Below are 72,089 nucleotides of genomic sequence, written 5' to 3' on the forward strand. Positions count from 1 at the left end.
TTAGTCCCTCCCTCTCACGTTCCTAACAACCGGTCGGCTTCCTCCCGTCCTTCCTTTTCTCCTACAGCTCCCTGACGTGGGTCCCTGCCTCTTGTGCACAGCAGCTGCCGTGACAGTTCCTCCCTCACACGCTGCCTCCTTCAAAACCCAGCTCCTCCTTGTTTCCACGTCTCCCTCCCGTTTCTCACCCTCCCTCCTTCCTTTATATAAAACCCCCTGGCAATAGCTCCGGTCCCTGTACAACTTCAGTTCCCAGTCTCCTTTCCGCACCATGAAGCTTTTCGTAATCTGTTACGCAGCAGAAGTCGTGTGCGCAGCAAAAACGCAAAACGTCTTGCGCTTGGAGGGTAATTGTGGCGTGATATCAACTTCTCTGTTGATTCTGCAATCTTGGCTAGGTTATCGGCGTCCCTGTGGACACATTGGATGGTCCGGATCAGCAATCCGGCAGTGATAATGATCACAGAATGCTCCACAAGTCGCGGATCTCACGGACGCGCGTAAGCCTTACGCAGGTTGCGCTGACGTGTTCGGTGGGCCCCATAATGATGTATTCAGAGAAATCCACTTCGTTCATTAGATTCCTGACGAAAAACCGGTCAGGAAAGGTGGGTCTTCTTCAAATTCTGCACGGCCCATTGTACCAGATCCATTCACCGTCCATCTTGCTTTTGGACGATCAAAAATGGATCTCCTGGATGTTCTGAAACTTTGCCACCTAGGTGAGGGTATTACCCACCCCAGAGACACCATGGACGGCTCTGATCACTCAAAGGAGCAAGGGGTGGGCCCCACTGAGTGAAACCGGCGGACCTCGGTCGTCCGCTGCTGGAGAAGGAGAAGGAGACGGGTCTCCTAAGTTGACCCGGAGGTCCTGGTCCAGTGCACAGCGGGCGTACGCCTGCTGTGTACACCGGCCATGTAAAGTGGGCCCCACCTTGATGTTTTACAGAAATCCGCTCCGTCCATTTGACTTCTCATCTATTTTAAGGAGATGAGTCCGAAGTTGAAACGTATCCAGAGCTCAGGTGGGCCCCAAATCAAGGGTTTATGGGCTGATCTGTCCGTTGGGACACTTGCACAGGGATTGAACAGATGAAATTTGATGTGTACGGTTAATTTATGGTCCTCAGGCGATGTATGAATTTTCGAGCTGAACGGATGGTGGGAACCCTGTGTTCTCGCACTCTGGACACTTTTCAGGCCACTTGAGTCTTCAATTTCTCGATTTTCGCGGATCACTGGGGTGTAATTCCGTTGATCTTAGTCTTCTAGAGTCCGTTCCCTGCTTTAGTGTCATCAGATCGGTAAATCCATGCTTTTTAGTGTCCTTTCTCAGTCCAAGCTCATGAAGACGCCCTGCATCACAAATTCAATTAAATTAGGCTATTAAACGGTGTCATGCTTGTAAATCTATGCAATAAATGGGTCTGATATGCAATATTTGACCCTCAACACAACCCCCAACCAGCATTTTGCTAGTCCCGAGCAAAGTATGCGAAAAATAAGTTGAGAATTACAGGAGAATTTCTATGAACTCGAGTGATTTTGGAAAACAATCTAGATATTCAGAATTCAACAATTCATGAATGTTGGGCCTTACTCTCTCCTAGACTCAAACTCACGATAAACTTCATTCAAAGTATTAGTCCCTTAATTAGAAATAATCCTAAACATTGAGTTCCACAGATGTAAAGTGTAATCCCAACTTTCAACATTAATATTCATTTCTTTATTTTAGGATATCGTTAGTAATCAACAAGAGAAGTCATAATAACCAAAGCTTGCCTCAAAGATCATCTTTTCATTCCTTCAGTTTTTTTTTTTTTTTTTTTTTTCTGAAAACCAAGAAGGGGAATGAAGTCCACACTTATAGGGAGCAAACCTATAGTGAAGATTCTTTGCCTAACCTTTTTCAACGGTATCTCTTCCTTTTTATTGATCTTGACGGGCAAGTGTTCAAGTTGGTTCCTTCTATGCTTACTGATCACCAAATTAACCCATCAGTTTCAAACTGAAATCTTAATGTGTAAGCGAGATGTGACATGTGAAATCATGACTCAATCAATGTTTACAACTTCTAATCATGGATTAATAATTAAACTTAACTGTGAAATCTAACGAGCAACTGAATCCAAGAGCAGTAAATCACCAACATTCCATATCCTGTAATTCTAAATCAAAGATGGTCGTCCAATCACTTTGAATTCACCAGAAAGTCCAGAAAAAATTTGATTATGTAACCTAATCTCCCACCCCCAACTTAAAAGCTACATTGTCCTCAATGTAAAGGATATGAGTATGAAATGCGCATAGGACAACAAAAGTAAAGAAAGAGTGAAGGGAAGATAGTACCTGGATGATGAATCGTGAGAGACTTTCCAAGAGATTGCAGCATGGAATCCGGTCAGCAAGAGAGAAAGTGACACAAAACTATCAAAAATAATATCCTACCTATACCACTTTCGCAGGTGCTCTCGATTGCATTTAGCGCTCGCAACAAGCCTTTAAACCCCTAGGTTACCCCTTGTGGACGAGTTGTAGTCTCGTGAGGGTTTGCAGTAATGTTACCCACAACCATTGAACTAACTAATGATAAAAACGAAATGAATGAAGAGCTGGGTTGCCTCCCAGGAGCGCTAAGTTTACCGTCTTCAGCCAGACAAAAGCAACTACCATAATCCTATGAAAGCGATAAACCTACCTATACCTCCATCGGACTAGGAGATCAGTCCTGGTCAGTCAGAGGCATGGACATGTCCTCTGAATCAAATTTCTCGACAAATGGCTTTAAACGATGTCCATTTACTTTAAACTCCTTGCCATTGTCGGGATCTCTTATCTCGACGGCCCCATGAGGATAAGCAGAAAACAATGTAAGGGCCGGTCCAACGAGATCGAAGCTTACCCGGAAAGAGATGTAATCGAGAATTATACAAAAGGACCTTCTGACCAGGCGTGAATGACTTTCGTAGAATATGTTGATCATGAAACGCCTTCATCCTGTCCTTGTAAATTCTCGAATTATCATACGCATCATTCCGGATTTCTTCAAGTTCATTCAATTGAAGTTTGCGTAGCGAGCCAGCGTTGTTCAAATTGAAATTTAGATTTTTGATTGCCCAGTAGGCTCTATGTTCCAACTCTACAGGCAAGTGGCAAGCCTTCCCATAGACGAGTCTAAAGGGAGACATTCCAATAGGGGTTTTAAAAGCAGTACGGTAAGCCCATAAGGCATCGGTCAATCGAATTGACCAATCCTTACGGTCAGGGTTAACCGTTTTCTCCAAAATGTGTTTGATCTCCCTATTAGAAATCTCAGCTTGCCCACTTGTCTGTGGGTGGTATGGGGTGCTCACCTTGTGAGAGATACCGTATTTCTTCATTAAACTCTCGAATGGTCTATTACAAAAGTGTGAGCCCCCATCACTAATGATGGCTCGAGGCGTTCCGAATCGAGAAAGGATGTTCTCTTTTAGGAATTTAATGACCGTGCGATGGTCATTCTTTCGACATGGAATCGCTTCGACCCATTTAGTGACATAATCTACGGCAAGCAAAATATATAAATTTCCAAACGATTGGGGGAACGGTCCCATGAAATCGATGCCCCAGCAATCAAATGCTTCGATGATAAGGATGGGATTCAAAGGCATCATATTTCGACGGGACAATGCTCCCAATTTCTGACAACGCTCACAAGCTTTGCAAAACTCATGAGTATCCCTAAACATAGTGGGCCAGTAAAAGCCACACTGCAAGATCTTGGCCGTGGTCTTTTTAGCAGAAAAGTGACCACCACAGGCCTCTGAGTGACAGAAGGAGTGGGTAATATTTCGTCGTACACATCTCCTTAGAATTTGGTCCTGGGCAATATTTAAATAAATAAGGATCATCCCGAAAAAGTTGCGCACCTCGGTGAAAAATTTCTTCTTATCTTCGCAGTCCACTGTGGTATAGCACCCGTAGCAAGATAATTAGCAATATCAGAAACCAAGGTGAATGGGAGACTCAGAAATTGTTCATCGGGAACATGTCATTGATATGAGTCGTCTCAAGGGACTCAGAGGTATTTAGGCGAGAAAGGTGATCAGCCACTACGTTCTCTACTCCCTTTTTATCTTTAATTTCCAAATCAAATTCTTGGAGTAAAAGGATCCATCGTATCAAGCGGGGCCTAGAATCATTCTTAGAAAGAAGATACTTGAGCCGCATGATCTGTATAGATAATGATCTTGGATCCGATCGGATAGGACCTAAATTTGTCCAGGCGAACACTACGGCTAAGAGTTCCTTTTCCGTAGTCGAGTAGTTCACTTGGGCAGGATTTAGAGTCCTACTTGCGTAGTGAATGACGTAGGGCTTCTTGTCTTTTCTCTGGCCTAGGACCGCCCCAAGAGCATAATCAGAAGCGTCGCACATAAGTTCAAAAGGAAGGTTCCAGTCGGGTGGCTGCATGATAGGTGCAGTGGTTAACGTGCCCTTAAGCTTGGTGAAAGCTTCTTGGCAATGCTCAGTCCACTCGTACGGAGCATCCTTTTGAAGAAGATTACATAAAGGACGAGAGAGAAGACTAAAGTCCTTTATGAATCTCCTGTAAAATCCTGCGTGTCCTAAGAAGGATCGCACGTCTCTGATGTTCTTGGGTGGAGGTAGGTTAGAGATAAGATCGATTTTTGCCTTATCTACCTCGATTCCTTTGGACGAGATGATATGCCCAAGGACAATTCCCTTTTGAACCATGAAATGGCACTTCTCCCAATTAAGTACCAGGTTCTTTTCTTCACATCTTTTCAGCACACATTTAAGACTTTCCAAGCACTTGCTGAAAGATGGACCATAAACAGAGAAGTCGTCCATGAAGACCTCTAGATATTGCCCCACCATGTCAGAAAAAATACTAAGCATACATCGCTGAAAGGTGGCAGGGGCATTACATAGTCCGAATGGCATCCTTCGATAGGCAAAGGTGCCGTAGGGACATGTAAATGTGGTCTTTTCCTGGTCTTCGGGGGCTATCTCTATCTGGTTGTAGCCCGAATACCCGTCAAGGAAACTGTAATAGGAATGACCAGCTAACCTTTCAAGGATCTGATCAATGAATGGTAAAGGGAAGTAGTCTTTCCTCGTGACGGTATTCAACTTCCGTAGTCAATGCACATTCTCCAACCGAGTGACTCTAGTTGGCACGAGTTCATTATTAGCATTGGCTACGATGGTGATTAGGACTTCTTAGGGACCACTTGAGTTGGACTCACCCATTGACTATCGATATAGGGTATATAATACCCACATCCAATAGTTTAAGAACCTCGGCTTTAACCACTTCCTTCATATTTGGATTTAGTCTACGTTGTGGTTGCTGGGAGGTTTTTGCATTATCCTTTAAAATATATGCGGTGAGTACAAATCGAGGGGTCGATTCCCTTGAGGTCCGCTATCGTCCATCCTAGGGCTCCTTTATGCTCAATGAGAGTAGATATAAGCATACTCTCCTGTTCTTTCTCCAGGTGGGCAGAGATCACCACCGGGTATGTCTCATCCTGACCTAAATAGGCATATTTCAAATCAGAGGGCAAAGGTTTTAGGTCAAGCTTCGGCGGCTTGAGGTTAGACGGTAGAGGCACTACATCAGTTTGTGGTAATTCTTCAAATTGTGGCCTCCATCGGTTAACTTCAAGTACCGGTGCAGTATCAAGCAAGGCGCACGTCTCCCTAATCATGTCATCATCAAAATCATGGGAGTGGGCCAGGCACGTCTCTAGATGGTCGGAGGATAAGGTCAGAGGTGTCGTATCTTCCACGAAAGAGTCAATCATGTTAATGTCGTGGAAATCGTCATCATCCTCTGCTGCTGCCGTTATTGAAAAAAATGTTTGACTCCAATGTCAAATTTCCAAAAGACATAGTCATGATACCATTCCTGCAATTGATAATTGCATTTGACGTGGCAAGGAATGGGCGACCAAGAATGACAGGAATCTGAGTGCTCATGTTATTGATGGGTTCAGTGTCCAGGATGATAAAGTCTACAGGGTAGTAAAATCTATCAACTTGGACCAACACATCCTCAATTATCCCTCTTGGTACACGAACAGAGCGATCAGCAAGTTGTAGTGTAGTTAGGGTGGGTTTTAATTCACCCAAACCTAACTGTTTGTATACCGAGTAGGGAATCAGATTGACGCTCGCTCCTAAGTCAAGAAGTGCGTGATCAATTCGATGGTTCCCGATTACACATGATATGGTTGGGCTCCCGGGATCCTTGAATTTCTGCGGCACGTCTTGCTTCAGGATGGCACTCACTTTCTCAGTCAAGAAGATTTTCTTTTGAATAATTTTCCGTCGCTTGGTCGTGCATAAGTCGTTTAGAAATTTGGCATCGGACGGTATCTGTTGAACGACATCACGTAGAGGAATGTTGACTTTCACTTGTTTCAACACCTCTAGGATATCTGAGAGTTAGAGAGAGGTTTTGGTGAAACCAACCGTTGGGGAATGGAGCAACTGGCTTCTCTAGAAGTTCCGGTTCCACTTTTTGTGGGACATCACTGGATCCATCATTGTTGTCCTCTTTTGGTTCTTGAGGCTTTTCGGGCCTAACCGGAAGAGTTTTATCAATGATCTTCCCACTCCTAAGAGTGGTGATGGATTTAGCATGTCCCATCTGATTTGAAGAGCTGGGATCATTATTCTCGTATTGCGGTTTAGGATTGGGGAGAGGTTGTGCAGGAAGCATCCCCTTTTCTATAACCGTCATACGAGAATCTATCTTTTGCATAAAATCTGTAATTCCATGCATTGCCTGAGCCAGCTCTTGTATGGGATTTTGAACCGGTTCCTCTTGAGGTTTCACTTGATTTGGATTTTGATTGAAGAAACCTGGAGGAGTCGCCGTTTGTCCATTCCTCCAACTAAAGTTTGGATGATTTTTCCAGCCAGGATTGTATGTGTTGGAGTTAGGTCCAGTAAAAGGTCTTTGATAGTTGTTTACGGCATTGGCTTGTTCATTCAACACTCCTCGAAAGGCAGGTATTGTAGGACAGTTTTCAGTTGTGTGAATGTTGCAATCACAGATGCCGCAAACAATTTCATTGACCTTATCCTTCTTTCCTTCCATGGCCTCAACTTTCCTTATGAGCGTAGTCACTTTACACTTGAGATCATCCTCTTCTTTCAAGAGGTATAATCCACCTTTCTCCTTTAATTGAGTCGGCCTAGACGTGGTGTTCGACTTTGGGTAATAGTCCCAAGATTGTGTTTTTTCAGCCAAACTGTCGAGGTAGTCCCATACCTCGTCGATATCTTTATTAATGAACTCTCCATTACACATTGTCTCGACCATTTGGCGCATAAAAGATGTCAGTCCATCATAGAAAAAATTTGTAATGCGCCACGTTTCAAATCCGTGTTGTGGGCATGAACTGACCAAATCTTTGAATCTTTCCCAACATTGAAAGAATGTTTCATCTTCCTTTTGGGCAAAGTTCATGATCGCTTTTCTGAGGGTAATCGTTTTATGATGTGGGAAGAATTTTTTTATGAATTCCCTCTGCATGTCGTTCCACGTGCCAATGGATCTAGGACGTAGTGAATGTAACCACGTCTTAGCTTTCTCTTTTAAGGAAAAAGGAAAGAGTTTCAGCCTAATTGTATCCTCAGATACATTAGGAAAACATAATGTAGCTATTATCTCATCGAACTCTTTCAAATGTAAATATGGACTTTCAGATTCAAGTCCATGGAATTTGGGAAGGAGTTGGATAACTCCTGGCTTGATGTCCATCTGTCCTGTGTTTTCAGGAAAAATCATGCATGAGGGCGTACTCACTCCCGCCGGTTGTAGAAAATCTCGTAAAGTACGAGGCGGGGGTGCTTGTTGCACCTCATTCTCATCATGGTTATCCTCCACCCTGGGTGGAAGTAGAGGAGGTTGGTCTTCAGCCATAACCTCAGGGATTTCGAGCGGTGTCTAATCCTGCGATGGATAGTCAACCCCTCAACCACTCCTCCTTCAGTCAAGAGACGTCGAGTGTCGTCACGGGCCCACTTGGGCATGAAACACTCGCAGCCCTCAATTCACAGCCTAATCCTAAGGAAGGAAAAAAGAAAATCTAAAACGAAAGAGAGGGAAAATTGGAAAGGAATTACCAAATTGAAGCTCCTAAGTTAAGGACCTGCAAAATAAAACAAAAATAAGTTAGATTCTATAAAGGAGAGAAACGATACTTTAAAAGAAAAATAACAGTAAATTAATTTCTAAAAGAAATTATTCTTTAAAGAAAAACGGAAATTTCTAAAGTAAACTAAGAAAGCCTAAACTAAAAAGTAAATTACTACAAGAAAATTGAAAAATAGAGAGTATGAAAGGAGTGTACCAAAATAGAGATTTCTATCTTAAAGGCCTACAAAATAGGAAGGTTAGTTTCTAAACAAAAATCCTAAAAATAAATTAAGAAACAGAATTAGATTCAAAAAGTGTTAGAATTAGAAAGTTAATAGAACCAAAATAGAAAGTCAATTTCTAAATAACCTAAATTCTAAAAATAACCTATTTCCTACAGAACAGAGGATACTAGAATTAGAAAGTTTCTAAAATCTAAACCCTAATTCTATAAAAAGAAAAAGTAGAGAATTTAAGAAAGAATTACCAATTTAGAGATTTTATGTCAGGATCCTACAAAACAGGAAACAAGTTAGTTCTAAAAATCAAATAGAAATAAAAATCTAAAACTAAAGTTAATAAAATCCTAATCTTATCCTAATTCTAAAACTAATTAATTTAAAAGAAAGTCCCCGACAATGGCGCGCAAAACTTGTTCACTCCCAAGTATAGGGTTGTGATGTAGTAATAAACTCGGTAAGGACCGAGGTCGAATCCACAGGAGCTAAACCTTCGTTATCTGAAACCAAGTAGAACTAGAACTAGACTAAGATGTGATCTAAACCAAATAGAACTTAAGGAATAATTGTGGAAGAATTATCTAAGGCTTTAAGGAATTCAGAGAAAGGGAACTAGGGATTCAGAGGATCCACTTGTAGAGATCAGGGAGATTGTATGCCAGGATCACAAATTATGGAAATTTACTGTACTGCCATTGATATAGGTTTCAAGAGATGAAGAATGGATGAATTAGAATGGATTCCATCACCAAACCATGCCCATGAGACAAAGCAAACAACAGAATTAATCTAATTACCAATCAATCAACATGATTACGAAGGTTAGGAAGGGGTACTGTCATCCTACCATGCCCATGGGACAATGATGAACAACAGGGGTTCCTGACTTCATAAACATACAAAGGAAAGGAATATTCAAAGCCATTGCAAGCCCATTGTAATTTCAGTCACAACATGCCATTAAAGAAAACAAAACAATATTCCCATAAAATCAACCCAATACCAAATCTATTCAGTTTAAAATAGAATTAAAGGCGAAAAATCTTCCCATCACGCTACAAGCTTCTCCCCTTAGCCCCAGCTAAGAGGTTTAGCCCAACATTATTGCCCTGAACTCAAAGCAAATACAAAGGAAAAGAAAACGAAAAAGAAAAGAAAAGAGAAGAACTTAACTTAGTCCCTCCCTCTCACGTTCCTAACAACCGGTCGGCTTCCTCCCGTCCTTCCTTTTCTCCTACAGCTCCCTGACGTGGGTCCCTGCCTCTTGTGCACAGCAGCTGCCGTGACAGTTCCTCCCTCACACGCTGCCTCCTTCAAAACCCACCTCCTGCTTCCGTTTTTCCTCCCCTTTTTTCATCCAACCTCCGTTCCTTTATATAAAACCCCCTGGCAATGGCTCCGGTCCCTGTACAACTTCAGTCCCCAGTCTCCTTTCCGCACCATGAAGCTTTTCGTAATCTGTTACGCAGCAGAAGTCGTATGCGCAGCAAAAGCGCAAAACGTCTTGCGCTTGGAGGGTAATTGCGGCGTGATATCAACTTCTCTGTCGATTCTGCAATCTTGGCTAGGTTATTGGCGTCCCTGTGGACACATTGGACGGTCCGGATCAGCAATCCGGCAGTGATAAAGATCACGAAATGCCCCACAAGTCGCGGTTTCACGGACAGGCGTAAGCCTTACGCAGGTTGCACTGACGTGTTCGGTGGGCCCCATAATGATGTCTTCAGAGAAATCCACTTCGTTCATTAGATTCCTGACGAAAAACCGGTCAGGAAAGGTGGATTTTCTTCAAATTCTGCATGGCCCATTGTACCAGATCCATTCACCGTCCATCTTGCTTTTGGACGATCAAAAATGGATCTCCGGGACGTTCTAAAACTTTGCCACCTAGGTGAGGGTATTACCTACCCCAGAGACACCATGGACGGCTCTGATCACTCAAAGGAGCAAGGGGTGGGCCCCACTGAGTGAAACCGGCGGACCTCGGTCGTCCGCTGCTCGTCCGTGCTGGAGAAGGAGAAGGAGACGGGTCTCCTAAGTTGACCAGGAGGTCCTGGTCCAGTGCACGGCGGGCGTACGCCTGCTGTGTACACTGGCCATGTAAAGTGGGCCCCACCTTGATGTTTTACAAAAATCCGCTCCGTCCATCTGACTTCTCATCTAATTTAAGGAGATGAGTCCGAAATTGAAACGTATCCAGAGCTCAGGTGGGCCCCAAATCAAGGGTTTATGGGCTGATCTGTCCGTTGGGACACTTGCACAGGGATTGAACGGATGAAATTCGACATGTACGGTTAATTTATGGTCCTCAGGCGATGTATGAATTTTCGAGCTGAACGGATGGTGGGAACCCTGTGTTCTTGCACTCTGGACACTTTTCAGGCCCCTTGAGTCTTCAATTTCTCAATTTTCGCGGATCCCTGGCGTGTAATTCCGTTGATCTTAGTCTTCTAGAGTCCGTTCCCTGCTTTAGTGTCATCAGATCGGTAAATCCATGCTTTTTAGTGTCCTTTCTCAGTCCAAGCTCATGAAGACGCCCTGCATCACAAATTCAATTAAATTAGGCTATTAAACGGTGTCATGCTTGTAAATCTATGCAATAAATGGGTCTGATATGCAATATTTGACCCTCAACAGATGACTCTGCACAGCCTGAGATTGAGCCTGACCACTCACTTTTGTGAAAGACATGGGCTCTTCATTAGAAGGCCCCACCATGTATGATATAGGGAAAAATAAGCCCTTGAAACACAAATGAGCCAGGAAGGACTAGGCTCGAGCTGGCCCAACGAGCTCTTAGGCTCAACCTGATCCCAAATGAATTAATAAACTGGATTCGATTTAGGCGTCGACCATGCCCTCTGGCCTAGTATTCCATGGCAAGCCTGGCCCAGGGGGACCTGGATTGCCTGTGACAGGAAGTTAGGTAAGGCTCTCAACACCGTCCATCCGTTTTGCCAGATCATGATAGGGAGATGAGCCTAGAAATGAGGCAGATACAAAACTCAAGTGGAAACAGTGAGGATTCAATGTCCACCACTGAAACATTTAAAGGGCCACAGAAGTTTTGGATAAGTCAATATTTTTGTGTTTTCAGTTCATCCCAGTAGGAAAGACCTTATGAACGGTATAGATGGCATATAAACATCACTGTGGACCAGGGAAGTTTCAACGGTAGGCATTTCCCTGCCTATGTTTTCTTATCGTGCGGCCCACCTGAGTTTTGGATATGTCTTATTTTTAGGCCCATGATCTGGCAAAACGGATGGAAGGGGTGGATTTCTCATAAACATCACGGTGGACCCCAGTAAGCTTCTTGTCTCAGGAAGTTCCTGCGACAGCCGGTTGCAGGCAATCCGTGCCCGGCCCATGGACAGCCCTAAATTGAGGGTCCAAGCATGGATATGAGTGCAATAGTCAATGCCCTGACGCGTCCAGTGGAGGCAAATGGAGACCACTGTCCAGTGATCTAGACCGTTGGTCAGGTGGTCTCAATGACGGACAGGAGAGGTTCAAAAAAATCCCAGCTTGGAAGATCTTAGCACCGAATCTTTAGCATTTTTTAAAACATTTGCTGTCCTTTTTTTTTTACTTAACCACTATCTCTAGACCATTAATTAAGGTTTCAATATCCTCCAGTCCGGGAGAACCTGGGGACATCTGCCATCCACAGTGGGGTCCATCAGATCGATGCATCTGCATTACTGAACCATGGGCTACATCAGTGCACTAAAAATGTCCAATGCATTAAAACCTTTAATTCCAAACGACTTTCCAAAGAAAACAATATAAATTCAGTACACAAGCTATCCATCCGTCCCGTTGTGAACAATCAAGCGTAGATGGTGATAGGAATCACTCACCTGCTAGAGAGGAGTCAGGTCACCCAAGCATGTTTATAGATAGAGGGCCCTCTCATCACTACCTTTCAGTTGTGATCAGATGGTGAATATTATACACACCTGATGTTAAAGTTGGATGCATATGCTACAAGCTGGATCATTCCCTTAAATAAATAAACAGTAGGGCTGTCAACGGCCCGGGCTGGCCTGACGAGCTTCCCTCCTGGCTCACCTTCGGCAGGCTTGGGCTGGAGTAACAGGCTTGGGAGCTGGGCTCAAGCTTAAAACATGAGCCCGTCCCTTGAGTGGGCTGAGCTTGGATTTAGCAGTTCAAAAACCCATCAGCCCACCTAGCCATTAATTTAATTTTTTTTTAAAAAAATTTCAAATTTTAACCTAGCCTGTTAGGAAACGCCTGTTGACACGCCTAACAAGCACAAAGCTTGGCCTAACCTAGCCGGTTGACACGCCTAATAATGGGCTGCCACTTAAAAATGAGTTCATCTCGTCTCTACTTTATATAACACCAATAGTTTTGGACATTTTTACCCTCACAATTAGTTTTCACAATGTTGGTTAAGAGAATATAAATTCATTATAAGAATGTAGCTGTCAGGTAGGAAACGGCTGGGATTTAACCACACAAGGGAATACATAGATTGCACTCAACTCCTTTCACTTCGCACCAACCTTTGAGGGGCCCACTCTAATGACCATGTGACATCCACTTTGTAAATATGTTGTGTTTGTTGTTTTTCCGATGTTTCCTAACGTTTTCAATAAAACTTTCTCTACGAAGTCTTTTAACAATGCTTTCGGTCATATTAGTAGATAGTACATATGGTTCGATGAAGAACGAGCCAATAATGAGATTTTTTCGATAAACAAGAAACTTAAGATGCTCCGGCTCATGTTACAACGTTAGCCTAAATATTAAGTAGATTAGGACTCAAGTAGGTGACAACAAGTGAAATAGTGAAGATGGGTCCTCCACCATTCCCCCAAAACACACCTATGTGTAGCCCACCTTTTCATCCATTTCTCTCTCTCCCCTTTGAATCTCTCTCCTTTTCTCTCTATCTGTCCCCTCTTCACACCACATGCATAGCACGAGCCACACCCCTAGTTTTAGTTAATACAATCATATAATACAGATCATAGTTTTTGTAAATTGTTGGCTATATTTTTAATCCCTACCAAAAGAATTCTCTAATACATGATTACGATTAAATAGAATGAGATGAACAGGAAAATAAGTGTTTTGAAAAACCCATGTCCAAAAACCAAATGTAACAGCATACACTAAATTTTGTGGTGTTTGGATGTCCAATTGAATTGAATTGCAATTATGCAATCCAATAGAGTAAATGACCTACCCAACTCTATGCATAAATCACCATTTCAAGTCCAACTTGAAATGCAGGGATTTTTGGTTAGGGGTTTGGTGCCATGATGAATTAAAATGTCACCAACACTTTTCTTATTTCCTCTACAAGAGTTTAATGAATTACAATTCAGTTCAAATGAGCAACCAAACGTGCCCAAATATTTGCGAAGAAGAAAACAAAAGCTCTATACATGGACCAAACCACACACAATGTCTCAAAGTAGACACCACAAATCTACACTTTCACTTGATGTGCCACCCTGCCTCAAAGAGCTCTAGAATCGGATCATCCACATGCCCCGATATGTGCCTGGCCCCACGTGTATCCGGTTCATGGATGTGGGCCACTGGCTTCTCACGGCCCTTTGCATGTGATTCGTGAATGAAAAATGCGGACTTGTCCTGACCATTTTTACCACCTTCTTCCACCTTACCCATATTCTCTACCACACCCAAGATCGCTTTGCACTTGCTTTCAACTTCCTTCATGTCTTCGATGTCGCAAGCCCGGGGCTTCTTCTTTTTCTTCTTCCGAACCTTGGCTTCAACACATTGATTATCACCAGCAATCATCGACTTCTCAATGGTGTTTTGTTTTTGGATAACTTCAGCTCCTTTTGGATCATGTGGTTTCTCTGGTGCTGTTTCATGTACAGGTTCACCACAATTCACATCAACGAGAATCTCCTTCTCCTTCGTACCATTAAAAGACCAATCCCCAACCGTTAAGATTAAGAAGTTGAGTACCATACTCAGATAAGTTGCGACCCAGTTGAGAGTGGGTACATTGTGTCGCATTATAGGAAAATGGACCACGGCGTCATCAAATCTTCTCGGAAGGGCCTCAGAAATATCAACCAGGCTGTCAATCTTGTCAAACACATGCCTGGAGGGCGGGAAAATGGTCTCAGCTGTATTTTCGAGGTATATGATTTGGTTGTCGACGAAGGAGAGGATTAGTAGCCACTGATGTAGAATGAGGCAGGTAATGGGGCTGGCAAGTGAGGCCAGTCTCCTTGCAAGGGAGCCTATGGGACCATGAAACTGCTCTGCTTTTTGGTAGGCCTTGTGGGCTATGCTTAGAAGGGCGACTGCACAAGTGTGCAATGGGCGAGGCCTGCATTTTCTCCTAGCCGTTAATTGTGGTTCCTGAGGAATTTCCATGACCATGTTAGAGAAGCAATTTGGAATGCAAAAGAAGACTTCGGTTTTCCATCAATTCATGTGTTGTGAGGGTGTGTGATGTTTGTAACTTTTCTTTCATATTCTAAAGAGTAATTGGATCCCATGCCCTTGGAAAAATTGAGCTTTTTTTGGGAGCCAGATTCCATACAAGTGGACCCGGCATTAGGTGATCAGACCATTAATCTGATCGGGCTTACAGTGGACAGAACATGTCCTAAAATCTCCTAGATTGTGTCCAAGAATGGAAACAGAAGTGGCCCTTTACAGAGGAAATATGAGGAAATTTGCAAAAAGGAAATCGATTTCCTCAATACCCCTGCCTTTCATAAGCAAGGGAAACCATCACATTTCAGGAAATTGATTTCATTTCCTTAGTTATTTTTTATTTCCACCAATCCAAACCGCACCAAGAGGAGATAATACAACAATGGTCTAAATTCAATAGAAATATAGGCCAAAGAGATTTTCTTCCAAGCATTTGTTATTACTCATGAGTTGCATTTGGCTCATGGCTATTTCAGGAGCAGGTAAAAATATTTCATGATTTTAGAATTTCTACTTCTTAGTAGAATTTCCAAAATTAGAAAGATAGAGCTCTTGCATATCTCCATGAGTATCATTTCATGATTTTTGGAAAGTCAACTAGAAAAGGACTCCAATAATCATACATTATTTTTCTCATGACCCGAGCCAAACACGTCATAATGATTCTAATAATCTGAATAGAAAAAGCATGATGATGAGTTTCAATACATGCTGGTTATTTTACTGGAGTTGGTATTCAAACAAATGTGCTGATGGCGCAATTTGCCACACACAACAACCGATCTTGGCCGTGCAAACCCAACCCCAGCAGAGTGGGGTGATTATCAGCGGCAAAGAAGAAAACAAGGCACCATCTGACAAAGTTGAGCACCAGACCGGGTCATGGATAGCAGTGCATACCCCTGGCTTGCCACCACCACCCGGAGGGGGGGAAATGATTAAAGAATCCCCTTCCCAGGCTCAATCATTAAATGGTTCTCGAACCTACTGAGTTAACCTGCTATAAGGATTATCCAAACTCTCACAAGACAAACAAGTGGTTTTTCATAGAAGAATTTCCCAAAGACAACAAGCAGATGAGGTCTTGTTGTAATGGTCCTCATGTGAGTTCCTTGTTTTCGCTATGTTTGAACTCAAGAAAGTGGTACTGCAACTTAAGGTTTGATCATAAGATATTCAAAACATGGGGAGATAGTTTCATCCAACAGTATTGATATCATGCACCAGACCTAATGATAGGACGACAGTCCAAGGGGCAAGATTAAAATTCTAACATTTTGTTATGGAGATTGGATTGGCGTAGTAGCAGCTTGGTCATAGGAATTCAGTTTATACTTGAATTGCTTGATTATGTAGAAATGAGACTCACAAAAGCAAATTAAATTGGGTCAATCTTTGTAACAATGGAACTAATAGTACATGACCTATAATTCAAGATGATGGCTAGTTAATATGTATGGGTAGAACAATTGGCATTAATCATTTCCTATTCAAAAAATGAAGAGAGAGAGATTGTGACGAGTAAATGATATAAAATTGCAAAAATATACTCTGCTGAAATCATATTTATATATCATGGGCTTTATAAAGCGGTTTCACTTCCCATGCGTCAAGTTCTTTTTTTTTTTTTAATTGAAGATTGGTTCAAATGTTATGTTTTCATGTATTATAGAGTATGGATGAAGTGAAAATGTTGTGAAGGAGATGTGGAATAAAGTTGTGGAGTTTCTACACAGGAACCTAAATGCGTATTGCATCCGGGCCATTGGATGGATTGGTCCCAGATGGGTCTATGAACTCTAGGTCCACTCCCACAGGGCCTCTTTTCTGGATTTCTCTTGGGGGGCTTTGTGTGGGTTCTCCTCACTTGCGTTGGTGGGTCGGGTTCCTCTACCAACTCGCCTAGTCTAGTTTGACTTGCTTTGTGCGGGCTTGTTTGTCAGTGGGTTGACTCATCTATATGATGCACTGGATTTGGAGTTGTCACTAGCCAATTTCACTCGGAATTCCATAGTCAGCCAAACCCCGCGGGATTGTAAAGATTAGGGAATCCGAAGACTCCCTATTGTGCACTAACTCCTACTACTAATTTGTGACCTGCAGATTCCGAGTAAGGGACCACAATGTTGGAGAAGGAAGGGGTTAGGCACCTTTATCTGTCCACACGAAAGTGGGGTCTCTACTTTGTATGATACATAGGATTTTAGGGGATTCAAAAGCTCTAGAGCAGTTTTCTTATCTAGCCTACTTGGGATAGCAATGTGATGGGGACATCTGAACCCCCGCCCCCCCCCTTCCAATGCACGTATGTAAGGAGAAGGAGGGCCCACCATCGATCTTGATCGATGACGACGTCTAGAGAGGGCCTCCTAATTAGAAGACGGAGTTTTGGTTCATTAGAGTGGGTCCGATAGTCAAGTAAAGTCCATCATAAGATCTCATGATCGTGGCCCAATAGTCTGATTAATTTCATATTTTAGGTTTTGCTTATTAATATTATTTAGAATATCATGGACGATTTAGATTTCCTTTATTAGTTTTTATTTTCGTTTACTTCATCGCCAAGTAATAGGTTACGCACATGGCGTGAGTTTTAGGATATAGGATTTTCCTATAAATAGGCACCCCTTGTAGGGTTTTTTTTTTTATTTTTCCATTGAAGTTTAATAAAAATTCTGTATTTTTCTACTCCGCTGAGTTCTTGAGTTGTGGAAATCTAATTGGGTGCGAAGCCCTCCCTTCATCGAAGGACTAACTACCGTGGTGCAAAGCCACATCTATCCCAATTCGCCCCCATCATCTTTCATCCATATTTCTCTTCTCCTACAATCATTTACGCTTCAAATCCATCTTCTATTACAGCTGTTTTTCTCTCTACAACAGATTTCCAGAATCTGGCCCTGTAGAAGGGCTGAAACTTCGGCGGAGCACCACGCACAAATCATGCATCGGATCAAGCTGATATTTGGAGGTTTTGGAGTCCACCCCTAGCCGACTAGGCCAAGCTAGCCCTTTTTCTGAATAATGGACCCCACACGTGCGGCGAAGGTCACACACACGTGCGTCTGAGCCATTACTGTTGTCCATTCATGTGGTACTTCTCTGATTCATTTCTCTTCTCTCTTTCACTCCTCTTTCACCCAAAATCCTTAAATCTAACTCTAAATTATTCAAATCCTCAATTTTATGCCATTTCTTCAACATTAGGGTTCCCCGAATTGAAATTTCTAAATCCCTTAGATTGAGAGAATTATTTTTGTGCATGTGTGAATGAATTTACCCTCATTTGATTCTCGTTTGGTCTATAATTTTGATTGATCCGGCCCTAGCATGTTAGGCCTGAATCCACATAAGATTCCCCTTGATTGAGTGTTTGAACTTTTGTGTGAGATGTGAAATTTTGTGTAATTGTTTTTGAACTAGTGTGATCTAAAGCCCGAAAATCTTCCACATCATATTTGAATTTTATGTCCTACATCAAATTTGGTATCAAAGCCTAGGGTTCTTATAGGGGAATGCATTACATGTTTAGGGTTAGTTTGTTTATGTCCATCATGCATCCAGTCTTATCTTATATAGATGTTTAGAGGTCCGTAATTCCTGATATAAGCTGCTGAAATTTCTGTAATCAGAAAGTTAGCAATTCACATTATGGTAACTTTCTGTTATTCCCTTATTTAAATTATTTTAGAAATTAATTTAGCTTTCTATTCTAGGTTTAGAAACTTTCATTTTTTTGTTTTGTTTTTAGAAACTAATTTACTTTCTAATTATAGGATAGAAACTTTCCTAATTTGTTTTTAAAAACTTTCTTAATCTGTTTTTAGAAACTAATTTCCTTTCCTTTTTCTTTTTTAGAAACTAGTTTACTTTCCTTTTTCTTTTTTTTAGAAACTAACTTACTTTCTATTTTTAGAAACTTTCCTCTCTTTTTTTTTTTTTACTTTTTGAAACTAGGCTGCTTTCTTAGTTGTTTTTTTTTTAGAAACTTTCCTTTTTCTAGGTTAAGAAACTTTCATAATTTGTTTTTAGAAACCTTCCTTTTTCGTTTTTAGAAACTAAGTTACTTTTTTAGAAACTTTCCTAATTTATTTTTTAAAAACTTTCCTTTTTCGTTTTTAGAAACTAGGTTGCTTTTTTATAAACTTTCTTATATTTTGACAACTATATTACTGGATTTTGGTAGCATTGTTTAGTTTCTCTCATATAGAGTCTCATAGGATTATTTAATCTCATTTAGTTTCATATAGTCGTAGTAGAAGGTCCTTAGGTGGAGTTAGTAGTTGTATACTCATACGTACGGGTCGTGGTTTTGATTTGCACCCTACACTAAACATAGAGCAATTACAAGAGTCAATAAACAAGCCGACCCAGCAGTTTGGGTCTTTGGGTAAGCATTGGGAACAATATATAAATCAATGCTTTGAACAACTTGATGTGCGTATTACCCAACTAGAGACCTCCGCCAGGACAAACCCCACCATTGGGAAAGATGCTCAATCTCAAGCAAGTGGCCAGGAGGATAGACCAATGAATGAAGGTGGCCAAGGAATTAGTTATGGGCATGCACCCGTGCACCCACCCCATGAGGGACATCAAGACCACTATTTTGAGTGGTACAACATATACGGCCTTGTGGCTAGAGAGAGTACATTAGAGGCTAGTGTAGAATTACCCACTGAGGCCATTCCGGTAGTGGATGAGTTTCGTGATGTCTTTCCTGATGATCTACCAGATGAGTTTTCCTCTATAAGGGATATAGGGCACACCAGAACATGCGACACCATACTACCTATAGCTGAGTTTGCGTTTAATAGTTCCATCGATAGGTCTACAAGTCTAAGTGTAATACCCAATCCAGCTTATAAGTACGACCGATTGGTTAGTAGATGAGATTCACCTTCCGAAATAAAACCCAGTAATGTCTACATGTACAATTCAAATGCTCGAAAGAACCCTTTATAGTACACCCCTCATAATACGACCATAAATAACAAAAACCGATACCATGATGACCACCCCATCTATTCCGTACAATTTTCTATGCCTATGTGCATGATGATCGACGCCTTTGGCCAGACCTGGACTAGTCATGCATAGTGCACACCCAACTAACTGGAACCACAAGACTTCGAAACATACTTCATATCGACTGCCCCATCGCCGCGTTCACGGATGTACTACCCGTGCATCTGTACGACGCTCCGTTAGTAAGATACACCCCGAAGAATCGTTAGTGTATCATGTGCGTATGGCGCCATATATTACATTCCACACATGTGCACAATACATGCTCCCACACATACACCATACCACACATGGGTGAGAGAATCTCTACCCATGTGTGTGATGTCACACACGCATACCCATCCCTTTCTCATGTGCACCCCAAAGTCAACTCTTCTCCATAACATATCCTATGCATGACATCATCACACCATGCCCCTTTAATCCACTATTAATTCTTAATCATGCACAAATTTTCATAATCCTAGCCTAAGCTAACATTAATCACATTAACCTAACCTAACCACATATTTATCCATTTCTCTACAAATAGTCCTACATCCCTTAGCATTTTCACCATTTTCTACAATAAGGAGAGAGTGTGTGTTTGAGGGTCAAATATTGCATATTAGACCCCAGTTATTACCTGATTTTATGAGCATGATACCAGTTAACGCCTTATTTTAATCGTGTTTATGATGCAAGTTGAATTTAAGAGTCTGGACTGAAAAGGGGTACTAAAAGCATGGATTTGATGCTCTAAAGTCACCAAGGCAAGGGATGGACTCAAGGAGTCCAAGATCAAAGAAATTATAAGCCAGAGATTCGAGAAAATCAGGCCACTCATGTTAAACGGGCCCGAAAATCACCCAAAATGCAAGATCACAGGGTTCCCACCATCTGTTCAGTTCGAAACTTCATATATGAACTGAGGACCATAAATTAACCATACAAATAAAATTTAATCTATTGGATCCTTTTGGAAGTGGCCCAACAAACAAATCATACCATAAAATCCTAATTTGGGGCCCGCCTTGCATCTGGAAATGCTTCAATTTTGGCCTCAATACGTTAAATTTTGCGGAGAAATGAATGGATGGAGAGGATTTTTGATACACATCACAGTGGACCCCAACTTGTGTGGCATGTGCATAGTGCACATGTGCACTAGCGGTGCACTGTAAATGCTATGTCGGTCAAAACACCTTTGACCGACGGAATGCAAAAAATACAAGGAAACTTCCATTTCCAGCGTTCGCACAGAGATTTTAGGGTGAACATTGTGGGCCACCATTGTGGTCCAGATGATGAATCTAGACCATCCATTAGAATCCCACGACCCATCTTACGAAGGCGTAGGTGACGAAATTTGAGGAAACAAAAAAGGATGGGATCCCAGCCGCTCAAACGGAAGACGGACGGTGGCTTTACAAATTCTGTGGGCTGCATCAAAAGATGGCCAAAAATACCCTTTCCCAACCGAAATTTCAATTAGAATTCAGTGGACGGCGTGGATTTCTCAAAACGAAAGTGAAGAGGGCCCCACCAACGTCACAGCGCAAGAGGCTTTCGCAGGCCCTGTTTTTGCGCCGGACGCTGGCCATTTTTTTCTATCAATGCACGATCATAGTTGATCTTATGGAAGATCTGGACCGTCCATTGTGTAGTCCGCCCAAAAACGTCATAAGTGACGTTATCTGTTTGGAAAGGAAGCAAGGAAAGTGGGCTATTTTCTGCTCATCTTCTTAACTGCGTAACAGAACTTACGCAGGGGAGTTCCCTGTTACGTAACATGACTTCGCTACACATCGTTAATGCAAAAAATCCACCGATCGACGCTCAGCCATTCCACCGACTGTATCAGTCTATAAAAGGAAGAGAAAGGGAGAGGGAGAAGATATCCAATTGCTTGGGACGTTTGCAAGAGAGAGATTGAGAGTTGTCCTTTTCTTTTATTTTTCTTTTTTTTTTGTTTTGTTTTCCTTATGTTTTTGGAGAGTTCCAGCCGCATCATGGCGGGCTAAACCTCTTAGCTAAGGCTAAGAGGTGAAGCTTGTGGCATGATGGGAAGACTCTATGGCTTTGATTCACTACTAAATTAATGTTGATCTTGGTTTGATTTTAAGGAATACTTTTAGTTTTTAATGGTTTGTTGTGACTTAAATTACAATAGATCTATGATGGCTTTGAGTATTTCCTTTTCATTATTGTGATTATGCAATTAGGAAGCCCTATTGTTCACCATCGTCTCACGAGCATGGTTGGATGACGAAACCCTTCCTAACGTTCATAACTCTCTCAGATTGGATGTGGATTGGTTAAATTCTGTTGTTTGCTTTGTCTCATGGGCATGGTTTTGTGATGGAATCAATTCTAATTCTCATACCTATCATCTCTTGAAAACTAGATTAAAAGGAAGTTCATATTGATTTTTAATGTAATATCTTCCAAATGGATGAAGATGGGACTCTAAGTCCAGTTGTGTTCTTGAATCAAGCGTAGATCTCCCTGATTGCTACAAGTGGATCCTCGGCACCCTAGTTCCCTACCTCTTTTTACTAGTTTTTAGATTAATATTTTCACCATTATTCCCTCATATTCACGTGGTTTAGATTTCATCTCATTCTAGTTCTAGTTCTGGTTATTTTCAGAATACATACAGGTTTCAGTTCCTGTGGATTCGACCTCGGTCTTACCGAGTTTATTACTACATCACAACCCTATACTTGGGGTGTGAACAGAGAAAGAGAGAGAGAGAGAGAGAGAGAGAGAGAGAGAGAGAGAGAGGTGATCTCGGTGGGCCATCAATCCCATCCCTTCCATCCATCTCAACCATTCATCTAATCTATTAAGGCGAGTACACCCACCTCACTCATTCTTATTTTGTTTTCCTTGTATTTATGTATGGTGGAGATGGTGTTGATGATGAAGATAATATGATTGTTGAAGAAAATAATTATAATGATGATAATGACATGATTAATGGTGTGGATGTATAGGAGAAAATATACAAAACTAGATTATTATAGACTTCATGTGGGACCCATTGATAGTGGGCCCCACCAAAATATTTGTATGCCATCCAAATAGTCCAAGTGTGGCCCTTTGGGCTGGCTTCACACACACACCCATGCACACACGTGCACACACACCACATTCCAAAACATAAAAAATAAAATAAAAAATAGAGGGAGGAGTGGACGCTACTCTTAAATGGTCATGGAGTTCTTCCTGAAATGATACCAATATACCTCTTCAAGACATCCACACCCATTCATAGTAAACAACATTCTTCCATGAAAGGACATGACCCTTTTATCCTATGGTAGTTATTTTTGGATCCTTTAAACAGAAAAAGTCATCCAACAATTTAAAGTTGTCTCCACATGAGCGACATGTGGCATAGGTGCCACATATACAACCATGTTACAATTACTCTCAATCAACACAAAGGTAATAATACTTCAAGGTAGACCCTAGTTCAATTCAAGTTGCACCATAGCACAAAAAGTTTGAACAACGTGCCAAAAAGACTAAGGCTCATTTTGCTCCATGCGAACGAGCGAAGTGTTAACTACGCCTAATAAAGCGCCCAAGCAGCTCTGCAGCCCACGCCACGCGCACGAGCGCTTGAGGAGATTTGAACCCTAGTTGCAAAAGGAAAAACCCCTTCTCTTAACGACTGGCTACATACACTTTCTATGAAAAATTTAAATAATTAATATATTTATTTACTTATTAAAAATAACTTTTATTTTTGAAATTTATTTTTATTGTAAGAACACAACAATCCCCTATAATTTAAAAAATAAAACCAAATACTAGAACGAATGACATATCAGTATAAATAGGTGCACAAATAAAAGTATTTTATGGATTTGAACATTTACTTTAGTGTATACGTATTAATATATGGTTCATTTTAGATACTTCAAAACTCTCGATATTGCATTCCAGTGTACTTGTCCTAGATTACCGGTATACCTGCTTAGCATTCCTATAGTGAATGTTATATCAGGTCTAGTGCAATTCATTGCATACATTAAACTCCTAATAACACTAGCATATTCTTGTTGTGCTTTACACCTACCAGTATTTTTAAACTAATTTAATATTTGGATCAAATGGGGTTGAAACTGGTTTACCATCATAGTGATTAAACTTCTTTAACACTTTCTCTAGATAATGAGATTTTGTTAAGGATATTCTATCAATAAAATTATAAATCTTAATACCTAATATTATATCAGCTTACCCATATCTTTCATGTCGAAGTTAGTACTCGAAACTTTTTAATTTCTTTCATACAATCCACATTTGGTCCAAATATTAGCATATCATCTACATACAAGCAAATAATGATTTGACCTTCAATATATATGCATTTATCTGCTTAGTACTCTAAAACCATTAGATTAAACTACTTGGTCAAACTTCTTAACATTGCTTAGGAGCTTGCTTGAGCCCATAGAGAGATTTGATCAGTTTACACATTTTCTTCTCTTGCCCAAGTTGAATAAACCCTTCAGGTTGTTCCATATAGACTTCCTCATCTAGATCACCATTTAAGAATGTCGTTTTGACATCCATTTGATGGATTACTAAGTGGTGAATTGCTACAAAAGTAATTAAAGTCCTAATTGTAGATATACGAACAACAGGAGCATATGTATCAAAAAATCGATACTTTCCATTTTTCTAAAGCCTTTAGCTACCAACCGAGCATTAAACTTATTTATGGTTCCATCATGATTGAACTTTCTTTTGAAAATCCACTTACATCCTATAGGCTTTGAACCTGGTGGAAGATTGACCAAACACCAAGTATTATTAGAGAGTATGGAATTCATTTAATCATCGATGGCTTCCCTCTAAAACTGTACATCAGGAGATGAGAGAGCTTCACTAAGTGTTGAAGAATCACTTTCAATACTTAGTGGTAGAGTAATTTCCTTTATTATTTCATTTATATCCCCTTTTATAAGGAACATATAGAAATCTGGGCCAAAATATGTTCATTTTCTTGCACTTTTCGATCTCTTTGGTTCATTTCCTTCTGGATGAGTGTTAGATTTATCATTAATATAGCTAGGTTTTTCATTCATTGGTTCTATTATATTTTCATCAACATGCATTTTTGTATGATTATTCATATAGTCTTTATATATCATATTTTCAAAAAATATAGCATCCCTATACTTTATAATCATGTTTTTGTTAGCAAAAGTAGATTGTTCTAAAACCATAAATCTATGTACGAGACTATAGATCCCATAACCTACAAAGGCACACCTGATTCCTTTAGGACCTAATTTTGCTCTTTTAGAATCAATTATCCTAACTTCTTTTATACTTCCTCATACTTTGTAGTAATAAAGATTAAGTTTCTTCTTTTTCCACAATTCATATGGGGAGACATCCAATTTTTTGTGTAGAATAGCATTTAGTATACGGTTTGCTGTTAACAATGTTTCCCTCCCACAAATTTAATGGTAATCCAGAATTTAATATTATACAGTTAATCATCTCAACTAATGTCCTATTTTTGCGTTCCGCTAAACTATTTTGTTGAAGTGTGTAAGGAGCAGTAAATTCATGGATTATACCATTTGATTCACAGAAGTCGTTGAATTCATTAGAAGAGTACTTATACACTCTATCACTTCTAAGGGCTTCAATCTTTACATTTAGCTGTTTTTCCACTTTAGCCTTATAAATCTTAAACATTTCAAAGGCCTCATCTTTAAATTTTATCAAGTATACATATGAAAATCTAGTGAAATCATCGATAAATGTGATAAAATATAAGATGTTATTTAAATCACAGATATCGGAATGAATTAACTATAAGGGTTGTGATTTTCTCATACCATTTGCAAATGGTTTTCTGGTTATTTTAGAATGGGCACATACATCATATTTCCCTTCTTGTTTTATTCCATGTTTTGGTATAAGTCCTACGATCATCATTCTTTTCATTGAATGATAATTAACATGACTACTCTAGCATGCCGTAAAGAAACAAAATCGACTATATAAACGAAAACATCTTTATTATTATTGATATTCAATTTAATCATATCATTACACGAATATCCTTTACCTACAAACATATCATTCTTGGTGATAACCAACTTATTAGACTCAAACACTATTTTAAATCATTTCTTATTGGGAAAATCTAGATTTTTAGACATGTTAGGGACATGTAATATATTTGTTAGTGTCAGTCTTTTGTCTGATATAAATTGAAGCTCCATTGTTCCTTTCCCAACAACATTCGCACAAATGTTATTACCCATCTTCACTTCTTGTCCATTTGCAATACCTTCATAGGTCTTAAAGATATTTCGGTCCTTCGATATGTGAATGGTTACACCAGTATCTAGCCACCATCCACCATTGGATATTATTGCATTGGCTTCAATAACCATTACTACAAGTTGATCATCTGCAATATTAGCTTGAGCTTTCAATTGTTTCTTCCTGTGTCGATATTCCTTTATGTAGTGTCATGACTTGTTGCAGAAGTGACACTTGCCCTTTTTCTTCCCCTTTTCTTAAACTCTGTATCTTTCTTTGGGAGAATGGATTTAGAGTTTTGAAACTATTATTCTATACAAAGATGTCATTGAAGCCCTTTAAGAGTGTACTTCTCTAATCAAAACCAAGTTTTGAAATTTTGGCTTGTCTTCTTCTACTATATGTGCTTTGGAATGATTTTTTGAAGCATTTTCTCTCTTGTCTCGGTTTCTGAACTTTTTTTTCTATATGAAGATATCGTTGAAGCCCTTCAAGAGTGTACTTCTTCTCATCATGTTTCAGTTTCTTTTTATAATCAAACCATGATGATGATAATTTTGCTATTAATACACCGACCAGGAATTCATCAGGAAAATTTATACCTCCAGTCTTCAATTCATCAGTCAAGTTCTGAAGTTCGGTTACTTAGGAGAGAATTGGCTGATCATTTTTAAACTTGAAGTGGACATAATTATCGATTAGAAATTTTTTAGTACTGACCTCTTCAATTTTATATTTTTAATCTAATTTTATTCAGAGGTCTTTAGCAGAGGATGTTTTACGATATGAGTTATAGATGAAATTAAATAGGGCGTTTATGATATGACATTTGCACAAAAAATAATCCTCCTTCCTTTTCTTTCGTTCCGCTTTCACTTATTTTGAGTCGTCATCTTTTGGATCGGGCAAAGAAGGCAATCCATCATCAAGGATGTAGGATAACTTAAAAGTTGTTAGAAAGAAAAACATCTTTTGTTGCCATCTTGAGAAGAATTGACCGTCGAAACGATCTAGTCGTACAAAATCTTGGTTCATAACTTGAATGGAATGAATTGCATCCATTGTGACTAGAGTTAAATCTGTTTTAAATGTTAAATAAAATAACAGTTTTGAACAAAGAGGATAAAGGAAAAAGATAATGAGACAATCAGATCTATTGGGTTTAAGGCTCGACTTGAATAGTCAATTTCTTAAGACAGATATGCTGCCCTTTTTCTGGTAGTTCCAGCAAGTGCAAATAGAAGAAATCTATAAATTGTCTTCAGGATACAATGAACTTTCAATCCGAATTTTAACACGAAAATTTGCACATTTAAGTGTTGAATATATCTCTAGTTTTAACACCGATATGCCTTTAAAAAGTTTTGAATAAATACAGCAAGGGATCATATTCGAGAGTACTTCACAATAAATGGTTTATTTGAAAAATGGACAAAATGTGATTTCTATCTGGATTATAGTATTTAGGATTTATAGCAATTGAATGGTCATGAAGTTCTTCCTAAAAAGATACCAATGTACCTCTTCAAGACATCCACACCCGTTCACAGCAAATCTTCCATGAAAGGACATGAGCCTTTGTCCTATAGTAGTTATTTTTGTATCCTTTTAGACAGAAAAAGTCATCCAATTGTTTAAAATTGTTTCCACATGAGCAATACGTGACATACGTGACACATGTACAATCATATCACAGTCAACACAAAGGTAATAATACTTCAAGGTAGACCTTAGTTCAATTCAAGTTACACCATGGCCCAAAAAGTTTGAACTATGTGCCAAAAAGACTAAGGCTCTTTTTATTCCATGCGAATGAGCTAAGTGTTAAGCGCGCCTAATAAAGCACCCAAGCAGCCCTAGAGCCCACACCGTGCGCATGAGCATGGACAGCCTTAAGGAGATTTGAACCATAATTGCACAAGCAAAAATTCCTTCTCTTACTGACTAGCTATATACACTTTTTCATGCAAAATTTAAATAATTAATATATTTATTTACTTACTAAAAATAACTTTTATTTTTGAATTTTATTTTTATTATAAAAACACAACACTTGTTAGTTTTTATACACCATTTATGAGATGGATAGCTGGGGATCGGTTCATGTAGCTGACACATTGAATAAGTAGATCCGTGTTGTTTTTTTTTTTTTGGACATATTCCAAATCCGAATTTTAATGGGTTGGGTCTAGGGCCAAATTTCTAACTAGGTTATTAAAATGAGTCAAGTCGAGGATCCATTTGCACCCCTAGTTGTACAAGAGACCAATTTGAGAGAGAGTTATATCTACAAATTAAAAATGGAGACACCAATTTGAGAGAGAGAGAGAGAGAGAGAGAGAGAGAGAGAGAGAGAGAGAGAGAGTCATATGAAATTAAAATAGTATTTACGAATCAATTAAAATATAAATTAGAAGAAATTAATAAACAAGATCGTACCATAGCTGGAAAAGATCCATCAGACTCTGTTGCAACTTCCATCGATTCATTCACATACCAAATTGATCCATGCGAAAAAAATAAAACTAAAAGGTCATAATATAAAAAATTTTGATCAGTAAGGAAAGACCCAAGAATTTGAATTGAATAGAAGAAAATCAAGAGAAAGAAAATTACCCTTTTGTTTCTTTTTTTTTTTTTTTTAAATTATTTAAAGTTTCTATTTCCCCGGAAATTTGTTAGAGCCTGAAAGGAAGCTTTCTAGCGAAAAGTGTGTGATTTGACAAAAAGGGTAGGAGAAATAGAAGGCGGGCATTGAATTTCGGGAGAGCATTTTCGGAAGGAAGAAATTTTCCTTCTGGAGAGAGCTCCTTTGCTGGAAATGGAACGTGGGCCCATGATGTGAGGGTAGATGATCTCTAACTTGAGTTGGGAATGGGCCTTATTCCATGGAAATTAGACAAATGTCAGGGGTTTTATTCTATGATTCCACTATGCTTTGGACGTCGCTAATAAGTTCATGCATGCATGCCATACGTGCTTAGGAAATTGTTATTGGGCTGGTGGACACTAAATTTGTTTAGGCCCGACCCACTATTTAAGCCCACCAACGATCAGAGGTCCACTTGTTTGGAGGGCCTGGTCCGTGACCAGTCGAACAGGGTCAGTCCACCACCACCACCATGATGATGCTATAATTAAATTATTATAATTTGTAGAGGAGAAGGAAGGAAGCTGGCAGTTCTAAACCAAACACAGTTCAACAGTTGGGAGTGCAAAACACGTGACACGCAGTTGAAATCCAAGAAGCAGTTCCTGTAGAGACCCAGCCAGTATATGACTCTGGATTAGACAAAAACAGTTAGTAGAGAACAAGTCCAAAAATACAACTGATTTCAGTTCCATTATTTTGGGTGGCAGTGATAACAGTTGGGGTCCAGGCTAGCCAAAATTACTGGGCCACTCGGCCTGCATCCTTATCCAACATGGACATCCGCCCCACTTGCACCCTTTTCTTGTAGGGCTTTTTGCTAATCTTTGCATCTGCACTTTCGGAAGTAAAACTCTTTCCAAGCCAGTTTCTTCTAGATGTTCAAGATCTACAGTTTATAAGGAATACAGAGCTTATCTTCTCCCTGGCAGGGTTGGCCATGATTCATATGTTCATCACGAGCCCGTTGATCATCCACTTCTTCTTTTTCCTTTTCTCCTGCACAACAATTTTTAGCCGTAGATTAGCAGGCTACTCTTATTTTTTATTTTTTCTTTTTTGCTTTTTCACACACACTTGCACATGTGCACTCAACCCATAACCTGTGTTAAAAGAGAGTCTACCACTAAGCCATGACTTCGGTCCGATTAGCAGGCTGATAATCAAATAAGTGTCTGATTGCATTGACTAAAAGATACAACCCACCCACGTGGTAGCCCATTGAATCAGAATGCCAGGCACACAAAATCGTGGTCCCACAGCAGTGGCAATTCCACGGGGCTGTTTGATTTTTCATTTCCATAGTAAATACTTTGAAAATAAGTCATCATTACTTATTGAACCCGTTTCAAAAGATGAGTATTTCCGCCTCAAACCAGTCTTGAATTTTTGGGCCCCACCATGATGTGTGTGACATATCCATGCCGTCCATCTGTTTTACCTGAATATTTTAGGACACGTGACATATCCATGCAGTCCATCCATTTCACTGGAACATTTTAGGACAAACCCAAAAATGAGGCAGACCCTAAGCTCAAGTATCACACATCACAAGAAACAGTGGCTGTAAAACTTCCACCATTAAAAGGATTTTTCAGGTTTTTTCTTCATACGGCCCACAAGATAGTTTATTTGTCATCCAACCCGTTAATATGATGACACATACTGAAGGGGAAAACACAAACATCAGCTTGATCCAAAACTTCTAGGGCCCCCAAGAAGTTTTTACCGATAGGTGCGTTCAATTCCCACTGTTTCCTGTGGTGTGGCCCACTTGAGCTTTGGATCTGCCTCATTTTTTAGTATGTACCTCGTGAATGCACACCAACCAAAATCGTAAGCCCCATCCACAGGGCATAGCCTAAAATATCACTGATCAGACAATCTTAACCATCTGATTTAGCCTGGTGAATTTGAACCGCCAACATATTTTATAACTGCCTATTTGAATAGCCGTCATTTGAATTACCAGTGTGGTTGTCCCACTTGCTACATCCACATTCATGATTTAAACATTCAATGGCAGTTGCCACAATTTAGAGTGGCAAGCCCACATGACTAGCCCTAAGAAAACTCCAAATAAAAACAGCCATCCAAGAGCAGCGTCTGAAATAGCATGAAGGGAGACTGCCCAAAATGTAATAGGCTATAAGATCCAAGGGCATGAAAAGTCAAATGAAATGATAAGTTCACTCATAAAGAAGAATTGAAAGTTTCCTGATTAGACTTGAAATAAAAGAGGAAAAAACCTACATTTTCCCAACAGATTGCTACCGAAAATGTTTACGAAGGTGGAATGGGAAAGAAAATAGGAATGGCAAATCGGCAGAGGAATGGGTTATATAATCTTCTCATAGGCGACTGATGACAGCCTCCACCTCAGCAGGGGAGTACAGATGGTACGTTGGAGCCACCCTCGCAATATCAACATTGTTTGGAGTTACCTGACACAACCACAGCTCAATTCAAATCAGGCTAAATAAATAAATAAAAATCATAGGTTTGCTGTTCCTACATGCGTGTAAACAAAGGGTGTGCATGAATGCTCTAATTTGCCCACAGTGGTGGGGACCCACAAATTGAGAAATGGTCCAAATTCTTAACCGACCCCAACTAGCTGGAATAAGGCTTAGCTGATGATGATGAAGATGATGTGGTGCAGAACCACCGCACGCCTGAGCATGACACTTTTTCTCATCAGGTTGACTGCCTGTGTGAATCAAATTATCCATGGGCCACCTTTTTCTCACACCTAGATTTAGCAGGGTTTGAAATAATTAGCAACTGATATTCACACCCTCTTTTGATGGATATACCCTTTTCTAACTTTTTGGCACCATAGTACAAAGGTGAAGTATTCCACTACCAAAAGTAAAGAGAAAGTGGTGTCCGTATCAAAAAGTGGGAAAGTGGGTGTAAATTCATCATATAACCTAGTCATAGCTATATGGGATTACAAATACTATTTTGCCAATCACAAGATTTGAAACAAGAGTTCTCATGATTGATTGGCAGAAGTTTGGTGACCAGCTGTGTCCACCTGACTTCAACCCACTTTTACCCAGTGTTTGGACTGGCCAGGGCGTTGCTACTAGGTGGAGTCCCTTAGGCCTCGTTTGGTTGCCACTTAAAAAATGAGTTCATCTAATTTTAGTACAAGAGAGTTTGGTAAAGATTAAAAATAATCTTGATAACTCATCATTTATATAACCTATGATCTCTAATACATAATTACTTAACCGAATGAGATGAACTCATCTTTCAGTGGCAACCAAACAGGGCCTTGGTGGTTCCTGTAATTGATATCCAAAAAACATGTATATTCTATGGAAGACCCCTTACTTTTTCCTCCATCACTTGCTTCAGGATGGAAAGTGCTATTGTTTCAGCTTCTTGAAGGGTGATGTCCTGAAAGCCAACAATCAGTATCACTCGCTAAACTTTTGAATATTCATTTCTATTTGGACACACACACACACACACAGAGAGAATCATCAATATTGATGGTATTTAATAAAATTTTCCAAAAAAAAAAAGGCCTGAATTGTTGGTCTCATCCCCGTCGACACTTGCTTTATTTCTGCACTTTCCCAGTTTTCATCCACTAGGAAAGTATTCATTGAACCAGCCAGATCAAATTAAAGAATCCATGGACCCACTCAACTTTTTAATTTGTTGCCAAAACATATAGAAACAGAAGTATAATGTCCACAAATAAGAAGAAAATGAACAAAATAAAAGAAAAAAGAAAATCTTTGATTGAATGAATGATACCTTGTTGTATTGCTCCTGCAATGAGCTGTCAGCACCTTCGGAGCCCGAACCTATTGCCTTTGCATTGCATTGCCAGAAGGTACCAGATGGGTCCGTGTAGTATCTGCATATCACAATTTCTAAGTGCAGAAAAACTAAAAAGCAAAAAAGCTGAAACTGGCCATTCTAAAATTCAAAGTCAGAAGCACATAAAAAAGCATAACCTCCTAATGTAGACTATGTATTCTCAATGACCAATAGCTGTGGTCCTTACGGAAGACCAAGAGTTCAAAGTAAAAGGTTGATACTTACAAACTAGGCCCATTCTCATCATGACCAGCGATTAGAAGCGAGACTCCAAAAGGTCGAGACTGTAAAAACAACAGTACAATTCCATCAAAAAAAAAAGAAAGCAGAAAACAATATATTTCATGTTTATTCGACATACAAATAAACAGTACCTGCTAAGCAAGTAATAGAATAATAGTGAGAAAAGAAATGGTGATAAAATCATGAGAAAAGAAATAGTAGTGGATGCTAAAATAAACTAATAATACATAAAGATCACCAAGTACTAAGCTATAAATGTCATTTCAATATTCATCAAAACCGAATCAAGTATATAGAAACATGGCTTACAAACCAGAGGTTTGCATTCCAAGACAATCATTACCTGGGGGCAAACTTAACAATCTAAAATCTGTAAATACAAATTTACAGGCTACAGCCAAATATAACATGAGCATGCTATTCATACTGACAAGGCATCATATGCCGAGTATACTTAAATAATATTGTCAATTTAAAAAAGGGTACAAACAAGGTCTGAGGAAATGGTCCATGATAGAGTAGAATGACAGAACAGGATTCATGTGGCTGATCCCAATTAATCATGACGGATAGGACTTAGATGATGATGATGATGTAGAAACTATACCATGGATTCTTCATCGCCTTCCCCAAATCGGAGAGCAAGATCACATAGGGCTTGTGTGGTGGACTCAACAGTCATTGGTTCACCATATGAAAACCTATGATTCTGAGAAAAACATTGATTTTCAAAATCAGTAATCACTCCGTACCATATTATTAGTCGTTAAGAGCCATGGAATGAACAACAAATAACACCTGAGTTTCAACACGTGCGTGCTCAACAAGAGTGCGAGCATCAGCAATCAACCCACTCATTGCACATCCTATATGCTCATCAATCTCCATAATTTTCTCCACACTGCTTGGTTCCTGAAACAAAAAGGAGCGACTTAGAAACTGCACAAGTATGTGGGCTGCAATGATTCCATAAAGGAATCAGAAATCACACTGCTATAGAAATGACACTATAAAGAGAGCTCAAAACTCTAATCAGCAGAAATAATATGTGTATGATGATCCATGAACAAGTTGTTACCAGCCTAGGATACCAAACACCGAATGAATGCATTCAAATCACAACGATAAACAAAGGCTAAAGGAAAGCTATGAAAGTTGATGTGGTATGTTGTTCTCAGATCAAGGCAATGCTAACCGAATTCATTCTGTAGGCAGTCAGTGGAAAACAGTAATCACAAACTAGCAAAAATATAAGTTTGACTTTAGTGCAAAGGTATAACCCCACACTAAGCCTGGAAAGATGATGAAACCATGGCCTACAATTTTCTACACAAGTAGGTACACCATGTAGAATGCTAAATGCAGATAAAGAAAATCAGCATGCCAACCTCCAAAAGAGTTCGAGTGTAGGGACAAGTATATTTATTTTATTAGTATTTTTAATTGGCTTAAAAGATTACATGAGAGCAAGTTTCTAGCAATGTCAAAATAGCAAGTATGGAAATAGATGCAGGTGATGGAAAAAGAGTGCCAACCTCCAAAAGAGAAACAATGTGTGTGTGGCTTAGTAGATGTATTTTCCTAGTATTTTTAGTTGGCTTACAAGATTACATAAGAACAATTTTCTGGCAAGATCACAATAGCACGAATAACCTAAGGGCATGTTTGGACAGGCAGATTGGAAGGGATTGGATTGTATTGGAAGGGATTGGAAGGAGCAATCCTGGGATTGGAAGGAGCAATCCTGGGATTGGCCGGGCGTGCCAAACAGACACGTTGAACTTCCGCCTGGATATAGCAATCCCATGGGATTGCCAGCAATCCACTGACATCACCATCATTACCTTGAAATCCACCCAATCCCTCCTAATCCCGTCTATTTTGCCTGGGACGTGTTTGGTTGGACGGATTGGAAGGGATTGGCCGGGCGTAATCCCGGGATTGGCCAAGCGTGCCAAACAGACTCGGTGGTAAAATCCCTGGATATAGCAATCCCATGGGATTGCCAGCAATCCACCGACGCAGCCATCATTACCTTGAAATGGCTGCCATCCACCCTAATACAATCTAATCCCATGGAATCCGCCTGTCCAAACACGCCCTAAGGGCCTGTTTGTTTAGAGAGAACCCTGAAAAACTGTGGAAAAAATATGACTTCCCTTTCCTGTTTGATAAACCAAAAAAGGGGGAAATCGATTTCCTTTTACTCGCTCTTCAGAAAACGAGAAAAACCATTTCCCTCATTAAAACTTGTTAAATGTAGATTTTCACAGTTAAAGAGAGACAACTCTCAATGTTTTGACCACTGACCTTTTGAGATTTCCATGGAATAATCAAACAACTGAATCAGTGTTGGATTCCACAACTTCCCATAAGTTTCCATTTCTTGAGTATTCCATAGGGGTTTCCCATTTCCATATTTTGGATTCTCTCTAAACAAAAAAGCCCTAAAAGTGCATTCTCTTTCCCATTATTTAACTGGGAAGAGTTCCAAACAACCTGCAAGTCAAAAAGTAATTCAAGCAAATGAGAGAGAAGCAGTTCACAGTCCATTGTGTAAACATAGAAACCAACTTGCATAACTTCAAAACAAACATCAGCAAGTTCTAATCTTTTAAGCATTTGCTAAAAGTGGGCTTTCAGCCTTTCTCCCGCCAAGCATGATGAGAGTGTGCAGTGGGAAAAAAGTATCATTGGATCAAGGTTTTTAAAATCCGTTACAACGTGGCTGTATGGTAAGTGTATCAATGATGCAAATCCCAAAGGGGGATGCAAATTAATCAAAGGAAGATAAACAAGACCATAGGGAAGAACCCTAACAATCCTCTAACAGGATGCTAGAGATCACAAAAACCTTCTCTCCATATCTTCTTCCAAGAAGACACACCAAAACGAGGGACCCACTTTTATTTCTTCATGTCCAAAAACTGCACTATACATCCAAAGTAATGCCTTAGATTGGCTTAAGAAAGAGGAAACCTTAAATATAGGAGAGACTAAAATAGCCCTAATATTCGTCACAACACTAAATGGGCTATCAGTTCGAAAGATAACTCAACAGTATCGGAATCGCGTAATCTTGGGCTTGTTTGAAATATAACTCAATAGGCTATCAAACAGGACCAATATTATCTCATTGTAACATCATTTGATGCCCCAAAACTGATCCAATGAGTAACGAAAATATTACTAAATAATTCATGCCTAATTTAATCTTCAACTAATCAAAACAATTAAACCTTATAAATTTAATGACACCTTAGTTGCACCAATAGGCCCAACATTACAATTATTATAAGGTTTAATTGTTTTGCATCAATCAAGACAATTTGGACTGTCTGACATTTGAGTATATACTCCAATGAAATGATAGATATTCCGATGAACGACGCTAAATATACTCAAATGGGAGAGAAAAGCCGATACAGTCAAGATTGGACAGATTCGTGCTGTCTGCAGAATGGGTTGAAAAATACCCACTTGTCTCATTACATGGTCTTCCGGTACCTATATCTGATCATCGCCCCATATTATTAGATGTCGTGGAAGATATTGGTGGACCCAAGCCCTTTCGGTTCAAACTTATGTGGATGGACGTTGAAGGTTTTGGTGATCTCGTCAAAAATTGGTGGTCATCTTTCAATGTTTCAGGTATGGCTGGATTTCAGCTGTCCCAAAAGCTTAAGCTACTCGAAGGAAAAATGTGTGGAAAAAAGAATTCTTACAGCGTCGGAATTGTGCAGCGGAAAATACTCTGTCTGAATTACACAGGCTGGACATCAAGGAAGAGGGGGGTGTTTTATCCGAGGAGGATCGTTAGAAGCATGCCTTGTTGGTGGCAGAATACTTGTGTATCTAAGGAAGAAGAGCTAAAGTGGAGACCGCGATTGAGAGCGCTGTGGCTAAAGGAGGGTGACAAGAATACAAGTTTTATCCATAGCATCGCTAGTGCTAGGGGAAGAACCAACCGAATAAGTAGCTTGGAGGTAGATGATAAACAGGTTGAAAAACAGGAACAAGTCCGTTCGACTGTAGTGAACTTCTACTCAAAGCTTCTACCAAGCGAGGGGAGGAGAAGACCATTGTTAGGTAATTTATTGTTTGATTACATCTCACCCGAGGATAGGGACTCCCTCAAAAAGCCAATTTCGGAAGAAGAAATCAAATGCACGATCGATTCATCTGGGCAAAGACAAGGCCCCGAGTCTAGACGGCTATCCCTTGGCTTTTTATCAAGTATTCAATCAAAAAGGGTGTAGTGGATTTTGTAGTATAATTTTGTGAAAATGACCAGTTGATGAAGGGAATGGCGGCTTCTTTTGTTGCGATTATTCCTAAGAAGGTAGCAGACTCACTTAAAGACTTTCGGCCCATTAGCCTAATTGGAAGCCCTTACAAGATCTTGGCCAAATTCTTTGCATCCAGATTTAAAATAGTTCTACCCTCCATTATTTCTGAGAATCAAGGCGCCATTGTGGTTGATAGACAAATACTTGATAGCGCATTGCTTAACCTTGAATGTATAGACTCAAGATACAAGGAGAGGAAGAAAGGTGTGGTTTGTAAGGTAGACATTGAAAAGGCTTATGACCATGTTGAATGGGGTTTTCTAGAATATATGCTCGGAAGAATAGGGTGCAGGAGTAAATGGATTCGTTGGACGGGCAAATGCACAGCCTTAGCTACCTTCTTGATTCTTGTCAACGGCTCAACGGCTCTCCTAAAGGCTTCTTCAAAGCGTCAAGAGGCTTGAGGCAGGGAGACCTCTCCTCATTCTTGTTTGTAGTAGCAAAAGCCCTAAGCATAATGTCAGCCAAAGGTCAAGAAGTGGGGCTCATCTCTGGTTTTAAAGGGGCAAGAGAAACACCTAGGATCTCTCATTTACAATTTGTGGGCAACACAATTTTACTCCGTGACGCATATATGGCTATGGCGGACAATCTAAGAAAAATTTTGGGTTGTTTCGAAGAGGTTTTAGGTCTCAAGGTTAAAATGAGGAAAAGTGAAATGTTAAGCATTGAGCTATCTAAGGAAGAAGTATCAATCTTTGCAGATGTGTTTGGGTTGTGGCACAGGATCCTTTCCATCTACATGCCTAGGCCTCCCGCTATGCATAGGTAAACTGTCGAAACATCTGTGGAACAAGGTGATGGAAAGGTTTGAACGAAAGTTATCCAGGTGGAAGTGTCATCACCTATCATTAGCAGATCGAATTACCTTAATCAAAACAGTTTTATCTAATCTTCCCATATACTTCATGTCCCTATTTAAGTGTCCAAAATCAGTTTTGGATAAATTAGAGAAGCTTAGGCAGGATTTCCTATGGAATGGAGCAAATGCAAGGCGCAGATTCCACTTGGTCAAGTGATAAGAGGTGTGTAAACCCTAGAAGGTATTAAAGTGTTAGAACCAATGTTTTAAATATCATTATCGCGTAATGTATCGCACCCTTGGGGCATGGATACATATCAGTTATCGCATGGGATATATCGGTTGAATCGTGTAATTTATCGTTGATGTTGGGAAACACGGGAACATTGGGAAATTGGTTGAATTTTTCAATGAAACTTCAAGGATAATTTAAAAAAGACATCAATACACACTTAGAAATCAAAACATTACAAAATAAAATAAAAAAATAAAAAAAATGCACATAATAGGGGTTTCCTTTGTATGGGGTCCTAATATATGCACTTTCCAAATTCTAACTGAACTTATGCAAGCATATTCATATAATTTATATACGTAAGAAGCCATGTATGGAAACCCAAGCAATACATTCAAAAGCAAAAGAAGAATCACTAGATGAGGTTACATACATGTTCAAGTTTGTGTTTGGATACAAAGATTGCAACTGATTTGCGAGATATTGAGAAATTTAGATTTTTCTCAATTTTTCGCAACTTAACCCATCTCCTCCAAATCTCGAAATCGAAGTTCCAATGATTTTTCATAGAAAACATGAAGAATCATAGATTTGTAACCATTTGACACTAGTTTAACATGATTTACAGCAAAAACATGGATCAAAAATTAAAAATGTTCACCGGATCGAATAGGTGGGAATATATCGACACAACCTATGCGTTTCATATCGCACAAGTGGGATACAAGATATATCGTGGGATGTATCGGCTGATATCGTCGATATTTAAAACACTGGTTAGAACTCAAGAACGTGGCACTTCTTAGTAAATGGCAGTGGAGATTTGGCCCTGAGGGAGGTAAGCTATGGAGAGAGACTATTGATCAAAATATGGGGTTCAAGAGGGTGGTTGGGAAGTCAAATCATCCTTGCAATATTGAGCTTCCGGGATATGGACAGCCATTAATTCCATAGCTCCAATGTTTAAGCCCAAGGTGGTGTTCTCTCTCGACAATGGGCAACGCATTCAGTTTTGGGAATTCCCATCCCTCACATCACTAGCCCCTAAGAGAAATATATCAGTGGCAACCTGTTTCTCCTTCACCGAAGAGAATGGAGTGTGGTGCCCCCCATTGTAGGAGGGCCCTATCAGATGAGGACACGACAGACTTCTGGGAAGGTACTATGGTATGGAAAGAAGCACCTTCCAAGAAATTCTTAGTCAAGTCATTCTACACGATGTTGTAGGGTTCTCCAGAAACAAGGGGAGGGGATCTCTTCCATGCCTTTGATTCTACAGGGCTCCTCCAAAGGTGGCTCTATTTGCTTGGGTAGTTGGACAAAATCAAATCTTAACCATAGACAATCTTTAGCGAAAATCTATGATTCTAACTAATATGAGTCTAACATGAAAGAGTGATGCAAAGTAGATAAACCACCCCTTTATCCATTATATTTTCGCGTGACAAGTGTGGTCCACCTTCCTAGTGTCTTTCGGTGATGGGTGGGCTATGCCCCTGTCAATTGCGGATCTGTTTTGAGATTGGCATGGTAGCCCCACTCCTAAAGTTCAGCAAGCACAGGGTTGCCTCGTTATACAAGCCATGTTATGGAACATTTGGTGGGAACGAAATCGAAGATGTTTCCTCAACAAACAACAATCGTGGGAGGAAGTATCGTGGCAATCCAAGAGGGATGTCTTAGAATGGGGTTTGGGGTTATGCAAATATTGATGAAATCTCATTCTTATTTGGAATGCAAGCTTGGGTTGTAATTTGTTTTCACTCTTAGGGTTGTATTCTTTGGTTGTTTTGACGTTGTCTAAACAGTTTTTCTTAATACAGCTCACTCATTAACCTTCACAAAAAAAAAAGAAAAAAAAAAAAAAGAAAAAAGGATGGGATTAACAATTATCTTGCAAGGTGGGGCCTATGGCATCAACCAAGGTGTCATTAAATTTATAAGGTTTTAGGGTTAAATTTGATCATGAATTATTTAATCATTTTCCTTTTCTATTTTTGCCACTTTTCTTGTGAGCTGTTTTTAGGGTATCAAATAATGTCAAAATGACATGGTATTGTCTCTTTGATAGCCTATTGAGTTATTGTTCAAACAAGCCCAAGTCTATGTGACTCTGATACCGTTTCAATGACTTATGGCCAATTTACATAAGGTCATAGGGTTGTGATGAATGTTACGGGTATTTGAATTTTTTATCCCGTGTTTAGGGGGTGTTTGTTTTCCAATGTCCTCCTGTAAATACGAGTAAAGGAGTAATGATTAATTACCAAGGTAATTCAAGGTAATTGCAGCACCATTTTCGATGCAGACATTAATAGCTTACTTTTTTAACACTAAAATTGAGAGGTGCAAATTTCATGTGGGGCCCACTGTGATGTATATGGTTTATCTAAACCGTTCATCTGTTCTACCAACTGATTTTAGGGCATGAGCCCAAAAAATGAGACAAATCCAAAGTTCAAGTGGACCACACCATAGGAAACAGTGAGAATTGAATGCCTACTGTTAAAAGCTTCTTGGGGGGGTCCCAGAAGTTTTTGATCAAGCCGATATTTGTTTTTTCCCCTTATCCATATCTTTGTGACCGGATGAATGGGTTAGATGACAAATAAACAATCTTCTAAGCCCCAGGAAGATAAAGCTTTTCAACGGTTAAAGTTTTAAGACCATTGTTTCTCATGGTGTGGGCCACTTGAGCTTTGGATATGTCTAATTTTTGGGCTCATACCCTAAAATGTTCAAGCAAAACGAATGGACTAGGTGGATATGTCAAACACATCACAACGGACCTCACAAACATAAATCAGCCTTTTTTTGGACCAAGTTTCAAGGTGGAAATATACCCTGGCTTTCAAACGCATGTAAATAACAATAATTACTCATTTACTTGTATCTATACGAGGGAATTGAACAACAAACACCCCCTTACGATTTTCTCTTTGTTAAGCTGATATAAGGCATCACTTGGGATGTGTAATGCGGTTTTTTGGCATGCAAAGATAAAATTTGGGTTCCTTTTTTGTGTGTGATCTCGGAAGAAGATTTTGCAAGCGGTTTTCATGATCTTTAGAATTTAGTTAGAGGATTATTAGGGTTCTTTCCCATAATCTCGTTTATCTTCCTTTAATTCATTTGCATCCCCCTTTGGGTTGACACCATTTAGTATCAAAGCAAGTTCCCATCTTAGGAAACTTGAAAAAATAAAGCATCTTCTTTCTTTTGGGGTTTTGCTTAGAAAATCTTGATATATTTGCTTCAATTCTTTTGCAATCCTTTGCGTATTTCGAATTCTATCTATGAGAAGAAAAAAAAAAAAAAGACAAGGTATTTTCCACCCCACTACCTTTCCCGCCCCTCTTCTTTAATCCTTTATATACCTTTGCTTTCCTTAATCATCCAATCAAAGTGAAAATCTACTTCTTTCCTTTTCTTCCTTTCAAAATATTTACACAAACCCTTCTTTCTCCCTTTCTTCCTTCACAAAACCCTACCCAAAATTCATAGATCCTACCCATTACACAAGGTGTTTTCCACCTATTGCCTTTCCCATCACAAAACCCTAACATTTTCCCTCTTGTTTAATCCTTTCTGTCTACCCAAACCCTTCCTCCCTTTCTTCCCATCCCAAAACTCATAGACCCAACCCATTACATAACCCTACCAAAACCTTTCCCAAATCCATTAAAAATAAATAAATAAATAAATAAATAAGATTCTTCCTTTTCCCAAACACAACCCATAACCAAGATTCTAGCATTGGGTGGGCCCATAGTGGACAGCCATCCTAGCCCTTCAGGGGGCCTGGTCCTCACTTGGAAAGTTGTAGGCTTCTGATTTAGGGAAGAATGATCCCCTCAATCTCTATCTTGATCAACGGTTAGACTACATAGACTTGTCTTATTGCCCTTCATTAAGGCAGATTGACGAACTGATCTTGATTGACAGTTAAATCTTCATCTACCCGAACATGCGTTCCTACAATTCATCACAACCAATTGATGGACCAATCTTAGATCAACAGCAAAACCTATCACTAAACATCATATCTATAGTGCTTCATGATCCAAAGTGTCGATTGGTGAACTACGTTGAGTCAATGATAGCAGAGGGGTTCTTCTTCTAATGGATATTTTTGGTCCTATTAGTACCTCTGACACTAACTTGCGGAGGCAGGAGCAGTTCTTCAAACTATGAAGGTGGCGGCTGAATATCGCTTTTTCTCGATGATCATAGAGGGAGATTCCTTCAATGTAAGTTGGGCCTGAGGCGAAGTCCCTAGAGGCTAGAGAGAATCCTTTGGAAATTGGCTTATCAAGCTCGCGAACAATCATTTGTGTTCTCTAAAGTTAACAGAGCTGGCAGTGGGAAGGCAGACTCCCTTAAGAACCTGGTGCTAGGGTTGACTCCCTATCCTATGTGGACAGGCGATAATTCATTTGCAAGTTTGTTTCATTTTTTGGGTAGCGTCTCTATATCCTTTCCTTCATTAGTTCTTTTCAATAAAACTTCATATTTCATCCTTCCCATAAACAGTTGATCAATGGTCAAATCCACCTGTAGACCTCAAAGTTGTCACTTCTCATAGTCGGGCTGTGGATAAGAAGATGTTCATACACCACGTGCAATCGTCCATATTCAAACACCCGAAACCGTCCCTATTCACCGTGATATTCTTATCCAAGGCCATTTTGACTATCACAATCATCATCCCTACAGTCACAAGTCTCACCTGTCTTCATATGTCCTATAGAGAACACAAGTCCATGAAAATTGTTTGATATTGTTGAGGAAAATCTACCACGTAATCAATGTAATAGAAGAATCCTATAAATGAAAGGAAAAACCCAAAGCAAAGAGAGAAACAAGAGAAAGAGGCACAGGCGATTAACCTGGTTTGACAATTTGCCTACGTCCATGGGTGGCAACACGGAGTTTTCTTCTTCACTAAAACAAAAGAAATCAAATAATACAAATCCTTACATCTCCCTTACTCTTTCACCATGCACGAGGATATCTCCTAGAGGAATTTCCTTCTCTCTACATGTGTTTCCCCTTTTATAAACAACATACCACCTAAGAGAGGCCTTACTCAAAACCTAAAAAACTAGGCTTTGCACATTTTTTTGAACAAGATGAGAGAAATGTTTCCAATTAAGAAATGCAATAAGCATTTCACGCATATACACACCACTACCACAACATTCTCCCACTTGAGAATAGTCTATAATAACGTGGAAAAAAAAAAGTCTCAAGAACAGCTATCCAAACATCATCTATCAGTAGCCAGCAACAAGCTCGAGAGAGGTTCTGCACCAAATGAATTTTTCCCTCGCAATAGGCTTCATCGGCACATCTATACGCTATCGTTAATGTGAATCTTCTACAATGAAATATGTCTATCTTCCACCACGTCAAGAATAAAGTGATACTATACATCAATGTGATTTGTCTAAGCATGAAATATTAGATCTTTAGATAAGTGTAACGCGCTCTGCATGTCACAATAAATCAACACTTTCAGCTTGAATTTTAATTATAGTAACCTTTTTAACCAAATACCTCATTTGTGTGCATGTATAACTAAAATGTACTCGGCTTCTATTGTAGACAGGGTCACCACTAACTATAATCTGGACCCACTGGCCAAAGATAAGACATTCTGTGTTTTTTTTTTCCTCAATCTCTCACATAACCCACATCCACGAACCCAACCAACTTTAAGTTTTGAGCACATAGCAAACAACAATCCAGAAATACCCTTCAAGTAACAAAGGATCCACTTCACTGCACTCCAATGGTCTATACTCAGATTCATCATGTATTTACTAACTCCACCCATTAATTGGCAAACATAAGGTTCCCCACCGCAAATGAATATGGTACTCGAGACATATCTGTCTTCTCCACTTCTATGCTAGGAGACTAATCTAAAGACAGCTTGCAACCCACAAGAAATCGAGTACTAACTGGGCCGGAATTCTACATATTGAAGTAGCACAAAACTGTTTCGACGTAACCCTTCTAAGTTATCAAATCCTTCTTTTCATGTCTCTAAGTACGGTCATCTCAAGAATTTTGTAACGCCATCTAAATCTTTCATATCAAATTCCCTAGCAAATCAAGTTTTTAATGTTACATTACTTCCTGTTGTCATTCACATAAAGTACAAGATAATGAAGCTACCATTACCACAGCCATGAAAAAATAAACACAGTGGCCTACCTCACATCTCTGAAATCCAAAGCTCCCGATGAAGGAATCAAGCTACTTATACCAACATCTGAGCACCCATTTTTATACCATAAAGTAATTTGTTGAGCCAACAAACAAGATTCTTGTTAGTTTCTTCAACAAAGCCTTCAAGTTAAGCCATATATATTTCATCAAGATTTCCATCCAAAAAGGTCGTTCTCACATCCGATTGCTCAAGCTCAAGCATCCATGTCATACTCAATATAGTACAAGCAATACTCAGACGAAAAAGAAAAAAAAAAATTTATTATTAAAGTCAATACTTAATTTCTGTGCATACACTTTCACCAACAATTTAGCTTTGTATCTTTCAACATTCTCAGTAGTGTCCTTCTTCATCTTGTAAACCCATCTACAACCAATATCCTTTCGCCCTTTGGATAATTCAACCAATTCCAAGGTCTTTTTTTATGCAGAGCTTCAATATCCTCCTCTATGAACACTCACCATAATTCACATGCCTCTCAATGTAAACAAGGTTCACGTTCTTATATCATACAAGCATATCGAGGCAATGGTGTGTATATGCATAAAATGCATATATCATTTCCTAATAAAAAATGTCTCTCCTTTTTTTCCAAAAATGTCTTAAATCTAGTTTTCCTATGTTTAGAGCAAAGCCTCTCTTGGGTGATGTATTGTCTATAAATGGAGAAACACATGCAAAGAGAAGAAATTTCTTTTATGAAATATCCTTATGTATAGTGCAAGAGTAAGAGAGAAAAGAGCCTTGTATCCTTTGATTTCTCTTGTTTTAGTAAAGAAGAAAGCTTCGTATTGCTACCTGTGGAAGTAGGCAAAATGTTGAACCATGTAAATACTTTATGCCTCTTTATCTCTTATATCTCTTTGATTCTGGGTTTTCGATTTGTCACTTAAATTTGTAGGATTCTTCTATTACACCAATTGTGTTACTTGTGTAGGGGATTTTTCCCCAACAATTGGTATAAGAGCCAAAGGTTAAAAACTATTACAAGAACAACAATGCACCACAAAGTTGCGCCTACTACCTACATCAAACTCATGATTCATGCCACGAAGCTCTAGCAAATACAGTGAGCAAAAGGCTATTGTTTTAAAGGGGGGGTGAGCAAAAGTCAATGACTTAGAATAAGAATAATAAGAACCCATTCAATTTCATGCTAGGAAGATTTATAATGCAAGTTGTCTTCTTATTGAGATAATTGATGAAAAACTACAAAGAGGATGAAAATCTAGACTTTTGGAGTCTTGTACATGGTTTCTATGCATTTGCCTATTTCGAGAATATAAGAGAGTGGCTAAGTCCTAAGGCAGCCATGTGGTGGGTGTTGCGGAATGAGGTACTGGGAATATCAGCATCATTAAAATATGTATAAGGGTATTGTTATAGGACGAATAAAAACTTACAGTGAGACGGATGAATTCCCTATAGCAATGAATCTTCATCACTGATCACCATTAAGCCCATGCACTTTTGCACTTTCTGCAAAGCAGAACACAGTCGAACACCAAAGGAGGTCCAGAGGTGGACTCACCTGCTGGTTGATTGATGGGGAAGGACAAATCCATCATCCAGTTTGAACGTGGATCCCATAATCCAGCTTGCTCGCAAAATATAACTAATTTGACCATGAGGCCCACAAGTCCAATCAAATGTTTTTTAAGAGTTTACATACAAACCATATGAGACTTTTATGGTTTTGCACAACCATGCATCATGAAAAGCCAAACAGTTGTGTATACAGAGTGTTTGAGTGGCGTTAGCACTGGCTTGAGTTAATTTAAGACACGAAAGTGAGGACAATAGCATGCAAAGTAGATATATAAATCTAGTTGGATTCATTGTAAACAAAAGGCTATGGCCATATGCATGAACCAAAAACAAAAACGATATATATATATATATATATATATATATATATATATATATATATATATATATATATATAAATAATTGAAATGTTAAGATTATAATTTCGTACCATTTTAGATGTACATTCATACTTTGAGAGTCAGACGTTTCATCATCTTCCCTAAAGGTAATTCTGCCCCCTCTATTTCCTTGATCTTCTAAACCCTTCTCATCCATTCCCTCTTATCTCTTGCCATCTATGGTGGATTGGACAAAATATGGGAAGCTCAAAGGTTGTCTATGCTATAGAATCTGGAAATGATGACAAGTTATCTTCCTATGGGATTCTTGGATTGGAATAAAAGTTGGATTGGGTTTTGGGCTTTGATCCCTATCATTCTATTTATAGGAGAGATCCCTTTTGGGGGGGGGTGGTTGGTTTGAAGGAAAGATCGGGAGTCCAGAGGTTTAGAAATTGGTAGAACCAAGACGTTACAAATGAAACTTTAGTAGGAAAAGTTATATAGGTATGGCTTTAGTTACAATCAGAGGCCAAAACATTCCTCGAAGCCACTTGTTTGTCACCTTGGCTCATAAATTCAAAAGGATTGAGAGATTGATGACAATATTTCCAACTATATTAGACGGGGGGGACACAATCAAGTTGTGCTTCTCAAGTGTTTTGTGGTTGTTGCATGCCAGTGAAACTTAAAGGATATATATATATATATATATAAAGATAATGGTTCACTTGTTACGATGTGGAAAGTGAAGTACAAATCATCACCCCATATATGGCAAACTTCTATACAACAACCGACCAAGCTATATGGAGCAGAGTGTTAGATAATTGGGATGCAACGTAAGCAGAGTATGTGTTGTAGAGACGAGGATGTCAAGATGAATATGGGAGAGCCAATAAAGAAATGCCAGTTGCTTTCTATGAAAACTAGAGACAACCCAACAAGGAGGGGAACTTCAATTGGCATTGAAGGGCTTGAAAGGAGGATGAGGGTTCAAACCAAGAAGACTTGGGTGTGGTTGGTGTTATTCCAGCAGCCGATAAATCATCAGCAACAATATGTATTTGCAAAATTCACAATTCTGGATATAACAATTGATAATATATATATATATATATATATATATATATATATATATATATATATATATATATATATATATATATATATGTATAAATTGAGAACAAGTGCACCCGATATCCCAATTGAAGAAAAAAATAAATAGAGAATAAGAAACCCAGCAGAGGCACGTGACCAAGTCACTCTCCTGAAGACGATTCGCGCCACTACCTCAAACCAATTGAATGGTATAGATGATCTGTTGCGACCGTCTTTAGGATACAATCATCAATCGACGAAAGATTGCCGACTGAATCATCACAGTAGTTTATGCTCCAATACAGGGGGAAAAAAAATGAAAGATTAGAAAACTAATGCTATGGAAATAGAGGGCCACCTGCAGGAGAGGTTTCTTTCTTGTATGTTTAGGTTTTCGAAAAAAATGCATATTTATAGAAATCCATGTGGACATGTGGCAGCCATGTTGCGCTGAGGTAACTGCCAACATGAAACAACGATCACAACAACATTATTGTAGCGTGCGATAAGGATCCGAGCTTCTTGCGCACAACTCGGTCAAGGCCAAAAAACAAAAAACAAAACGAATCATGTAGACAAGCCCGAGCTCGACACGACATGGTGGGCGCACGCGCATGTGGTGTATGGCATACCATACCCAAGCGCCAAATACAAAACCATCTTACATAAAAGTCTATATAAAGGAGTAAAACTCTCTCCTCAAGTTCCAATGTGAGACTATTCAAAAGGCACATCTCCAAATGTGTCTTTTTCTTCTTCTTTTTTCTTTTACTTACTTTTTTTTTTTTCTTTTGTCTTTTTTTAATCAAAACCAACAATCCCCCACTATTTTAAAAAATATATGAGCATCAAATCTTGTGTGCGTAAGCAAATGTGTCACATAGACTTGAACCTTTGCATAATGAGAAACAATCATTTACCATAGACTTAGTGGATAAAGCCTTACAAAATTAAGCTACTGAACGGTAAGATCAGGACTTCACTGCACCCTATACCCCTCAACAAAATGGAGTTGCTCAGAGAAAATAAAAATAAAAAATAGAACCTTGATAGATCTAGTAAATGCTATGTGTAGTTCTCCAGGTCTACCTCACAATCTGTGGGGCAAAGCTATTCTTACAGTTGCCCATGTCCTAAATAGAATTCCTTCCAGTAAGTTGGTTAAACTCCATACGAGCTATGGAAAGGCTGAACCCCTAACCTAAACTACTTTAGAACTTAAGGATGCCTATCTAATGTTAGATTAGTTAACCCTAAAAGACCCAAGTTAAAAGATAAGACTGTTTGTTGTGTCTTTGTTGGATACGCACTTAATAGTGAAGCTTCTAGGTTTTTAACCTTAGATGATTCTTCTATCATAGAGTCTAGAGATGCTAACTTTTTTGAAGATGTATTTCCTTATGAGTCAGAAATTAGTAGGGGTGATCTTCTAGAGTCAGGGACTAGAACTATCACTTCAACCCAATCTTTTAAACCTAATAAACCTAATAGACCTAGAGCTAGTAAGAGAGCCAGATTCGTAAAGGATTTAGAACCCAACTTCTACACCTATAATGCAGAAGGTGATCCAGTCTCATAAAGAGGTTATGTCATCCCGTGATGCCTCCTTTTGGAAGGAGACCATAGATAACGAGATGGATTCCATCATGGCTAATCATACCTAAAACCTAATTAACTTACCTACTAAGTTGAAACCACTCAGCTGTAAGTGGGTTTTTAGAAAGAAGCCAATACCTGATGGGTCTATAGAAAAATACAAAGCTAGGCTTGTAGCTAAAGGGTATAGACATAAAGAAGGGATAGACTTCTTTGACACCTATTCTCCAATTTCTAAGATTGCATCCATTAGTCTTATAGCTATTGCATCTTTGCATAACCTGATTATACATCAGATGGATGTCAAAATCGCTTTCTTGCATTAAGATCTCAATGAGGAGATCCACATGGAGCAACCCTAAGGGTTTGTAGACCCTGCTCGACCTCAAAGGATATGAAGATTGGTTAAATCCCTAAATGGTAAACAAGCTCCAAAGCAATGGCATGCTAAGTCTGATTCCATACTTAGAGATAATGACTTTAGAATCAATGAAGTAGATAAGTGTATATATTATAAGAGTGATGATTCTATGAATGTCATCATTTGCTTATATATTGATGACCTGCTCATATTTGGATCAAACATAACAATCATTAACCAAACTTAAAGCCCTTTTATCATCTAAGTTTAAAATGAAAGACTTATGAGTGGCAAATGTGATTCTCGAGATCAAAATTATTAAGAAAGTGGATGAGATCATTCTTACACAGTCTCATTATATTGAATCTATTCTCAAAAAATATATATGGCTGACAGCAAGCCAATTTGCACTCCTTTTGACCCTAGCATTCATCTATATCCCAATAAAGGGACAAGTGTAGATCAAAATGAATATACTAGTATAATAGGCAGTCTCATCTATGCAATGAACTGCACCAGACCTGACATAGCTTATGCTTTAAGAAAGCTAAGTAAGTTCACTAGTAATCCTAGTGAGGAGCACTAAGAAGCTATTCGTAGAGTACTTAGATACTTAAGAAGGACTCAACACTATGATTTGCATTATGGTAGATTTCTAGCAGCGTAAGAAGGATATTCTGATGCTAATTGAAATTCAGAAAGTAAAATTTAAATAAATAAATTTTTTTAAAAAAAAGATAAAAAGACACCTTTGGAGAGGTGCCTTTAAAACCACTTTGGAATAGTCCCACATTGGAACTTAAAATGAAGTTTTACTCCTTTATATAGACTTTCATGTGAGATGGTTTTGTATTTAGCACTTGGATATGGTATGCCAAACACCACACGTGCGCTGTTATTACCATTGTTACACATTGACAGCTATCTCAGCACCACTTGGCTACCATGTGCCCACAGAGATTTCCATAAATGTGTTTTTATAAAAACCTAAACACACAAGAAAGAAACCTCTCTCCTGTCAGTGGCTCTCTCTGCTTCCATAAAATTAGTTTTCTAATCTTTCGAATTTTTTTCTTTTTTCTGTATTTGAGCATCAACTGTTGTGGTGATTAAGCCAACAATCTTTCGTTGATCGGCGGTTGTATTCCAAAGACAGTCGCAGCAGATCATTTATATCGTTCAATTATGAGGTAGTAGCACGAATCATCTTCAGGAGAGCAACATGGTCATGTGCCTCTGTTGGGTTTCTTACTCTCTATTTATTTCTTTCTTCGATCGGGATATTAGGTGCACTCGTTCTCAAGTTTTATATATATTATTAATTGTTATATCATGAATTGTGAATTGTGCAAATACGTTTTATTGCTAATGATTTATCAAGTGTTGGAATAACAGTTGGTCGTGAACGGGCAACAATGCATGTACAGTTTTACCTACAACAGGATCTTACCAAGCTGGGACAAGGCTATGATGATGTTGGGATCAAAAACCATCACCCAATACGTGATTATCCTATATCACCATCTAAATGTGTCATGCAACATACATAAAATCATAGATAAAACAACAAAAGAATACAATTTTAAAATTCGTAACCGATATGTTGATGCAATCGTCCCACATCCCACACGTGCACGCTCTGCACGTGTGTACAACAAAAAGACCACCTTCCTTTTTTAGCCATCATCACTTTCCATTTTTTTCAAATCTCTAAATTAGGAGATCTGCTCTTTCTTTCATATCTTTATTTTTAGGTAGGGAATAATTTTAAATATTTTATTATCTAAGTATCTTCTTATTTTAGGCATTTTCTTAATTATAGAATGCTTTGTTACTTAGATACTTTCCTATTTCATAGATTTTTTAGATTTCATATCATTTATTACAGATTGTAAGGTTGATTATAAAAAAGACCTATGTCTTATGGAATAACACAAGTTGATCAATATCATCTTTATGAAATTTTCTTCTTTTCTCTACGGTAGCTGTTGAAGGGAGGGAAAGTGATCTCTAGTTCTAGACTAGAGGACTATTGAGCATGTTCACAGTCTTGCATTTGTGATCTCTAGCATCCGGCTAGAGGATTGTTGGATCTTCCCCCCAATCTCTTTCTTTTCTTATTGATTTATTTGCTTTCCCTTTCAGGTTTGCATCATGTGTGGTGTCAACGTACAATCCATTTTCAAATATGATGATCAATATAACATATTGACTAGTGCAATTAAGAACAATAGAGATCCATTAACCTTCCTACCAGGTTAAACAAATACAATATAAAATAACAATAAATATACAAAACGAACCAGCAATGGCGAAGTGATGCGCTTCTCTACAGCTAGAACAACGCCCTCTTTCGTCTTCAACCCAATCGCAGTTGACCCCAACTGCAACAGAATTAAAAAAACAAAACAAAACAAAAATAAAAAGAAGAATAAAATTTCCCTCAAACTCCCTCTCTCAGCAAAACAAGAAACTAACATTTAAAAATAATAATAATAATAATAAATAAATAAATAAATAAATAATAACCAAGAAAAATAAAATCAACAGTATTGACCTTGATTGCCTCGATTGCATATTCAACCTGGAACAATCGACCTTCCGGGGAGAAGGTATTGACTCCTCTATCATACTCAGTCCTTCAACAAACCAAAATAATTCAAAAAAAAAAAAAATCAAAATCAAAATGCACAGATAATTGCATGTTTGGGGGGAAAACTTCAGATTCTGTAGAGAAACCCTAGACTTGAGAAGGAAGTGCTTTCACCTGGTGAGAAACATGTTGAATTACGGTTTTTGAAAACCCCAGATCCGATCTGAAACGGAGACGATGCCAGAAACCCTAGAAAAAATAAGGGAAGAATGCAGATGGACGAGTGATCTGATAGTAGAATTACAGAAATCGAAAGGAAGAGGGGAAGGGAATTTTAGGGTTTTTAGATGGTTTTAGACGGAGTGTGGGAGCAATGCTTGTGCGTTGGAGACGTGCTGCTTGCTTAGCAAGGCAGTGCTGGGTGAGGCAGTAATAAGAGTCAATGATCGAGGTTACTTTGGTCAAGAAAGAAAAACAACAGTCCCCACCGAAATCTTCTACACCCGTATTGCTTGTGCCCCCGGCCACATGAAGTTCCTGTAGTCGGAAGCTGTGTATGCCGCATGGATGCCCGTGACAATTCCACTCCGTCCATCAGTTTTACGATACCGCAACTAGAGCTGTACACGAGTCGAGTTAGCTTGGTCAGCTCACCTGATTCGACTCGGAAAAACTCGGCTCGAAATTGGATTCCTACCGAGTTAAGCTGGTTTTTGGAGCTAGAAAAAATTTCAAGCCAAGTTCAAGCATTTAAAAAAAAAAAAAAAATCCTTGTTAGTACACCCCACTGCCTGTCAGTTCACACTTCACTGCTAGCCACCCCTCTTAGGGATCGATACCAAGACCTTAGTGTTGAAACGAGGTATCTTTCATTCAGTCTACCACTTGAGCTATGGATCAGGGTGTGTAGCCCGAACTTGACTTCGAGCTTGCCTGAACTTGACTCAACTCAAATCGAACCTCGACTCAAACCGACTCGGATCGTCGGTGACTTGGTCATTTTGATATGAATGATGTTCGCTAAGTGTTTGATGAAATGACTCAATGAAGTGTTGGCAAGGAAAGTAATAGTAAGAGTGGCCGGCTAGCCTTTCTAAATTTTGATCAATGTAGGGTAAAGGAAAGTGGTCACTCCTTGTGACGGTATTCAACTTTATGTGGCCAATGCACATTATCCAACCAGTAATAACTCTAGTTAGCACGAGTTTATTGTCAGCATTGGCTACAATGGTGATTCCAAACTTCTTAGGAACTACCTGAGTTGGACTCATCCATTGACTGTCGGATATAGGGTATATAATACTCACATCTAACAACTTAATTACCTCAGCCTTAACCACTTCTTTCATATTTTGATTGAGTCGACATTATGGTTGTCGAGAGCTTTTCACATTATCCTCAAGGTGGACATGGTGAGTACAAATCAAATGGTCAATTCCCTTGAGGTCTGCAATCAACCATCCAAGAGCTCACTTATGCTCAATAAGAGTAGAAATGAGCACACTCTCTTGTTCTTTATCAAGGTGGGAAGAGATCACCACCGAGTATGTCTCATCTTGACCTAAATAGATATATTTAAGATCAGCGGGCAAAAGTTCTAGGTCAAGCTTCGGTGCTTTAAGGCTAAACGGTAAAGGCACTACATCGATTTGGGGCAATTTCTCAAATGTGGCCTCCATCGATTAACTTCAAGTACTGGCGTAGCATCAAGCAAGGCATCCATCTCCCTCATCATGTCATCATCTAAATCAGGAGAGTGGGTTAAGCATGTCTCTAGAGTGTTAGAGTATAAAGTCAAAAGTGTTCTATCTTCCACGAAAAAATCGATCATGTTAAATTCGTAGGTATCGTCATCATCATCTAATTGTTTGTTCATATTGAAAAAGATGTTGAGCTCCAATGTCATATTTTCGAAAGATAAATTCATAATTCAATTATTACAATTAATGATAGCATTTGAAGTAGCAAGGAATGGGCAACCAAGATTGACGGGTATTTGAGTGCTCATATCTATGATGGATTGAGTATCCAAGACAATAAAATCTACTAGATAACAGAATTTATCAACTTGCACCAACACATCCTTAATCATCCCTCTCGGTACGTGAATTGAGCGATCGGCAAGTTGTAATGTGGTCCGGGTGGGTTTTAATTCACATAGACCCAATTGTTCATAAACCAAGTAAGGGATCAGATTTACACTCACCCCCAAGTCAATAAGTGCGTGCTCAATCCGGTGTTTTCCAATTACACAAGTGATGGTTGGGCTACCGAGATCTTTGTATTTTTGTGGCACATCTTGCTTGAGGATGGCACTTACTTTTTCTGTCAAAAGAATTTTTTTGTATGTTTTGCCGTCTTTTGCTCGTACATAAATATTTCAGAAACTTGACATATGAAGGGATTTGTTTAACGACATCCAGTAAAGGGATGTTGACCTTCACTAGCTTAAGCACCTCTAAAATATCCTGAGAGTTAAAGAGAGGTTTTGGTGCAATCAACCGTTGAGGGAATAACGCATTCGACTTACTTTGAGGTTCCGGTTCTAAACCATGTGAAGCATTGCTAGGTCTATTATTTTCATCTATTTCCGGATCCTTAGGCTTTTCAGCCCTCACCGGAATAGATTTGTCAATTGTCTTCTCACTCCTAAGAGTGGTGATATACTTAGCCTGCTTCATCTGTTTTGAAGAGCTTGGGTTGCTAATTTCATATTGTTGTTTTGGGTTGGGGAGAGGCTGAGCCGGAAGGATCCCTTTCCCTCTAATCGATTTTTTTTTTATTATTTCAAGCCCTTGTATGGCCTTTGTAAGATCCTGAAAGGCTTTCAGCATACCCTGATTAAAAAACTCTTGATTTTGTATATGTTTTAAGACCGGATCCTCTTGAGGTTTCCTTTGATTCAGAAATTGGTTAAGGATCCCTTGAGGAGTAGCCGTTTGTCCGTTCCTCCAACTGAAGTTTGGATGGTTCTTCCAGCTTGAGTTATATATATTTGAGGTGGGTCCACTGAAAGGTTTTTAGTAGTTTTTTACGGCATTTGATTACTCATTCAATATCTCTTAAAAAGTAGGAATTGCTAGGCAATTCTCAGTTGTATATATGTTAGAAGCACAAATACCATAAACAACTTCCACAGTCTTTTCGGGTTCTACCTTCTTAAGTTCCATAGCCTCAACTTTTCTTGTGAGTTTGTCCACTCTTGCATTTATATCATCTTCCTGTTTTATAACATAAATTCCTCCTCTTTCCTTTGATTGAGTAGGCTTAGAACTGGTAATTCTTGAAGAGGTATCCCATGATTGCGCGTTTTCAACAAGTTTATCATAATAATCCTATGCATCATCGACTTCCTTATTCATGGATTCCCCATTACACATCATCTCCACAAATTGGCGCATGGATGAGGTCAATCCCTCATAGAAAAAACTTGTCATATGCCATGTTTTGTAGCCATATTGTGGACATAAATTTATGAAATCCTTAAATCGCTCTCAACATTGGAAGAAGGTCTCATCCTCTTTTTGCGTAAAATTCATGATTGCTTTCCTTAAGGTATTTGTTTTATGATAGGAAAATAACTTTTTAAGGAACTCCCTTGTCATCTTAGCCCACATGCCAATGGACCTTGGTCTTAGGGAATGTAACCACGACTTAGCCTTTTCTTTTAAAGAGAAATGAAATAATTTTAATCTAACTGTGTCCTCATACATGTTTGGGAAGTGTAATGTAGATATGACTTCATCGAACTCTTTGATATGCAAGTATGGACTTTCATATCGAACTCTTTGATATGAAAGTATGGTTTAATATTCACAATTCCTGCATTCAATGAAAATATCATGCAGGAAGGTGTACTCACCCCCGCCAGTTGTAAATATTCTCGTAAAGTATGAGGCGGGGGTGCATTATGCACCTCATTTTCATCTTAAACTTCCTTAACTAGTGGTTGAGGTTGATTTGCAGCCATTACTTCAATTAACTGAGAGGATCTCAAGTGGTGTCTAATCCTTTGATGGATAGGCAACCCTTCGACTAATCCTTTTTCACTCAAGAGATGTTGAACGTTTTCACGAATCCACTTGGGCATGAAACATGCACAACCCTTAAGCACCAAACAACTAAAATCTAGAAGAAAGAAAACTAAAGAAAATAAGAAATCTAGAAAACAAGGAGAGAATTGAAAAGAGGTTACTGGATTAGAATTGCTATGTTAAGATCCTATAAAACAGAAAACAACATTAGTTTCTAAAAACAATTTCAGAAAAAATCATAGCCCAATAAAAATTAAAAACTTAACCCTAATCTTAACCTAATTCTAATACCAATTAATTTCAGAAAAATATAGCTGTAGTCCCCGACAATGGCGCCAAAAACTTGTTCACAACCCTAAGTGTAGGGTCGTGATGTAGTAATAACTCGGTAATACCGAGGTCGAATCCACAAGGACTAAACTTTGTACGTATTCTGAAATAACTAGAACTAGAAGAATATCTAAATCTGAAATATGGAATAAATGAGAGAATTTGTGAATAAAGTTGATTAAAACTTATGAATTTAAATGTGGGAACTAGGCTGCTAAGGATCCACTTGTAGCTATTAAGATGCTACCTTACTTGATTCAAAGAACATAATTGGAATTGGAGTCCTATCCTATCCAATTGGAAGATAAAGCAATTTAAATTAAATTTGAACTTTTCATTGACCTAATTCTCAATGAAAGAGAATTGTGAAGATTGGAAGGGATTCCATCACCCTACCATGCCCAGGAGATGATGGCGAACAACGAGATTTATTAATTCACTATCTTAAAACAGGAAAAGAAGATATCCAAAGCTATCACAACATTTATTGTAATTTGAGTCACAAGAAATTATAGAAAACTGAAAATATTCCCATAATATCAAACTAGAAATCAATGAAGTTCAATAAGAACAAGAATCAAAACAAAATAAACATCCCAACACACTACATGCTTCACCTCTTAGCCCTAACTAAGAGGTTTAACCAACCATAGACATGATTGAAACCAAATCTCTTAAACAAAGCATCAAAAATAAACTAGGGAAGAAGAAAAACTCTTTGGCGGCTACTCCGTCCTTGTGCTATGCTCCTTGAGACCTTTCCAAACCCTAAAAAATGCTTTGAGCATCTTAGAGAGTGTTATTTATAGTTGTGAAACTCTAACTTTCGCACCAAGCTGGAAAAATCTAGAAACCGCCTCAAATTTATGCACTCTGCACAGTTTTCCAAAATATGCTCATAGTTTAAATTGCCTCAAATTTACGCACTCTGTGCATTTTTTGAAAATAGACTCGGAGTTCAAAATATGCCTTTTTATGACAATTTTAGGAATATGTTTGTTTTCAGGATAATTTCAGGATTCTTTTTCTTCACTTCAAATCTTTGATTTTCTTCATTCCTCACTTGGTTTTCTTAGATCTTTGGCATGTGAATTGTTTATGAATGACTTCCAAATCTCCAAATCTTCATTTAGTAATCTTTTGAGCATAAATCTTCCTTTTGGCATCAATTTCACCTTTAAGCTCTCGAAATCACCTCATACATGAAAACATGCATAATTAAATCGATTAAGCACTATCATGTTTGTAAAACTAAGGTATAAATAGGGAAAAATATGCAATATTTCACACTCAACACACACCCCAACCAGCATTTTGCTAGTCCCAAGCAAAACACGCGAGAAGTGATCTTCAATCTTCAATGTTCAAATCACTTTCAGAAAATAATCTTTTGTACAAACAAGTATGAATGAGTACAATCTAAAGAAGCAAGAGTGCAATTTTGAAAACCTAGAGCCGAATCACACGAGCAATCAATCAAAAAGTTTCTTTATCAATCATTTAAGAGCATAAGTTCATATATTGAAATTTTTCAATGTGCTTAGTGAATTGTATTTACTTTCCATAACATACTACTATTTCATAATGTTAGTCATGCTCATCACCTCAAGTTTTATTGAATAATTAAGTACCGATTCCGAACTTATCACTTTTTCCTTCTTTTTCTAATTTTTTTATTTTATATCGACGATCCTTTTATTTAATCATTCTTTTCAGACTTTTCATTCCTTTCCAGTCTATTCATCATATATGACTTTTTGTCAATCTCTCTGTTTTTTAACTGGTTCTTTTCATCTTTTTAAGGTGGATAAAATTCTCCAGACTTAATTCTCAATATCTTTCTAGTATTATTCACATAAAGCAAATTGAACGTATCTTGTAAGTTAAATTAACATGATATTCAAACTTCCTCTTAATCAATTAAATGCAAGAATTTAAACGATAGTCTACTCGGTTGATCAAACTCCAACAATTCAAAGTTCAATCTTCATCTTATTATCATACTCAAAGCATTCTTAATTCTACAAATTATCATTTCCTAAACATGTTTTTAACTTGAAAATTTGAAAATTTTCACAATTTTTGCTCAAAACTAAGAAAACACTGATTAGTTTACTTAATCCACACCCCCAACCTAAAACCTACATTGTCCTCAATGTAAAAGATATGAGCATGCAATGCACATGAGACAACGAAAAGAAATGGGAAGTAATGGGAAGATAATAACTGAAAAGGAGAATTGAAGCTTTTCCAAAGTTCTTAACATGTAAATGGGTTAACACGAAGACTAAACAAACTGAAATCAAACTATCCTAATCCTAAATCTTATGAAAGCAATAAACCTAACTACACCTCCGTCAGACTAGGAGGTTAATCCTAGTACACCGGATCAGTTAAAAGGCCGGGACATGTCCTCTAAATCAAACTTCTTAACAAATGGCTTGAGACGATATCTATTTACTTTAAAAACATTTCCATTCGTCGAATTCTTTATCTCGACAGCCCCTTGAGGATAGACATTAGTAACAATGAAGTGACTGGTCTAACGAGATTGAAGTTTACCTGGAAAAAGATGTAACTGAGAATTGTACAAAAGAATTGTTTGACCGGTTATGAATGATTTCCGAAGGATGTTTCCTGTCATGGAATATCTTCATCTTGTCTTTATAAAATCTTGAGTTCTCATAAGCGTCATTCTGGATTTTTTCGAGTTCATTCAATTGAAGTTTGCGCAGCGAGTCAGCGTTGTCTAAATTAAGTTTAAAATTTTAATAGCCCAGTATGCTTTATGCTCCACCTCCATAGGTAGGTAGCAAGCTTTCCCATAGACGAGTCTAAAGGGAGACATTCCAATGGGGATCTTAAAAGCTGTACGGTAAATCCATAAGGCATCAGTCAAGCGAATCGACCAATCCTTATAGTCAGGGTTAACCATTTTTTTCAAAATTTGTTTAATTTACCTGTTAGAAATCTTGGCTTGCCCGCTTGTCTATGGGTCGTATGGAGTGCTTACTTTATGAGAGATGTCATATTTCTTCATTAAGTTCTCAAATGGCCTATTACAAAAGTGTGAACCTCCATTTCTCTCTCCTTGAGAAGAGGTATTCGTGTGGAACTCCAATTTCATCCGGCTCCGGAATCGGAGGTTGATATTCAGTTAGAGACGGCGATCATAATGATGGCCCGAGGCGTTCCGAACCGGGAAAGGATATTTTCTTTTAAGAATTGAATGACCGTTTTATAATTATTATTCCGGCACGAGATCACTTTGACCCACTTAGTGTCATAGTCTACTACTAACAGAATGTAAATATTTCCAAAGGATTGGGGGAATGGTCCCATGAAATCCATGCCCCAGTAATCAAATGCTTCAATGATAAGAATGGGGTTCAGAGGCATCATATTTCGATGGAATAACCCTCCCAATTTCTGATAATGCTCACAAGTTTTACAAAACTGATGAGTATCTCTGAACATCGTGGGCACTGTAAAAGGCACACTGTAAAATTTTGGCCGTGGTCTTTTTAGTAGAAAAGTGACCACCACAGGACCGAGAATGATAAAAGGAGATGACACTTTGATGTTGATTGTCTGGCACACATCTCCTTAGAATTTGGTCTAGACAATATTTAAACAAATAAGGATCATCCCATAAAAACTTGTGTACCTCAGCGACGAATTTTTTCTTATCTTGCGCAGTCCAATATATTGGCGTTAAACCTGTAGCAAGATAATTTGCAATGTTAGCAAACCAAGGTAGCTAGGAGAGTTTAAACAATTGTTCATGAAACCTATAGCAAGATAAATCTTCCTTTTAGCATTAATTTCACCTTTAAGCTCTCGAAATCACTTCGCACATGAAAACATGCATAATTAAATCGATTAAACACTATCATATTTATAAAACCAAGTTATAAAACGGGGAAAATATGCAATATTTCACATTCAACAATCACCAACCCCTGATCACGCCCTGGACCCTTTTAAGTTACTGCCCTTGAAATTGGCTGCCTCGATACATGAGATAGAACTGCACTTACCTAGTAAAAGAGCCATTGAAAATACATTTAAGAAAGTCGCTTGACCTAAGGATTTACTTTGGAAAAAAACCAATGCATTGGATCCTCTAATCCTTAACCATCTAAGCTAGAAAAGACCTTAGATGTCGAAAGATAAAAGGAAATAGCTCTGGCGTTGCCAAGGATTGTTGGTTGTTCACTGGTTGACAATAAACTAGCACCGCAAATATTTTGATTCTGTCTAATAGATCTTGCATGGTAAAAATGTGCAAAGTGTCCATGGACTTTTGGATGGTCGATGGTTTTTAAGCCTATAAATTCATACTCCGGGCATTTGGCCAAGGGAGGACAGAGGCAACATTAGACAGAGAGGTTGGAAGGGGGAAAATATAGAGCAATTGTTAGGCATCAGGCCAAAAGAAGGTTCAACCAAGCTACAAAAAATACACTCCTAGCCTAGACCCTGCCCAAATCAGAATAAAACTCTGCCACCTAGGATACCTTGAAAAACCAACTTACATGTGCCTAGACTCTATCGCATTCCAAGTTAGACACGAACAATCAACTCATTAGAAGAAGCCAGTCAAATCAAGAATAAAGTCAGATTTAGGGATGTCAAGCCATCCATTTTTTAGCCACAAAAAGGTGTTTGATTTCCCTTTTTCTTGCTCACATCTTAATCACGTTCAACACGTGGTCTATTCTACACACCCCTTCATAGTGATAGCTATCTCATTTTATTTCTCTGCATTTATTTACATATCTTTATTATGCTTGCTTGCCCTGGGCACTAGGATATTTTATTATCTTTCATTCTTGCATGCCCAATGTAACGTCTCGAAAAAATTCGTACAAAGACCCGAGTACCACCTCAGTTAGAAATCACAAAGGAACAAATTCTTTAAAAATTAGACGAGAATTAACTAAGTGTTAAACTAGGTTACCTATGAAATTAGCACTAATCACTTTAAATACGAACTGCAAGACCCAAAATGTGTAGAATCATTGATGCTACATTACCCTGAAACTTAGAATCAATCTCAAAACTTGGTTGCTCTCGGGAGCACACCGAAACTCCATATCGAACCTATACCGCACGTCAAAAGTCTGAATACTATGAAACTATACAGTTATGACCATCTTGCTGGGCTTGACTACCATCTCGAAAATCAAGTCCAGATAGTATCCCGAAATGCACAATTTGAGCCTGGAGCGAAGTGTGTGAGAAACGCGAATATCTTTAGGAAATGAATTGAAACTTAAGTGAATTAAGTCGTTCACTTGCAGGCTAAATCTAAGGATTCAGACCGTCGAAATCTGACCCAATTACACCCTCAGATTAGGAAAAATTTCTAATACAGGTCAGTGTACTTGTGACCCTGATCGAGTACTAGTGACTGTTGAACTGAAACTGGTCCCCCATTGGTCGATCTGTAAATCCGATCGGACCAAAAACTTAACTCGACCTAGATCCAATGTCAGAAAGCTTAAGTCCGACCGCATGTGGAAAAGGGGCCTCCAGATGTGCTCCGTTGGACCGAAACGGCCAGTCTTTGGCTATAACCTAAGTATACCATGGCCCTAGGGCCATTCCCATCAGTTCTAGGCCTATATAAGGGCCTAAACCCACCCCTCTCTCATTCCATACGAATTCCTAACCCTAGGAGAGAGAAGAGAGAGAAAAGAGAAGGAAAGAGAGAGAAAGTGGGAGACCGTCCCTGGGATCCTTCCCTATCGCTCCACGGGCTGAATCAACCCTTCTGCATCGCTATTCCAGTGATTCTGACTCCGTTCTTAGGTAAGAAAACCTAACCCTAATCTGTTTTAGGGTTTCAAATAGTGTAAGTGATGAAATAGCTAACCTATTTTTTGCTATAGGTGGTTGTCGTGCCGTAGACGAATACTTGACATACAAACTGAGTTCGATACTTGTTTATCAATGAAAGGTGTGGACTATAAACGTTTAGGTTATGGTTTTCAAGGCTTTCAATGTCAGTCAATGATTTATGACTGACTTGAGTGCTATCACATATGCGTAGTTAGGATGTTTCAACATATTACACATATATGTAGGCTAGGCTATTTTGAATGCATTATAAGTGTTTGTTGAAATGTTTGAATGAATATGGAATTGTGATTTATGCTTGCTATGATTATTGATTGCTAATACATGATCATTGTGGTGTGGAAACTCCTATGTAGGAGGATTTGCTATAACATATGTTTTAACTGATTTATTACATGTATGTAATATGTGTAGACTAAGTGTTTGATAAAATGCCTAAATGAGAAAATGCTGGTTTAAATGTATGTAATGAGGGTGTTGAGATAGGATTCTCAATCCCCTTAACTATGGTTATAGTATCCTTTATATAACCTATCTTAATACTATGTGTTGTATGGATGAAATGTCTGTGTATGGTAATATGTGTAGTATGTGTTTGTTAAATTACTCAAGTAGGATTTATATCTGATTTCAGTTGTCACATGCTGTTTTGGATTCCTATATGTAAATGCTATTGTTTGGAATGTGATTGGGGCTATGATGTAGCCCAGGCAATCGGTAATTGTCTATAAACAGTAGTTGAATTGCTTAACCACGACAAACACGCCTGATAAATCTGAGTCGTATGCTGCTAGTCGACGGTGGTTAGGCCACATGGAGTGCTTAAGCGCTCCATGTCGATCGGCTCGACGTATGCCCATACCAGTTGAGCTTGTCAAGCAATCCGGTTGACCCGATGTATGTTCACCATGTATGGACGCTACTGTTTGAATCTAAAGTACTAACTTACCAGTGCCAAACCTGTTTAACCTTGGTACCTCGATCCGCTAAGACTCATGAGCCAGGCATGGTGGTATGGGACACCGTAGTCGAGCTGTCGGCCTACACTGGGGTGACGAGCCTCCCCGTAGTGACCAGTGAGCAACCCAGACTCGTGAGCTAAATATGGTGGTATGGGACACTGTATTTTAGTTGTCGGCGTACGATCAGGTGACGAGCCCATAGTGACCTTGAGCATACATTAGAAACTACGTTGAGGTGACGAGCCTTTCCGTAGTAAACTAGAGTATAAACCAGGCTTACGCTGACAGTGACGAGCCTCTCCGTAGCAACTTGGCAACCATTTATCGTATGTGACTACTAGGATTGATGACCCTAGATGGATCAATGTTTGGGTTATGATATAAAGGGAGGTGCCTTAGCTTCCCAATCTTGCTGTATAAAAAGGTCTAATAAGAATTCGGTAATCATGCTCATGCACCACATTGCATGTGCCTTTGGCGTTGATGTTGAGCACAGAGGAAGGGGTGCATGCCCGACCGTAAGAGGAAGATCGCAGAGGGAGTGCAGGCGAGGGCATGCATCATTAATACATATCATTTTTGCATTAACCAGAGTACTTAGGGATGCTTGATTGTATTGCTTTATCATTACTGCTTGATTAAATTGATAACATGTTAACCTTTGCCTTATAGCTCCACTGAGTTGATCACTCACTCCCACGTTCTAGGACGGTGTTTTAAACACCAACCAGACTCTGTCTTAATTGCAGGTGATGTCAGTGCTTATGTGGCAGAGCCGGACTATTACGATGACGAGGAGGAGTTCTCCTATATGCAACTCTCTGGCGGGTCTATGTAGACCCGGAGTTGCACTAATGAGGCTACAGGGTTTTTGGATAGAGAATATTACACTTTCTGATTTTTGCATATTTTTGAATTAAACTTGTAATTGTTTAACCTAGTGATAGTCATACTCTAAGGGCTTACTATTATTTTTGTACAGTTTATATACATATTATAGTCTTCCGCTAGTGTACTTTAATTACCTTTGGAATATGATATGCTATTTTGGTATAATCTCATTCATGTTTAATACGGACAACATTTAATCATCATTATCTATGTTGCATAAGTGATGTGTTGGAACTCGAGAGTTGAGTCTATGCTCGACCCCTGATTTTTAGGGCGTTACACCCAACCTCTCGTAGAATTACGCGAAGCATGGCTACATGAATAACCCTTGTTACATAAATGAAATTCTCTTGAAGATTATGCACCCTTAAAGTAGAGACTACGCGACATGTGGGCGAGAGAGGGTACCTAATCCCTTCCTCCATCATAACCAAGACTCTTACCCAAGTCGCAGGCCATAAACAAGAGTCATTTAGGCTGGAGAATCTCACAATTCCCCAGCCCAAGGTAGGTCCACGAATCCTAGCCAATTGTGGACACCTAACAACCTAATTGGCTAGTGGTGACTCCAGTCTTTCAATTTATTTGAAAGCCACCCTGGAAAAAACTATTGTACAACCAAAGAAGCCGAAACAACCCCCAACAAATCATATACATTGGGTAGACATCACTTCAAAATAACCATATGTAAAAATTAAAATTAAAAAAAAAAAACACCAGAGAGTGAAAGCATTTTCCACCGTGTCGCATTCACTGCGCTCGCGCATTGGGTAGGGCGTTCACAAGGCCACATAAGTTTTGTATCATGATGATATTTGTGCCTATAATTTATTTGAGTTTATCTTTGTGGTAATAACCCTATGAATAGTTTGGATGGCATATAAACATCATGATCAACTCAGGAAGGTTTCAACAGTGTGGACATTGTTATTCCCATTGTATGCTTGTTTTGTGCAATTTAATCAAACATTAGGCCACACGCGTGAACAAGGGCATGTGTTCGGTTTATGTGTGTGATTAAGAAGTGTAGGCGTACTAGAGTTGTACTCAACTCAATGTTTGATTGAATGTTGGCGCCCTCCATGCTATGATGGACCAATTAAGACCAAATTATAAGATTCATCTGCCCTTGTCAGCCACTGGTTGTAACAACGATGAGGTGATTGTGGATGTATAGGGGTCAATCCTTCCTGATGGATTATTGTTACCTGGTGTCTTAAGGACTTATTCTTTCACCAATAATTGTAGCTAATATATTTCTCAAAGGAATAAAGATAGAAAAATAAAGCGAAAATAGGCTAAAAAATGCTGATTTTATTGATTCATAGATGATGCTCATTACAATCAACAAAGTGTCAAATAAACTAAAGAATAAAATAAAAGGAAAGACAAAAACAGCCGATCTAGGCAAATGGTTAGCGGGACACAACCAGGGTGTTCGATCTTCTAAGTAAGAACTCAGTTGATTGGAATCCGACAATAGAAAGTAGTGATCTAAGCTAAGATTAGGCAAAGCTATGCTAAGATAAAAGATAAAGGGAAAGGGAAAGACTATGTAGATAGATTGTGTTTGTCGTGGGCATCGATTTCTTAATCACATTCTCCTTTTATAGCTTTTGGAGGTGAAAAAAAATCCTCACTAGGTTTTTTTCTTAGTCCAAGATCCTTTGCAACCATGGCTTTTTAATATGTGGTCTTCCCACAAGAGGACTTTGTAGATCCAAAACCATTTTCAAATCTCTTACCAGTGTAGCTGCAACAATCTCCTTATATCGAAAATCATTTTAAGGGCTCTGTTGCATCTAATATGGTCTAATAATAAACTGCTTTTAAAGCTCCCCAATTGTGACCATGAATATTTATGGAATTGGTGGAACCGATCCTACCATATCTAAATCGAGTTCCAATCTATTAGTTCTCATCCACTCAGATATTGGTCTGATCTTCACATCTTTGGGATCTTTGTAATCACTATGAGAGCTCCAAATGTCTCTAAAAAGATATCCCATTTTAAAAGGATTGTGAGAGACAGCCTTACTGTGCATTTCCATATATATGATAGGATCCTTGCCTTATTAGGTCTTTTATAGACATGCTGAGTATGCTTCCTTGGTCACGTGCCACACAAATTACTGCTTCATGTTATTCGACACTTCATTTCCCCTAAAGGCATGTGTACGGTTTTATGCCACCACATTTATGAGGAGAAGTGTATCACCGAAGGGCAAAAAAAAAAACAAAAGATATCTTTGGGCACATGTACAATTTTGTCCATAGTGTTGACATCTTATTAATTGGTCCATATAGGTGTGTCAAAAATTGGTGTAAACAATTTGGTGCGGCCCATGTGAGCTATGTATTTGCTTGATTTTTATATTATTGTCCTATTGTTGTCTTTCAAAACTAATGTAACGAGTGGATTTTGAAAATTCACCTGTGGTGTAATGGGATTACCATGGCTGCATGTGAGGAAGCTTGGTGGAGCTAATGAATGAAGCCTATGTCTTAGAGGGGGTGATTAGGATTGAATAGTTTTTTTATCTTTTTAAACCACAATTGCCTACTTAAGCTAATATGTAAGTTAATCTAAGCAGGTAATTAAGGTTAAGGCTTCCAATACGTAGACAACAAATGATATGTCAATTAAGCAAGTAGTCTATAAACCTAATAATGTACATGTGTGTGTGGGACATGCTAACTATCAACTCCTTACATTCATCTAATCATGTATATAATTAAACATTCAATCACATGGGCATAATTAAACAAGTGCGCAAATGACAATCCCAAACACAAGTATATATAGTAGTTTGGTTTCCCTACTCCATTCCCGATGGACGCACTCAACCCATGAGTGTACTAGATTTCACTATCGGAGGTTTTTAATTAGGTTAACCTATAACCTTTACAATCATACACAATGAAGGGCTCTCGCAAGAGACTTTATGTGGTTTTCTATATGCTCGTCATAAACCTTGGTCCTACATAAGAACTTACTGACATACACTCTCATTGGAGGCTCCCACAAGAGACTTTAGTTAGTTTTCCATAGGCTAACCAAAAACCACGGTCCTAGTTCAAGGAGCTTTGTTTACTCCTGCCGGAGGCTCCAATGGAAACCAACATGTAAGCATCCATGTCCAGTGGATTACACAAGGACTTGATTTAGGCTCTACATAAGAACCTAGGTTTTAGGCCCTACACAAGAGTCAAGGTCCCATTGAGTATCAAATATTGCATATTTTCCCCCATTTATATCTTGATTTTATGAACATGATAATGCTTAATGATATATTTTATACATGTTTGTGTTGCAAGGTGAATCTGAGAGCTTGGATTGAAAGGAATGCTAAAAGCATGGATTTAATGCTCAAGAATCACCAAAGTAATGAGTGAATTTTAGGAGACCAAGATTGAAGATTTCAAGACCTCAAGTGCAAAGGATGGAGAAAAGACTAGTAAAAGCATAGTCAAACAGAAGAAAAAACAAACAACTCGGTCTGACCTGAGCCAACTTCGGTCCAAATGAAAGTGCACAAAACAGTCCAGTAAGAATCATGATTTTCAGACTTTAATTTAGTCTGACTTAAGCCAACTTTGGTCTGACCTGAGCCAACTTTGGTCCAATTAAAATTGTAGAAAACTGTCCAGCAAGGGCCAACTTCGATCCGACTAAAATTGCAGAAAACTTTCCAGCAAGAAATTAGGATTTTCAAGCTTAATTCGGTCCAACCTGAGCCAACTTCGGTCTGATAGAAGCAACTTTGGTTAGAGATTTCGGTTAGACTCGGTCTGACCTAAATACTCTGCGTATAAATTTCAGACACGACTTCAGTCCGACCGAAGCATAATGGGAGGCTTATGCGGAGTGCGTAAATTCAAGGTGATTTCTAAAAATTTCAAGGCGGTGCATAAGATGGGACTTCACAACTATAAATAGGAGTCCCTAGGATGTTCTTAGGTATTATCTAGGGTTTGAGGAGTGAAGCAAAAGGGTGGAGAGCCGCCGCCAAGAGTTTTTCTTCTTCTTCCTTAGTTGTTTTTATGCTTTGTTTAAGAGTTCTTAGTTCAATCATGTCTATGGTTGGTTAAACCTCTTAGCTAGGGCTAAGTGGTGAAGCTTGTAGCGTGATTGAGATGTTTACTTTACTTTGATTCATGTTTTTGTTGAACTTCATTAATTTCTAGTTGATTTTAAGAAATATTTTTAGTTTTCAATGGTTTATTGTGACTCAAATTATAGTAGACGCTGCGATAGCTTTGAGTATCTTCTTTTCTTATTTGAGATTGTGGGATTGGTAAATTTTGTTGTTTACCATTGTCTCATGGGCATGGTTGGGTGACAGAATCCCTTCCAAATCTTCATAATTCTCCTCCATTGATGTTGGATTAATGAGAAGTTCAGAGATTTGACCATCTCTTTCTCTAACTGGATAAGATAGGACTCTGATTCCAGTTAGATCTTTTGAATCAAGTAAGGTAGCATCTTGATAGCTATAAGTGGATCCTTGGCACCCTAGTTCCCACCTTTAAATTCACAAGTTTCAATTACATTATTCATAATTACTTTCTCTATTATTTCAGATTTAGTTTTAGATCTTCTACTAGTTTTAGTTATAGTTCTCTTTAGAATATGTACAAGTTTAGTCCCCGACCTCGGTCTCACCAAGTTATTACTACATCGCGACCCTACACTTGGGGTTGTGAATAGGTCCTACACAAGAACCTGTATTTAGGCTCTATACAAGAGCCAATGTCCTACAGAAGAACTTAGTCAAGTTTGAGTCACAAACTCTTACCCTCAATCCTACACAAGGAATAAGAGTATACAGACTCTTACACTTGACAACTTACTTGTCAGATTGAGCCCATTTTGTAGCGTTGTCTCGGGTTGCTTGATCGATGCTCTCCCATGCTTCAATCAGCTCCCCTTTGTTCCACCGTTCATGATGTCGATGCTTTGCCAAGGCTCCCGTTATAAGATCAAACACCTTGCATGCAATACTCTTTTGAGGTGACCAAGGTGATGGGATGTTAGTTGAATCTCTTACAACTAATGGGAAGATGTATTTCTTAGGGGATTTACCTAGATGGGTCTTTTAAAGGATTTAGACAATGGTATGCATATATAGGTTGAGTCTAATATTTAGAAATGGAGGAGTTCAAGTACATATTCAAGGTGGAGGTTGGAATCCTTATTAAAGTATTAATCTCTAGGAAGATGACTTAGAACTCTTTGGTATAAATGCTTGGTATGAGGGATATGATTATGAATTCACCTAAGCTTCTATTACACCAGAAACATATTGAAATGCTCAAGAACTAAATGCCCTTTATAAGAAGTTCAAGTTCCAACAGTTAGAAAATGGGCAGATAAAGGCTCTATTGATGCCATCAAAAAGGTCTTCGATGCCATTGAGGTAACATTCAATGCCATCGAAGGGTACCTTGATGTCATCGAGAAAATCAGATAATATGATATATTTCTTGATAGACATATCTGAGTTACCTGTTGGATGCCATTGAGTAGTCTTTGATATCATCGAAGTGAACCTTCGATGACAGCAAAGGAGACCTCGATGCCATCGAGAAAATCAGATAAAACGATCATTTCTTGCTGGACATATCTGACTCTTTATTTGATACCATCGAGGGGGTCTTCAATAACATCAAAGAACCCTCGAGGTCTGCTCGATGGGATCGAGCAGTACTTAAAAACTGTTATTTTGGGCGTATGTTTTCACAGCAGCTTCACATCTCTTTTGGCCTTACTTATCATGTTCCAATTAGGTTCCTAAAACTAAAGGATGACCAATAACATCTTGATTAAAAACTTTTATATTCTATGAGAAGTTTTTAATGGATGATTGCCACTATTTCTGTTATTATGGTCCACATGAGATTTGGATTTTCTTTTCTTTTTTTGGATTATGCCTTAAAATGAGTTTTTTAAATGGACGGGCAATGCAAAATAAGGAACATACATCAAAGTAGGCCCCATAGTTAGGGATCCCACCCACTTCGGTGGATCTGGGGGTCCACCGAAGTCGCACCCCACCAGGACTTAGCTAGAGATATATGTCCTATTAGGGGCTCTGTGGGGCCCACTGTGATGTATGTGTTTTATCCACACCATTTGTACATTTAAAAAAAATCATTTTAGGTGACAAGCCCAAAACTGAGGCAGATCGAATGCTCAAGTAGACCACACCATAGGAAATAATATGTTTTGAATGCCTACCACTGAAAACCTCTTGGGGACCACAGATGTTTTGGATCAAGTTGATATTTATGTTTTCCCTTCATTTAGGTATGTGTGACCTTATGAATAAGTTGGATGGCAAATAAACACCATAGTGAGCCCTAGGAAGGTATCAATGGAGTGCGTCATTGTCACTACTGTTTCCTGTGGTGTGGTCCGCTTGATCCTTTGATCTTCCTCATTTTTAGGATCATTTCCTAAAATAATCTTTTAAAATGGATGGATGGCTTAGATAAAACACACATATCAAGGTAGGCCCCCGCAAATCCCATGACAGGGTTATTCGTCTCTAACTAAGTGCTAGTGGGGGTCGTACCCAATCAATGCCCATCCATGTCCCCTTGTTCTAAGAAGTGCGTAAACACCCAAGCTCTTCCAAGTCAAACACAGATTGCGTCCTACCCCCACTCGTCATGAGCTAGGAATGGGTAGGGGCTCTGAGTGGCCACCATGATCTATGGGTGTTATCCACACCATCTATCCATTTTTTTCGTATCATTTTAAGATATGGGCTAAAAAACTGAGGTTGATCCAAGACATAAGTGGACCAGATGATGAGGATTAAATTCTTACCGTTGAAAACTTCTTAGGGTCCACAGTTGTTTTAGATTAAGCTGATATTTGTTATTTCCCTTCATCCAGGTCTATATGACTTTATGAATAGGTTGATTTTATGAATAGGTTGGATGGAAAATAAATAATAGGGTGGGCCTTAAGGAAGTTTCAATAGTGAGCATCATTATCACCATTGCTTCATGTGGTGGGGTCCACTTGAGCCTTGGATCTACCTCAATTTTGAGCCTATATTCTAAAATGGCATGGAAAAATGGATAAACAATATGGATAAAACCCATACATCACAGTGCCCACTCAGAGCCCCTACTTGTTCTTAGCTTGCGATGAGTGGGGGTACGAGGTAACCCACTTTCTTTCCGGCCACCATGTTCTATATATGTGAAATCCAATCTGTCCATCAAGTGATAAGCCCTTTTGTCCATTGTACTTAAAGAACATAATATTAACAAAAGATTCATACGGCCATCACCAATGAGAATAATGTAAATTTATGCCTACAACATCCACGTGGCTTGCACGTGTCTGCTCATGAACACTAGTGCAAGAGGGTGGTGAGTGCGGCCGTATTTTCGAAAATGAAAATCTTGGTTCATCTGCTACTAGCTGTTGCAATCTGCATGCCTCCACTCCTTTACATCTTAACCTTCCATTCCATACCATCCCAGCCCTCCATTCACTCCGTGTTCTAGGGCTCCCATTGTAATTGGTGAGCTGCTGCCGCGTGTTAGACCTGAACCCATTAAGTGAGGACCAATGACTGTCCATTTGGTGGGTCCCACAATGTCTAGTGGTCGAATCCAAGCATTAATATGCCTCAAATAAGAGGATTAGCCATCTAACAACAATTCGCCGTTATTGGAAAGGTTGTCTTCTTCGAGTGGCTGAAAAATCCATCTTCGTCGGGTGGGCCCTATCCTTTGATATAAGACGACCATTCGGTGGGTCATGATGTTAGAAGTACATCTGTAACGTTGTATTGCATCCATGCAACCAGATTCGTAATTAGTCAGCAACGGAAGCAAGCTCTTGTTCGAGTTAGAGTCACAAGTTTGCAACTAATCCTAAGGGTTAGTAGCTGATACTTCTGGTTTTTCCTAAGGCTTATAAAGGTTTCTTGTTAG

The 72,089-nt window shown here is 38.9% G+C and overlaps 2 protein-coding genes and 2 non-coding genes across 7 annotated transcripts; 2 read left to right on the top strand and 2 right to left on the bottom strand.

Moving 5' to 3' along the window:
• Positions 1-7,403: 7,403 nt before the first annotated feature.
• On the top strand, positions 7,404-7,510 carry LOC131241797 (small nucleolar RNA R71). The gene has a single exon (XR_009169364.1). It is a non-coding gene; the product is annotated as a small nucleolar RNA R71 (small nucleolar RNA).
• A 6,192-nt stretch (positions 7,511-13,702) lies between these two features.
• Positions 13,703-29,820, bottom strand: LOC131239996 (uncharacterized). The gene is made up of 2 exons (XM_058237968.1): positions 28,612-29,820; positions 13,703-14,781 (listed from the first exon to the last, which is right to left on the bottom strand). Exons 1-2 carry the CDS (start codon positions 28,651-28,653, stop codon positions 13,876-13,878), a joined length of 948 nt encoding a protein of 315 aa, XP_058093951.1. The 5' UTR covers positions 28,654-29,820; the 3' UTR covers positions 13,703-13,875.
• Positions 29,821-30,902: 1,082 nt separating this feature from the next.
• Positions 30,903-52,603, bottom strand: LOC131239997 (proteasome subunit alpha type-5). Of its 4 annotated transcripts, none has more exons than XM_058237969.1 (9): positions 52,223-52,597; positions 52,013-52,094; positions 51,759-51,839; positions 33,704-33,817; positions 33,513-33,614; positions 32,888-32,946; positions 32,597-32,699; positions 32,165-32,230; positions 30,903-31,266 (listed from the first exon to the last, which is right to left on the bottom strand). In XM_058237969.1, exons 1-9 carry the CDS (start codon positions 52,234-52,236, stop codon positions 31,174-31,176), a joined length of 714 nt encoding a protein of 237 aa, XP_058093952.1. In that variant the 5' UTR covers positions 52,237-52,597; the 3' UTR covers positions 30,903-31,173. The 4 variants fall into 4 exon arrangements, with proteins under 4 accessions (XP_058093952.1, XP_058093953.1, XP_058093956.1 ...); XM_058237971.1 differs by lacking the exon at positions 30,903-31,266 and adding an exon at positions 31,303-31,574 and having other exon boundaries at positions 52,223-52,601; XM_058237970.1 differs by lacking the exon at positions 32,165-32,230 and having other exon boundaries at positions 52,223-52,603.
• A 2,895-nt stretch (positions 52,604-55,498) lies between these two features.
• Positions 55,499-55,606, top strand: LOC131241684 (small nucleolar RNA R71). The gene has a single exon (XR_009169241.1). It is a non-coding gene; the product is annotated as a small nucleolar RNA R71 (small nucleolar RNA).
• Positions 55,607-72,089: the final 16,483 nt, after the last annotated feature.

The sequence above is a fragment of the Magnolia sinica genome, chromosome 3 (assembly GCF_029962835.1).
Source record: "Magnolia sinica isolate HGM2019 chromosome 3, MsV1, whole genome shotgun sequence".
NCBI lineage: Eukaryota > Viridiplantae > Streptophyta > Magnoliopsida > Magnoliales > Magnoliaceae > Magnolia > Magnolia sinica.

Bases quoted from the DNA above. Each gene is read 5' to 3' on its own strand.
- LOC131239996 (XM_058237968.1), bottom strand. From the start codon at position 28,653: ATGGAAGTTGCAACAGAGTCTGATGGATCTTTTCCAGCTATG. The intron at 14,782-28,611 runs GTACGATCTTGT...GAAATTCCTCAG, and splicing joins ATGGATCTTTTCCAGCTATG to GAACCACAATTAACGGCTAG.
- LOC131239997 (XM_058237969.1), bottom strand. The intron at 51,840-52,012 runs GTCAATACTGTT...ATTCTGTTGCAG, and splicing joins ATGCAATCGAGGCAATCAAG to TTGGGGTCAACTGCGATTGG. The intron at 32,231-32,596 runs GTATCATTCATT...GTTGGCTTTCAG, and splicing joins TGCAGGAGCAATACAACAAG to GACATCACCCTTCAAGAAGC.